The 72,089-nt window shown below is 39.1% G+C and overlaps 1 protein-coding gene across 1 annotated transcript; it reads right to left on the reverse strand.

The window, feature by feature from the left end:
* Window positions 1-1,130: 1,130 nt before the first annotated feature.
* LOC140485716 (heat shock 70 kDa protein 4L-like) lies at window positions 1,131-60,042 on the reverse strand. The gene is made up of 19 exons (XM_072584171.1): window positions 59,790-60,042; window positions 57,100-57,157; window positions 55,412-55,552; window positions 52,456-52,578; window positions 46,196-46,295; window positions 39,032-39,165; window positions 36,340-36,584; window positions 35,714-35,790; window positions 30,486-30,637; window positions 28,624-28,727; window positions 25,745-25,878; window positions 18,247-18,458; window positions 15,161-15,265; window positions 14,942-15,079; window positions 14,031-14,156; window positions 7,311-7,418; window positions 6,177-6,296; window positions 4,678-4,839; window positions 1,131-1,929 (listed from the first exon to the last, which is right to left on the reverse strand). The coding sequence occupies exons 1-19, from the start codon at window positions 59,894-59,896 to the stop codon at window positions 1,729-1,731; spliced, it is 2,547 nt and encodes an 848-aa protein (XP_072440272.1). The 5' UTR covers window positions 59,897-60,042; the 3' UTR covers window positions 1,131-1,728.
* Between the last annotated feature and the right edge of the window lie 12,047 nt (window positions 60,043-72,089).

The raw sequence follows: 72,089 nt of genomic DNA on the forward strand, positions 1-72,089 counted from the left end.
GCTGGACTCTACTATAGGGAAGAAGAGAAAAAGCAGCTAAAATGATAATGAAACTCAAGTCATTTAACTAGATAATTTTGGGTTTGAGCTTATGATTTGATAAAATATACTGATTTAGTTTTTTAAAAAAACTTGCTAAAGGGCATTTTCAACTGCTACGCAATGTATACTGGGATTTGCTTAGCATTGTTGCACTATACACAAAATTCTGGAAAGTAGTGAAAAACTATATCTACAGTTATTGTCTTGAGTGATTACTTGATTACTTGAATGAAATTAAAGGAATGAAATAAGTAATAATACACATTAACCTAACTAGTGAAACCTGCATGAACTCGATGAAACTAAATTCAAGTATCATGCTTTTAAATTTCAAAATAATTGCTTATGAAGTAAATGAGCATTTTAAAAGATATCCCTCGCTGCAGTCTCCCCCGTAGTTTTCTACAGTCCATTTAAAACAAAATTTTTAACTGTCAAAACAACAAGCTGGACTTGTGTGTTGGAATTCAAACTCTTGACGAAAAAGTCAAATGCAATTCTTCTCTAAATGTTCAATACTACAGGCATTTTTCATTTTCATACCTGGTGAACTGAATTATGGCATTAATTTGGAGTGCTGAGTCTTGTTTTGGCCACTGCCAAACTAAGTTAACATTAGTTACACTGCCAGCCACATGCACAGAATGAGCAAAACCAATTAAAACTACCACCACACAGACTGTCCCCTCTTATTCAGGGTGGAAATATTTGAATAGAAATTAAATGCCAGAAGTGCTAAACTATCACAAACTTCACAGCACAACCAGTTTAGCAGAAGTATTGAGATTGATTTCAGGTCATATTAACAGGTTATTAAAATAACACTCCATTATCAAATTCAAAGAGCAATAGAGTGCAACCAATGTCTTGAGCACAAGTAGATTGTGTATTGTCTCTGCAAAGTTAGATATTTTCCACAGCATTATCTGAATGAACAAATTGATCATGGTTTTGAAATGATAAAGGCAACCTGTTTTACAGAATAGACTCTACACTCATCACCATTTAGAGAGTGTTCTTTGTAACCTTCATTAAGGATTTCTGGTGATTTACGTAACAGTATTGTAAAACACACAGGTGACAATGACTCAACTACACACCTTTATTGTAACTCAATATTCGCAGCATTCAGGGATTGAGAGTATAGTTCTTCCAGTAACTCTTCAGAAACTGACTTGCACTAAATATTTTGACTATGTTTCCAGAGGATACTCTGTTGCATATATCACTGCATACTGAATGAGAGATTATTAAAAGAAACGATTCAGGCCATAGACTCAAACACTCCATTGGGGTTTTTGCAATAAAATAGCTGTTCTAACATGACAATTTTATTGGCTGTTATTTTTCATAATGTGCACATGACCTATCACGTGAAGCCAATTCAAAAAATGAATTAGGCATGAAGTGGAATTGCAGAAAGGCCGGTGATTGTTCAAGTGCTTGAAAACTGGGATAGATAAAAACATTTTCAGTAAGATTATATAGATCTGTATCCTAACAGCACAGTTACACAAACCAATTTTGCAGGATTCTTGTTTCCACCATTTTAATACTAATGACGCTGAACTAGGTACATGAGAATATAACTGAATGTGCCATGTAAGCCAGACATACAACAGAAACTGTAGTCTCAGGTAATGGGCACAAAGGACTTTAAATATATAAAAAGTAAAGAGGCTGTATTCAATCCACTTCCATTTCTGTGCCCTGATTTTCTGCTGGCTTTTGCTGTTTGGTGTTGTCACCAGCTGCAGCATTAGATTCAGACTTTGCATCAGTTCCACCTTCCTTATTAAGTGGTCCATTCGCTTTCTCTTTTTCTGGAAGTGGCTCCACTTTGGGTTTTGGTTGGTTAACGATTGGGTCACAAGTTGTCTCCAGTTCCTAGATTAATACATAAATGGTAAGAGTGAAAACATTTTTAAAAACTCCTAATCCAGTACCATAACAATTAGTGTATTTTCACTGCTTACACACAAGGTTACTGTACAAAGTAAAGCTCATATTTAAAGTAATATACTGGTATGGATACAAGATTGGCTGAGAAAACAGCATGCACAAGTCTTTGGCAGCATTTGACAAGTGGGGATCCTGCAAAAGTCTGTGCTGGTTCCTCACCTTTGATTTTAAAACAAAAACAACTACAGAGATTGAAAGTACGATAGCTAAATTTTCAGAAGTAACAAAAGTGGATAGGAACACATGTTAAAATGACAACGATATGGACCACATTAAGTCAGTGGGCAAAAATTTCAGATGGAACATAACGTGGAAAGTTGTTCACTTTAACGGGAAGACAGGAAGACAAAAGACTTGAATGGAGAATTACAAGGTGCAGAGGAATCTAGGTATTCTAATGAGTCTCAAAAGGTGAGTATGTAGGTCCAGCACAATCAGGATGCCAGCCTATATTATTACAGAAATTGAACAAAATACAGAGTATCAGCTGGACCACATTTTGCCGTTACAGATTTGGACTCCTTATTCAAGGAAGGATGCAAATGTATTGAAAGAAAGTAAGGACTGCAGATGCTGGAGATCAGAGCTGAAAAATGTGTTGCTGGAAAAGCATGGCAGGTCAGGCAGCATCCAAGGAGCAGGAGAATCGACGTTTCGGGCATATGCCTGAAACATCGATTCTCCTGCTCCTTGGATGCTACCTGACCTGCTGCGCTTTTCCAGCAACACATTTTTCAGTGCAAATGTATCAGAGGCAATTTACAGGAATTTTACTAGATTAATTCTTGGAAACAGACTGCCGTAGAGGATGAAGAGTGGACAAACAGTTTGTTTCGCTAACGTTCAGATGTACGAGAGGTGATTTGAGTATACAAGATCTTGACAAGGTAGACATGGAAAGAATGTTTCCCACTTATGGGCGAGTCCAGAACTAGGGGACACCTAAAATTAAAAGGTTACCCCTTTCGGGTGGAGATAAGGAGAAATTCTTTGAAGGTTGTACCATTTTCAAATGCAGTCTCAGAAGTTGTGGAAGCAGGGTCACCAAATAGTTTTAAAAGGTGGAAGAAGTTCAGTTATTTTTATACCGGAGATTACAAGTGATAGTAGAAAAATAGAATTCTGAAAACAAACAGATCAGCCATGATTTTATTAAGTGGCTGAGCATGCTTTAATGCTAAACAACCCACATTTGCTCCTAATTTGTAGTTTATATCAATTTTTTTCAGAAAACAAAAAGAACATTGTAAATTCATGATATAAATCAAAATCCTAGAATAATAAAGCACTGGTGATCACTGAACCCACTGTGCATATGCCAGCTCTTTGAATGAACTATACACATCAATCCCACTAATCTGTTTCCACTACCCTGTTTGTTACGATATAGAATGCAGTGTAAGAACACTTGCATCTTGGCTTTTTTTGTCAATTATCTCAAAAGCTGTCGTCATCTAGTTATGGACGTATCTGCACTGTAAACAGTGTCACATCATTTATCAAAATCTTTCATCTTGGATCATTGCATGCGCCAAGATGATCAGTGCACGCTTTTCTACTGTTTCTATAGAAATCAAAGTTCTGCATCCTTGGTCCATTCTAGAAAACCTAGTCTACAGCTTCTCAGAGATCATGAAATGTAATGGCTAGAATTGGGTACAACATTCTATTAGAGGCCAATGTTGCGTTTTACAAAGATTCAGTATTGAAGTATTTGGCAGTTTTACTTTACTTTCCCATTTATAGTCAAGAGTAGTGTATGATTTACCAGCCATCTCAACTTATCCTACTAACTTCAAATGTTTATGCCTGCACACTTCCAGGTCTCTTCATTTTGCATTCTCATTAAAATTGTACTTGAAAATTTGGCTTGCCCTGCCTCTTTTCTCAAAAAGCACTGCTTTAAATTTAGAACTCCCAAAACCTAAAGTCCCAGATAGGTATTAAATATGGAGATCAAATAAACCAGTAAACAAAATGTTAGACTTTCCATACAGATCCTCTTTTGCTTTAAAATTAGCCACCCTCCATTTGAGGATTTTTCAGTTTTGATTGTCGAAGAGTAATTTTGCAAAGGAAAGGAACAATGACGTTCTGATTACTTCCCATTGAAAATATGGATCAAGGTGGTTCACTTACACAAATCAAGAATACGTTTCCCATTCTTTTCCCACTATACTGTTATTTTCCCCAAAAACAGAGTCCATCCCTTTTTATTAGTCTGGCTCTGTCTCTTTCTGAAATTTGTCCCTTTCTTTGCAATATTTGGTGGTCTATTGCCTACAGTTAACATTGTAACAATTTCTCTTTTATTCCAAGTATCTTTCAGCCCTGAAGGACATCATTCCTTTCAGACAGTGACCATTTGTAATTTCTACCATCCCGCTCTTTTTCATTTTCCCATCTTTCTTAAATGCTTTGAACCAGAAATAAATCTCAATTTTTGACTTTTTGAGCTAGTTTTCCACTTATCAGTTCATTATATCAATTAGTATCAGTGGTAAACCAATCTTATTTATTATACTTGAACAAAGTTAGTTCACTTGCTTTGATAAGCACTTAAACTTAGAGACACACCTGATACTATGGAAAATCAAACTTATTTATACTTGGGATCCTGTTTAATTTCTTGACAATTTGCTTCAAGTCAAAAATAGATTTCTTTCAGCTTACCTTCAATTTATTTCTTATCTCAGCTGCTTTCACAATAGGATCCTGGAATGACATCTGTTTGTTTTGTGCAATCATTTTACTATTCATCCAATCCATAGCACTGCTGACATGTTTTTCGACTTTTGTCATCTCTGCAGCATCAATATGCTCATAGTTTTCATCCTAAACAATGTTTTTATGTTCAAAAAGGAAACTGTTTTGAGATGTTGCATTTACAGTCTATTCAAATTACCTGAATTTATTCAGCACACTATTTTTATTTTGATCTATTCTACACTGTTTCAACCAAAACATTAGATGATTCAAATATTAAGCAGAAATCAACTTAATTTCCACTAGAAATTATATACACAACTGCTTGGGAACACTGTAGCAAATTTACTACGTATTATTTGTTTCATATCACAAAAAGTGCTAGTTAAATGATTCCTTTATATTGCTAATATGCAAATATCAGCATCTGCAAACTCTTACCAATATTGCCATGGACAAATGCATTTGGAATAGGTAGAACAAAGACATGGTCAAGTGGTTTCCCTTTATGTTGGTATTCTTGCCACAGATCTGAAAGGTTTTGGCCAGCTCTGTCAGCATTGGTGTAACCTTGTTATTTTTGGCTTGTACACTGAAGTCCTCACCCAGATTGCATTCCATGCCCTTGCTGCTTCTTCCAAATTGAATTTCAAATAAAGGAGTATGGATTCATTAACTGAAGGGTAGTAGGTAGCAAGTATAAAGTTGCCTTGCCCATGTTTAACAAAGATATCATCACATCTGGAGTTGAAGTTGAGGACTCGAGGGCCAGTACTTTGCAACTACATGTCAGTGTCACCATTACTGATGGGTATGTCCTGTCAGTGAGCTACAACAAAACCAGGGATAGTGATGGAGGCCTCAAGGAAATTTGCTTAAAATTTTGTCGGACTGATCACTTATTTTTATAGTTTTGTATAATCAATTGGCTTGCTAGGTCATTTCAGAGGGCACTTAAACAACTTTGAGGGTCTAGAGTTACATATAGGTAAGACTGGGAAGACAACAGATATCATGCCCCAAAAAGTATTCATTAATCATAACGAAGTTTTAAGATTATCTAATAGTTACAAGATTACCATTATTGATATTAGATTCTTAATCCAGATTTATTTACAAAATTTAAATTCTCCAGTTGCCATGGTAGTACCTATTCCCATCTCTGAACCCAGTCTAGGACTGAATTATTGGTCCATACAACTCCAATGCTCCTATGCTTGGTATCACTTTTAGTGGTAGAAAACAGATCCATGCCTGCATTACTAATCTGCTCAAATGGAACAAACATGTTATCCTCTTTAAAAAATACTTTTCCACAGTCATCCAAGGAATTTTGAAGGTCTAAATATTTATGTTTGGAGAGAATTTTGCAAGATGAAAGTGCAATTTTTTAAACAATTAAACAAAAATGCTTATCATAGCATCACATTTATGTCAAAATTATCACTTCGGAAAATATGTCATACCTTATTTTTATATGCTTCTACAGTCTTCATGAAAAGCTGGATCTTTTTACCCAGCTCATCAAATGCTTTTGGTCTCTCCTCTTGCTCCTTGTATCTGTTCTGTACTGGATGACCAAGTTTCTATGGAAAAGTAATCTAGATTTATTCTTTGTGGGCAAATATATTACTCTTCTTCATCCAGCTTCACAGTCTCAGATGTCCGAATAAAGCTAAATTAAATCTCTATCTTCTGACAATAATAGCCTCACCACCCCACTGTACTTAGAAATTGTTTATTTGAAGACTGCCTCTGCCTTGCTACATCCCCTTAGCCACCCCTCAACTCATATCTCTTGCACGGTCTTCAGTATTTTCACTACCACAAATTATACACACTTGTCCCCACGTGTTTTGAACAACCATTTTCTTGTGTGCAGCACTGTATCAAACACCAATGCTAGATAGGTCTGAGTTTGAAACAAGTGAAATCAAACTAAAATGGTTTATTTTAAATAGAATGTTACATTAACACAAGATCTTCAATACAATAACTAGAACTTCACATAAGAAATTTAATCTCTGAAGCAACAGACTATTTTGGATAAAACTTTGGTTTGAAGCTACAAATAATTGAAGAAAATATTGATTTTTAAAAGCAAGTGAGAATTACTGTCATAATGAAAATGGCCAAGGTAACAAATCAAAATTTTTTTGTGACCCAGTTAAAAAACCTTACATTCAAATTGCACCAAGTCTTATATTACACCAATGTGAAGGCTTCCATTCCAATTATTGTGCTGTATATTGGGAGCAGCCACAGGTTTGTTCAGTTTTCAATGTAAGCAATCTGGTGCAGGATACAGGCATTAGAAAAAGCATCCCCCAAATGCTCCCTAGCTGAAAATAGGGTTATCATCGATAAAGTAGGCCACTTCCCTACAGCATCAGTGGTAATTCCTAAGTGTCTAGTAGATACACATGAAAATACTATAGTAATTCTAGTTAGTGTACCCTAGAGTTGGGATATCATAGATGTCGATCTCAGCATAATTACTAATCCACAAAAATCAAGCAAGTTTGTAGCTGTAGTTTATTCAATCAAGAACATTACAAACATAATCAGAAATACTTTCTGTGGAGAGACAGAAGCTGTACCTTTAAGTCATTCAGTTTATCAAGATATATTTGTTTAGGCTGATCCTCTCCATCTTCATACAACCAGTTTTCGGTTTCTTCCAACAACAGAGTGAACTTTTTCTTGTCCTGGAAGACAAAGTTGAGATTAGATTCCCTACAGTATGGAAACAAGCCCTTCGGCCCAACAAGTCCACACCGACCCTCCAAACAGTAACCCACCCAGACCAATTCCCTACCCTATATTTGCCCTGACTCATGCACCTAACACTATGGGCAATTTAGCATGGCCAATTCACCGGACCTGCACGTTTTTGAATTGTGGGAATAGACCAGAGCATCCCTGAGGAAACCACAGACACGGGGAGAATGTGCAAACTCCACTCAGACAGACAGTCGCCTGAGGCGGGAATTGGCCCTGAGGCGGGAATTGGCCCCTGGCGCTGTGAAGCAGCATTGCTCACCACTGAGCCAACATGCCTCCCACAGACATCCACAGATGCATTGATCATCATGATATTTTTCCTCATGTGCATGCTCAGCAAAGGTCTATTCTTGCTCCAACCATGAAATACATTTTATATAGATATTATTTCTAAAATAACAACATGAAATAAAACTATGGACTGATGAGGAAGTGCTTTCTTTAGACAGTTCCTAGCAATGCCATTCCTTGAAATGGATTATTGTAAATTCAACAGCATGTTCAATCTAAACAAAGTTGAAATACACACTACATAATTGCATTCTAATCACCATACTAGTGTGAAATGAACATTCAGATCCAAAGTTCTGGGGTAGAATCCTATATTCATCCCTCCCATCCAGCACAAACAGATGGCCAGGTTATTTATTGTTTCACTGACATTTGTAGAACGTTGCTGTGCACTAACAGTTGACACTGTTTTCTGTAAAAGTACATTGAATTGCCAGGCGGTTATGACGTGGTAGAAAACTGAAGTCCTTCCTTTCATTTGATACATTTTGAGAGAGCATGCGAGAGGGAGTAGGAGGGAGGGGGATAAAACCTGATAGCATGGACATTAAGTAACTTATATATCAAATGTCATCTGCACAACTTCAACTACAATTCGAAATATTAAATGGGATTTTTAATACATTTGCAAGATGAAAGAGAAATGTATTTTTAAAAAGGGAACATACTTCTGCTATTTTTTCATCTTCTCTTATTCCAAACTCTCCACCTGATTCAGTCAGAACAGTATCTGAAAGTTCTATAGTGAATTTTCTTCATTGATCAATTCACCAATTTCAATTTGCATAATATTCTTCATTCGTCATACAGCAGAAACAGACCCTTCAGTCCAACCAATTCATAATCCCAAACTAAACTAGTCCCACCTGCCTGCACCTGGCCCATATCCTTCCAAATATTTCTAATGCATGCACTTATCCAAATATCTTTTGAACACTAATTGTACCCACATCCACTACTTCCTCTGAAGTCCATTCCACATACAAACCATTCAAAAAACAACGAAGTTGCCCTTAATGTATTTTTTAAATCTTTCTCCTCTCACCTTAAAAATATGCCTCCTAATCTCAAAATCCCCAATCCTAGGGAAAGAGAGTCACCAACCTCCCACACTCCAGTGAAAAACATCACAGCCTATCCTTAAAACTTAAACCATCCATTCCCGGTAACATCTTGGCAAGTTTTTCCTGAACCCTCTCAAGCTTAATGATATGCTTTTTATAACAGATTGGTCAGAACCGGATACAGTACTTCAGAAGAGGCCTCACCAACGTCCCAATTCAGAGACTCTGGCCTGAGCAATGAAGTCAGAGTGTCAAATGCCTTCTTAACCACCCTGTTTCCACACGAGACAAACTTCAAGGAACTACACACACAAACCCCTAGGCCTCTATGTTCTACAGCACTACTCAAGGCCCTATTTTTGTTCAAGTCCTGCCCGCGTTCATTTTACCTAAATGCAATACCTCACATTTATCCAAGTTAAACTCCGCCTGCCATTGACCCAACTGATGAAAATCTCTTTATAATCTTAGAAATCCTTCTTCACTGCACTATACCACCAACTTTGATGTCATCTGCAAACCTACTAACCATGTTTTCTGTATTCTTACCTAAATCATTTATATCAATGACAAAAGTGATCCATGTGGAATAACTCTGGTAACAGGCCTCCAGTCCAAAAACAAACGTAGACCACCAATGTCACCTGCCATTAAGCCAATTTTGTATCCATTTGGTAAGCTCACCTTGAATCCCCTGTGATCTAACTTTACTAAAAAGTCTACCATGAGGAACTTTGTCAAACACTTTAACATTGAAGTTAACAACATACCTTGCATGAAATCATGCTGACTATCCCTAAACATTTTTGCCTTTCCAAGTGCATATAAATGCAATCTTTCAGAATCACCAACAACATACCCAGTCAGATTCACATGTGCTTCGCCCCTTATCCCTTCTTTTAAAAAAAAAAGACGTTAGCCACTCTCCAGTCATCTCACACCTCAGCCATTGTTTTGAATGATCAAGATTTCTACAAGGGGCCTCGCAATTTCCTCTCTAGCTTCCCATAATATCATGGAATACACTAGATCGGGACCTGGAGACCTATCCTCCTTTATATTTTTCCTAAGACCTTCAGCACTTGCTCTTTTGTGATTTGAATTGTTTTCAAAATATCAATAGTTATTTCCAAGTTCTCTAGCATCCCATTTTCTCCACAGTAAAAATTGATGGAAAATATTTTATATCACTCCCAGCTCCTGAAATTCAACACAAAGTGTCCAGCTAACAATGGAAATAATGGGAGGGACTAGATTTTCTAATTCCTTGCTGTTTCTTTGTTTGCAAATTGTCCACAATGTTCATGGTGACCACATTTCACAAGTAATCCATCAGTTATGGTATGTGTTGCGACATCTTGAGATGTTTTGTTCTTTAAAAGAACCTAAATCTCTCGTTGCCCTCTGGCACTTATTGTATTAGGAGAATTTCTTCAGATTATCCTTAACCTATCTGCCTATGCTCTCATATCCCTTCTTTGCCTTCTTGATCTCCCTCATCTGCTCAACAGATGCACTTGAACCCAGCTGTCTGTATTTAATATGATTCTTAAACTTGACTCGAGTCTCAATATCTTTATTTATCCATTGTTTCCTAATCTTACCAGCTTTATCTTTCACTCTAACTGGAGCATAATGACTCTACTCTCATTATCACATTTTGAAAGCCTTCCACTTATCAGACTTTGAATTAAAATCGCTGTTTAGATTTTACTCTCTAATAGGGTTGGTGCTATACGTACAAAATCCACATACAGGACTGAAAATAGTGGAGATCACAGCAGGTCAGACAGCGTCCATAGAAAAAAAAGCGAGTGGAGTCTAGATGACTTCATTAGAGCTGGCACAAAGTATGGAGAGGGCTTCATTATACAACAGTTGTGTGTGGAAAGGACAGTCCTACCAGGGAGACATAACAGCAAAAGTAACAAGCAAACCTAAAAGAAGGGGAAGGAATGGGAGCGGCTTCACAATTTGAAGGTCTTGAACTGAGTACAGAAGATTGCAAAGTACCCAATCTGAAGAGATGTTGTTCCTCCAGTTTGCAGCATGCCAAGAACAGAAAAGGAGTGTTGAAATGACCAGTTTTAGAAAGGTCACTGTGGTGTTCAGCACAGTCGGCTGCGGTGAATTAACCCTACTGGTCCCACATGCGGTATCCTTACTGCTTTTTGAGCAGAAGACAGCACACATGTCAGTAGCACGTTGGCTCAGATACAATACTGTTATTAGAGATGCCTAACATTGCAAAGCAATGTAATGTCTTTAACCCCGCTAAGCCTTCTCCCCACAGAAGGAGATGTAGACCCACATGACTGCGTTGCTGTAACTAATGAAATCTGCAGCCCTAGACCAGACTTGCAGGATTCACCACTTCAGAAGACAGATATGGAGTTTTTTGTGGATGGGTCAGCATTCAGGAACAAAGACAGGCCAGAATGGTGTTGGGTATGCTGTAGTTGCTACCCACTAGGTAGTCAAAAGCGGGATCATTCCCTTCTCATTTGTCAGCGCAAGCAGCGGAGTTGATTGCCTTGATTGAAGCATGTGAACTGGCTAAGGGAAGGACAGTGAACAAGGGCAGGGTGCAGCATGAGGGAAGGGCTGTGGTGTGGCTCCAATGGTAAACCTTGTCTTCCGCGATCGTTATTCCCATTCTATGCCAAACTGACACATGGTAAAGACCATGTGTCAAAAGAGGGGATTGTAAGACAGTATTTCAGCACACTGGTACACTAAGGGATTTACTCATTACTCCCAGAAATATTGTGAACGATGTGTTATCTGTGCAACTAATAATTCGGTGAGGGAAATACAGATGAGTCAGGCAGCACACCCCCAACCCCAAAAGACTCTTTGAACATTTACAGATGGATTTTATTGAACTAACACCCAGCAAAGGGAAAAGTCTCCATGTAGGATTACGTAAGCCACGACTCTTGCCCCAACCCCGGCACTGGGCCAATCCACAGATTCCCTGAACTCTCACAGGAAGGGGCCAATTTAGTGCTCGAGATGAAGTGAATATTTACACCGACAGCAGATACACATTCAGGGTTGTACATGATTTTGGAACCCTGTGGAAACACAGGGGCTTCTTGACCTCCACTGGAAGGCCCATCACATACCGTGGCCTGATTTCTGACCTCCTGGAAGCAGTCCTATTGCCTAAATCAATCGCTGTGTGTAAATGTGAAGCCCACACGAAAAATAACAATTCAGTTTCTCAAGGCAATGCAAAGGCGGATGCTGCAGCAAGGACGGCAGCTGCCATGTGACCAGTTTGACATGTATATGACAAAAATTTGTACCCCAACAGGAGTTATAGTCGAAGGCCACGCCGAAGGAGAAGTGAGAGTGGACAGGAGCGGACATTGGGTGGTCTATTCTCTTGGGAGCAGGGACAACAGTGGCAATAAACAAGATTAACAGCCTCGCATATAGTGTATTATTGTTAGCAAATGAGACGGAGGAAGGTCTAGCATTCATTAATGCAGCGTTAACAGCAATAAGGGAAGCAGCGATACAAAATAGACTAGTACTAGACATACTGACAGCTGAAAGAGGGGTTGTCTGCAAAATGTTAGCTACCTCATGCTGTTTTAATATTCCTAATGAGTCCCAGAATATCACTAGTGTAAGAAATCATATGAAGGTGGCAATAAGACTGCTTCCCCTAGCAGATGACTCCTGGTTCCAGTGGCTTATCTCCCTTTGTGCTTTGTATAGGACCCTGCTTGTGTACCTGCCTACGCCACTTGCTTATGAGTGCAGTGGGATACCAAATGGTAAAAACGATCACAAGCCCCACAGCAGGAAGATCCAATTGCACGGATCCCACCAAAACGTAACGTTGAAGTGAGAGAAGTGTGAAAATGGACTATGTACAGGGCACACCAGAGCAAGTGATGATACCACCACAAAGCTGTGTTACAGATAGATGGTGTCATGAGGAAAGGTGTGGTGCTCCCTAAGCAATTTGATGTATAGCTATCTGGCTGTGTACTTTTTTTTGTTTTTGTCATTATTGTCATAAGATGACAAAAAAGGGGGGGGAAATGTAATGGAAAATTAACATTTATTGTGAAATCTATAAAAGCATAGACAGGCAAAGAAGCAAGGAGCTGACTTTGCAAAGAATTGCAGACCTTTGAAAGTGTTGTAGACAGACAAAAAATATAAGCAGATGTACAAGGACAATAAGCTACCATATCAGCTGTCAAGGAATGAGAAAAATAACTCCATATGTGGAAAGGAGCTCAAATGTTCCAAGCTCTTGGCCTTGAGGTGCGATAAGACTAGGCGAGGTTTAGTATAAAGAGAGAGTGTATGCGAAAGTCATTAAGTGCCCCTTACATGCAGCATCTTGCCAATGTATTGGGTCGGCTCTGCAGAGTCCAAAATAAACTTTTTCGTTGCTCTTGCTAGCATTTGAGTCAAGTCGATTTAATTTCCATGACAATGTACTGAAGTGAAGTCTTTTGTTTTGCATTTGTACTATCTACCAGTTCTAGTATTTACAACAGTTTTTCGCACCTCCACGATAAAAACCTCCAGTAGGAAGTGACAAGCCTATTTGGTTACTGCCAGACAAGAACACAGAAGGCCAGTTAAACTATCTTTATGCCAAATGATTTTAACAAGCAAGTAGAAAACTACAGACTACGAAACATCCTCAATTAATAGATCTCAATGCTTTTTGGTTAGGGTGATGAAAGTGTGACTATTCCTGCTTAAATAATATTCACTCATCAATGCTGGAAGTAGAAGCCTGTGTGCCACTGAAGGCAAATTTGATTTGAAGATGCTGCCTCTTCCATCAGGTCAATTATTACTACTGAATGTAAATAAAGATGCTATTACTTATACTTTCAGAAACTGCTTGCAGGAAAGCAATAATGCCTGCAGCACGGAAACAGGAAAGTGTCAGAAAGGAAAAGTTCCAGCTACGTACTTATTCAAAACATTATGCATTTTAATTCTGCTCTGATTTTCGTCACCTTATCACCCAGCTATAAAGCCAAAAAAGGCAAAACACCCCCAGATATCTGCCAATATTCAGAGGTAACCAGAATGCATATTTGACACTATGCTTCAGTTCATATGCCAGACTAAAATAATTCAATGTAAAAGATGATATGAATCAATCGTTTCCACAATTGTTTGGAATAAACTACTTACTGCTTCACTGATGAATTTTTCATAAATTCCATAAAGCTTGTCTCTGACCTCATACACGTATTCTTCAACAGCATTTTTGGCATCATTTCTTTCTTTTTCTAACTTGTCCTGCATAATCATCTTACCCTGTGAAATAAGATAAATTAGGATTTATTCTTTTTATGCAAAACCTGTACCAAAGCAGAAGTTCTGTACAATGTGTGCTTATAAATCTCAAGAAAGTAATTTTAGTGGAAGTTGTGTTTACAAAAAAAAAACTCCAGTAAAATGAAACAAAGGTTAGGCTGGGTTCTCTGCGTTTGCTTGCTTGGGAATAGCTTGCCTGCTTGCCACTTCCACAGGCAAAACTACTTATTGTGAAAGAGACTCACTTCCCTTGCCCATGTCCCACTCCAATCTCAAACTCTCCACCATGCCACCACCTCCACCCAGTACAATGCCCACCTCTACCATCAGCACATGCTTCCTCTCACCTGTAGCAGATCTTCCTGTTTGCACCTTTACCATCCACCACCATACACCCACCCCCTCACCTTTCACTTTAGAGGCTTACTTCTGCCAGTGATGCTGAGCCTAAGAATGAACATGAAACAGTAAGACTTGTGGGAAATACTGAGTGCACATATCTTTTAGAAAAGGAAAGCTGTTACTCTTACCCAGTTTGACTTATGTGACTTAAATCCCATGTTAGCATGACTGACACTTTACCTTCTGAAATGGCTTAACACACCACTACGTTTCATTAAACCTGCAACACTTCAAGATGATCCTCATGCCAGCTTTCAGAGCAATTATAAGATGACCATAACCATATCCAGGTGAAAAACATTGTTATAACTTTACACAGCAGATATTATGCAGAAAGGTTATGCAAGATTCTGGATAATCCATTTATTCAATGTCGTACATACCTCTATTTCAACATAGCTGTTGAGGAGATCCTGACTAAGCTGTTGGGGCAGATCACTTTGGATCAGCAAGTCCACACTCTTCACTTTTATTTTGGGTTTTGTGTTATCATCTTGTTTATTTTCTACAGCTGGATCATTCTGCAGAAAATTAAAGTAGTTATGAAACACAAATTATAGAAACTGGAAAACTTTTTGTGTAATATATATGGTTTTACCAACTTTTTCTTCATTATCAGTGCGTGGTGCCTGACAGGCTTCATTCTGCTCTTCAGGTTGGTCTTTTTGTTGTGAATGCACTTCTTCCTGATCAACTTGCATATAACCCTTAATGTAAAGTACATATCAATTTGCATTAATATTGAAAACAATTGCAAAGTACTGAAAGTACATTGGTAAAAATGCACTCCAAGAAAGTGGCTGACTACTCACTACTGGAAGTGCAAACAATGTAATTTCAATAAAAGAAAGGTGGCAGTATTATAATGCAAAATCGCCTATTAATGCTCAAATATTAACCTGATTTTATTTAAAATAATATAACTCTCAACATAAGGCAAAGAGATAGCCTGTACTATGATTATCTTCGTGTATGCTTAATTTTCAGAAATCTGATTTTCTGATATGCCTTCTTATTCTTTCCAATTGTCAAACTCAGTCAAGATGGCACATATTGCAAAATGATATGATGCCAAAGTATGAAACACTGATGGCTTGTGCTGTTGTGATAATGGCACTACTAATCCTCCTTCCTTTGTTACTCTATTCAATTGTCTATGGTGATGATGGGCCATGAAGATTTATTTTATTAGATCTCAATAGCTCCATACAGGTTGCACAGACTTATATTAATTAGTCCTAACAAATGGGAGGAAGACATGCTTGCATCAGGAGATTGTGTCAGAGTCAAACTGATTTTTCAGCCACACGCTGTGACAGTCTGAGCAGAACCCTGTACAGCTCAAATACCAATTCTTTCAGAACCATCACCAATATAACAAGATGGCTCCCAAGTGCTGCAAAGTTATTCTCTCAATCACAGAATGGTCTTTTCCATTTAAACAGATTACTCTCCAAATGTATAAGTTAGCAGGTTTGAAACCACGATCCAATGAACTCAAAGGAAAAATGTTATCCCTTGCTCCACTGAATCACTGTCATTTTAAGCTTTCCAGTAACAGTTACAAGATCATAGCTAGACATGAATTAGCCCGTCACCTGAATTTGTATTGGTAAAATCACCTTTCACAAACTCATCATATCTGTAACCCAAAGTTGTGATATTTGGGGCAGGCAAACTGTTTACCAGCAGTCCACTGAAGAGGGTGGACCAGTAACAGTGGTGACATTGATGAAGATATGGCAACTGAGACTTTGCACTGCCTGTTCTCCAATTGAAAACAGTCTATTCACAGATGTGCGCTCCCTTGCAAGTGTCCAATCTCATGGTGGATTTGTTCCTGGTTGCCAAGGTTGGAGGGTTTGAGCTATAGGGAGAGGCTGAATAGGCTGGGGCTATTTTACCAGTAACATCACAGCCTGGTGGACAATCTTACAGAAGTTTATAAAATCATGAGGGGCATGGATATGGTGAATAGCCAAGGTCTTTTCTCTCGGGTAAGGCAATCCAAAACTAGAAGGCATAGACTTAAAGATGAGGGGGAAAGATATAAAAGGGACACACTGGGTTACTTTTAAATGCAGGGTGGTGCATATACAGAATGAGCTGCCACAGAAAGTGGTGAAGGTTGGTACAATTACAATATTTAAGGAAGAAGGGATTAAAGAGATATGCACCAAATGCTAGCAAATGGGACTAGATTAATTTAGGATATCTGGTCCATGTGGAGGAGTTGGACTAAGAGTCTGTTTCCGTGTTGTACAATTCTAGGACTTTATGAAACCAGGCTGTCTTATAGGTTAACCTCTACTCTCCTCTTCTGCTCCCACCCCTGAAAAAAAACTTTACAATAAATTATAAATAATGTGTAAAAGTAGAATTTTTAAAAACTAGTTCAGATGACGCTATTGTTTCATTTACAATATGGCACAGAGATCAGTGTCTCAGCTCAGAAGTGGGGGCTATGTCCATTCCTCTAGTCTTTATTGTGTGGAGGGGTTTGAGCACCTCATTTAGCTTCAATGCTTCTGAACTGCAGGAAGAGAGCAGGGGGGTGGGTGGAAGATAAACCCCACAGTCACAATTCAATAATCCATGCTAAAACTGTACATTTATATCAGGAATGACACAGCAAAACAAAATTACATCAACTGCAATACCATCATGGGGAATATTATGCTGACAAGTATTTGGGTAGCAACTGGAAAAATGTTAGACCACCACTTTTGTTTTCCTTTATTTTTCTCATTTTTTGGTTTGGAACCTTGGGCCAAAGTTGTGAATTGAACTTTAAACAGCAACTTTCATTTTAAAAAGAGAACAAACTAATGTTTGCACTTAGGAAGTGGCTTGGAAAGATAACTGCAGTTTAAAATCATTGTTTGAAGAACACTGCAGATGATTCAGCAGTAGGATATGTTATACTCAAGGACTTGGTAGCTGCTTGGATGTTGCACTGGTTAATTAAGGGGAGGCCATGCTGTGAGCCAATTAAACTACTCTGAAAAAGAGAAACCTCAGATTAAACAGACTTTTGATCTTTTGTTTGAACAGAAGGCCATGTGTTCTGAAGGTGCATTGATTTTAGTCTCCCTAGTTTGCTATCCATTTAAAGAATTGTTGAATGTTCTAAGAATTCTAGTTTAAAAAAAATCAATCATCTAGAGTCTGCTGGGAGCTGTTGAGAGTGTGAGAGAGATTTACGATCAAGGACAACTGATTCTAATTAGACATTAATTAGTTTACATTGTTGCTAAGCTTTGCTGTGCTAAAGCTAGATTAATAACAAACTGCTCATTTTTGTTTAAGATACAAACTTGGTGTTCAAGTTCTGTTATTCACAAAGCTTCATCAGGAAAAATTCAGAAATCGAGGGTGTCATAGATATTCCACTTTAATTATGCTGCAACTCCAGTAATAGTGAGGCTTACTTAGTTTGTTATGACACTGGGACAGCAAGCCAATGTAAAGAAACAGACAGACTCAAGACTCAACTACCCATTAATGCAAATCATTTAACATACATAATACTAAAAAAGAAATGATCATTGCTACACTTTTGCTTAAATGGGTTTCTATCAAATGAAATTTCCAGGAACAAAGCACCAAAATGACAGCAACACGTACCCTGGAATTTGAAAGACTACAAGTTTAGGATTTAACATGTTCACTATTTTGTATACTATACCTGATCATCGGTTTTTGCATTTGTTGTGCCACGAGAGGGTTGATCAGTTTCCATCGGAACATCTTCAACCTGACTTCCATCTGGTTTCTGTTTCTCAATCAGTGATGCACTGGAGACGTTGAAAATACCATGTATATTGACTCTAACTTTGACTTTGACTTTCGAATTTTCACCATCACTTTGAGGAATTACATTTTGAATAGTAAACCGACCTGAATCAAAACAAGTGGTAATGTAATTAAGTAAAGAACGGGTTACTTATGGGTTAGTTCATTTTCATTCTAAAGTACATAACCCAGAATTGGCTGAAGATCACAGTATTAATTGACAATTTGGAAAGTCTACAAGTAGATACAGTACAAAAATGGAAAACATTAGTGAGACCAAAAAACCCATTATTTACAATTTAAAAATTTTTGAATGTGCTTTGTTAATTATCTGCCATTGAATATAGAACCTCAATCCTTAAGAGAAGTACAAGTTGTACGTGCAGAAGTGGTTAAACAATACTGAAATCAAGAGAAGGAATGAATCCAGGCTTGTACATGTATATGATATAAACTGTCAGCTGATTGAGACAGTGAGTGCCAAAGCTTTCATATCAGAAAAACTTCAAATTCCATTTTTAGTCTGACTGATTTCAAAGTGGTACTGGAGGTGCAAGTAATTCCAAGGTTAGCCACAGTACCATGCTAAGAAAGAAATACAAAGCTTTTCAAACCTCACCACAACTCCAACTCCTGACGGAAGGGCTTTTCGTAGAGGTCAGTTAAGGATGGGTTTTGATTTGGCTATGATGCTTTTATGCTGGCAGTTTTAGGACAATAGATGGAAAATAGTCATCCTATTGCAGTGCAATAAGCAGAATGCCGTTCACAAACAAACTATTTAATAAAATATTAGGCGTTTGAGGAAATAGCTCAGATTTTGAAAACAATTAACATGAATCTCAAATACTTTCAGTTTGTGCAGCAAAAATATTTTAACGCTACTGGGTGAAAGTACATCTTCATGCAGGAGTTAACGTAAACATACAGCCCATGTAAACACTACAGTAGATTTCAGAAAATACAAAGACTAGAAATCTTAAATGTTTGGAAGAAATCCAATTTCAACTCAACTTTGAAAACAGATGGATTTGTGATACCTCCACTGGCACAGCACTCTAGGCACCTTCTCCTCTAAAAATTCCACCTCTCCTCATCGCAACCTTAAACTTATTACTCCTAGTATTTGATATTGCCACCCTGTGAGAGACTGAGATCACTTTTTCCATGCCTCAATTTAATGTATGTTTATCAAGGTAGTCTCTGACAAACTAGAAAAATCCAAAATTTGTCCAACCTCTCTTTACAGTTGACATACTCCAATCCAAGAAACATCCTAGTAAACTTCTTCCACGCCTTCTCCAAAGCCTCCATATGGTGCAGCAGAGTTATGGAAGATCTTATACAGTTGCAACATGACTTGCCAACAGTGCACCTTCTTTACCACGTTATGTATTTGTGCCATCACTTTCAAGGAGCTATGAACTTGGACCCCAAAAGATCTCTCTGTATGTCAATGCTCTTAAGTGTTCAGCCATTTACTGCATACTATCGACTTGCATTTGGCCTCCCAAAATGCATTATGTCACATGTCCATATTAAATACTATGCCGTTTTCTCCACCCAACATTTTAGCAGATCTATATCCTTTAATATCCTTCCTCACTATCCACAACTCCACCAATTTTCACGTCATCTGCAAACTTACTCACCAGATTACCAACATTTTGAACCAAGTCATTTATATTTTTATTACAAACAAAAGGTCCCAGCACCGACCTTTTGGAACACCATTGGTCACAGACCTCCACAACTACCTCAATCTACGGCCAAGCCAATTTTGTTTCCAACTTGCCGACTCAACATGGATTCCACGCAATTTGGTTTTCTGGACCAGCCTACCACGAGGAACTTTTATCAAATGCTTCCAGAGGTCCACATTGAGATAAGGCAGTTGATGCTGTCAATCAACTTTGTCACTTCCTCAAAAAAAAAATCAAGTGAGACAAGAACTCCTGCATAAAGCCATGTTGACTATCCCTAATAAGTCCATTCTTCTCTAAAAGTAAATGCTGCATCTTCTCCAATAATTTCCCTACTACTGCTGTAAAGTTCACAAGCCTCTACTTTCCTCATTATCCCTGTTGCCCTTCCTAAGGAAAGGAATAATATTGGCTATTGTCCAGTCTTCGAGGGCCCAGCAACCTCCTCCCTTGCCTCTTTCAGGATTCTGGAATAGATCCCACCAGGCTGGGCAACTTTAAAATGTTTTTCAAGTCACTGAACACACCTCCTCCTTCATATCAACATGCCTTACATTAGCAACAAACACTTCTCCAAACTTATCACCTATGTCTTTCACCTTGGTAAAGACTGATGAAAAGTACTCATTAAAAAAGACCTCACCCACTTCCTTTGGCACCATACAAATTTGTCATTGAGTGGACCTCTCTTTTCCCTAGTTACCCCTTGGTCCTATCATACATATAAAAATTTTTTACAAGGTTTGTAGGTCAGGTTGAGGCTTAGGGTGTGGGTTTGCTCACTGAGCTGTAGGTTTGATATCCAGATATTTCATTACTTAGCTAGGTAACATCAGTGGCGACCTCCAAGTGAAGCGAAGCTGTTTTCTCCTGCTTTCTATTTATATCTTTCTCCTGGATGGGGTTCCTGGAGTTTGTGGTGATGTCATTTCCTGTTCATTTTCTTAGGGGTTGATAGATGGTATCTATATATGTGCTTGTTTACGGCATTGTGGTTGGAGTGCCAGGCCTCTAGGAATTCTCTGGCATGTCTTTGCTTAGCCTGTCCCAGGATAGATGTGTTGCCCCAGTCAAAATGGTGTTTTTTTTCATCCGTGTGCGGGGGAGAGAGGGTAGTGTCTTTTTGTGGCTCGCTGGTGTTAGTGTATCCTGGTGGCTAACTTTCTTCCTGTTTGTCCTACGTAGTGTTTGTGGCAGTCCTTGCATGGAATTTTGTAGATGACGTTGGTTTTGTCCAAGTGTTGTACTGGGTCTTTTAAGTTTGTTAGTTTTTGTTTGAGAGTATTGGTGGGTTTGTGTGCTACTAGGATTCAGAGGGGTCTTAGTAGTTTGGCTGTCATTTCTGAAACTTTTGACGTATGGTAAGGTGGTTAGGGTTTCTGGCTGTGTTTGGTCTGCTTGTCGTGGCAGCACACAATCCTAGTAGCACACAAACCGAGCAACACTCAAACAAAAGCTAATAAAAAGGACCCAGTACAACCCATGGACAAAACCAACGTCATCTACAAAATTCCATGCAAGGATTGCCACAAACACTACATAGGACAAACAGGAAGAAAGTTAGCCACCAGGATACACGAACACCAGCTAGCCACAAAAAGACAACCCTCTCTCCCTCCTAGCCCTACACACAGATGAAAAAAACCACCATTTCGACTGGGACAACACATCTATCCTGGGACAGGCTAAGCAAAGACATGCCAGAGAATTCCTAGAGGCCTGGCACTCCAACCACAACGCCATAAACAAACACATAGATCCAGATGCCAGCTATCAATCCTGCAGAAAATGAATAGGAAATGACATCACCACAAACCCCAGGAACCACATCCAGGAGAAAGATATAAATAGAGATCAGGAGACAACAGCTTCGCTCCACTTGGAGGTCGCCACTGATGATGTTACCTAGCCAGGTAATGGAACGTCTGGATATCAAACCTAAGCTCAGCAAGCAAACCTACACAACATATAAAAATGCAGATATGAATGGAGATAATTGAACTAGGTGTAGGTCAACAGGCTATCAATTTGACATACAAATAAGACGACAGCTTTCTTTTGGTGATGTGTCCTCTTGCTCATTATTGTTTTGAGAGAAGTGAATTTGATTGCCTTTCACAGTGAATTTCAAAGTGAATTTTACAGTCATTGGGACCTTATAAAGTGATATAAACAAAAATCTACAGTCACCACCACCCTCCACACCAATATCCTGAGAAAATTACCTGAAAGTTTACGAGGCTTACCAGAATGGTGTGCGAGACAATATACACATCTTCACTGGAAGAAAATTACAGTTAAATAAAGTTTGTTTCATTTGAGAATTATCGAATCGTGCAACCTTTTGAAGGCAAATGAAAGCTTAGAGAAAAGTTGATTAGAAAGACAGATGATAATCCCGATGGACCTGGTAAACCTTTGATAAATAGAACACAAGATGTACAGAAACAATAGGCACGATATGAAAGACAGCTTTTCAATGCTGTCTCTGATTTAGATATGAAAGCAAATATTGCTGAGACTAAAGCTTTAGGGAAAAAATATCACTGATAACCACATCCAGATAGGGAAACATGTAAAGGTGACTTCTGAATGTGAAATCCCAATACAGGATTAAAAGACCGATTAGCTCCATGCAAACGTAAAAATGTGATGCTTGGTGCATGGTAGCTAACTCAGACTGCATGATGAAGCTGTGTTGAAGAACAGGTCCCAGGAATGTGGAGCTACTTGACAAGCTGAATGATAGTAAAAAGGTATTGCAGTCTGAAGGGTAATAATATTTTAGCGATCAAGGACTTGTCAGAGAGAACATCAAAAAACAAGACAATTAAGATGGTAAACAGAGGGAGCAAAATTAAAAGTAAAAATTATTTTGGGTTGGGACAGTTGAAGGGTAAGGAAAAATAATAAGCCACAATATTAGCCTCAAGATGGATGCAGATGATTGGACAGCTGACAAGTGTTAAAGTCCATGAATAACTGGTTGTTTTAATTGGATGAACATGTATTCAACAGCCTAGAAATGAGCAGTCCTGCAAAAGAATGAGTATCCGAATGACATGATTTGCAGGAAGGGAATGCCAATCAACAGCGATCACATCATTTCAGTAGAGTTAACACATTATGAGACCATACGATTGGGGAGGAGTCGGAGTAGGTAATTCAGTCATAGAGCTGTACATAGAGCTTTTGATCCAACTCGTCCATGCCAACCAGATATCTTAAATTAATCTAGGTCCATTTGCCAATATTTGGCCTTTATCCCTTTTAACCATTCTTATTCATATACCTATTCAGATGCCTTTTAATTGTTGCAATTGAACCAGCCTCCACACTTCCTCTGGCAGCTCATGCCATACACACACCACCCTCTGCATGAATAAGTTACTCTTACGTCCTTTTTAAAATCTTTCCCTTCTTACTTTAAAACATTTTCTCTAGATTTGGACTTTCCTGGGAAGAAAAGATCTTGGCTATTCACTCTATCCATGTCCCTCACGTTTTAATAAACTTCGGTAAGGGCAGCCCTCAGCCTTCCAATGCTCCAGGGTAAGAAGCCCCAGCCTACTCCTATAGCTCAAAACCTCCAATCCCAGCAATATCCTTGTAAATCTTTTCTGCATCCTTCCTGACCAATGTCCTATACAACCACAACGTGACTTCCCAACTCATACTCAATGCACTGACCAATAGAGGCAAGCAAACCAAATGTCATCTTCACTACCCTATCTACCTGTGACTCCACCTTCAAGGAAATATGAACCTGCAAGGTCTCTTTATTCGACAACACTCAGAGGACCTTACCATTAAGTGTATAAGTCCTGCCCTGATTTGCCTAACAAAATGCAACACCTCATTTATCTAAATTAAATGCCATTCAATTGCGTTAAATGAGACAGGATTACCCAAGCATAAAGCCATGTTGACTATCCCTAGTCAGTCTTCACCTTTCCAAATACATGCAAAATAGTGTCCCTCAGAACAACTTACCCTGCAGTGACATCAAGCTCACCAGACTATGGTCCCCTGGCTTTCCCTTACCATATCTCAAGTAGCCTAAAGCCCTTCAAATCCAATCTGCCACTCAAATTATGACTGATCTGATCAATCTCACCTGCACTTTACCTACAAACTTTGATTCCCTTAATTAAAATCTGTCCATTTATCTTATCCTTGAACCTGACTTAACACCCCTCTGTGGTAAACAATTCCACAGATCCATCAAAAAAAAATCTTGCGCCTTAAATGGGTGACCCACTACTCAGGAGAGGAGGAGATTCTTCCCCCAACTCCCTACCACTGAACCAGAGGTCAAAATCACATACTTACTTCTGCAAGGCATCACACGTAAAGTCTATGTGATAGTCTTTGAAATTCTGCACACAAGCATTCCAAATTGAGCACACATGTAGTTACTTAGTTATAGAATCAGCAAACACTTCTTCCAATCCTCTGCCACTTCCTAGATGCCTAGTCATATTTCCCCAGACTTGATTTATAATCACTTTACAGAACAAGAAATTTGTGAAGCATGGCATATCTTAGCTAATTTGAAATTGGTTAGCAAGGAGATTTCCTTTCCAAGTGGATGGGGGAGTGGGATTGCACACGGACAGTGAGAAGCTGTAAGAAATGAGACTGTTTGGACCGTATGAGTGGCATGGTGGCTCAGTGGTGAGCACTGCTGCCTCACAGCGCCAGAGACTCTGGTTTGATTCACACTTTGGCGACTGTGTAGAGTTTGCATATTCTCCTTGTGTCTGCGTGCTTTTCCTCCGGGCACTCCAGTTTACTTCCACAATCCAGCAGGTTCAGAGAATTGGCCATGCTAAGTTGCCCATAGTATTAGGTGCATTAGTCAGGGGTGAACATAGGGTAGGGAAGTAAGTCTGGGTGGGTTACTCTTCATAGGGTGGACTTATTGGGCCAAAGTGCCTGTTTCTATACTGTATGAAATCTAATCTTATCTAATCCTTTAATTATAGATTCCAGAATAAGTATGGAAATATTTTATGCATAGCACAGCAGAAAAAAAACTGTTTTCTCTTTTGGGAAATGCATAGATAAGCCTGACATTTCAGAGTCTTCAGCATTAACAGCTAGAAATTTGGCAAGATAGTACCCTGTGTACCCCTTTATCTACGTAGATGCTTAGAAGAGGCCAAGACACAGTCCTCAACATGACAAACCGAAAGGCTGACCTCCAGCCGGAAGTTGATTGGGAGGGAAATGACCATTGACATCTTGGGTATCTATACTATATTCATCAATTAGGAAAGTTAAACCAAAAGACTGACATTGGGTTAGGTACCTGCCCTGCAAGTCAAGTACATTATCAACTCATTATAGCACTGGTTTTCTTCAGAAGGACAACCCAGAGAAGAGTTTCTTAACAATTCAGACAGCATCCTAATGTCAACACTATATTAACAAGCTATTTGACCTCTAGAATCAGTCAACTGTCCCCAACTGTCACAAATTGCATTCTTCTGTCCATTTAGGATATGCATCATAGTTAAACTGTTGTTCATAACAAACATAAATAACTACCTCCACCTTATTTACAAATAGTCAAAAGAGTATCTGCGGAATATCCTGAATTCAGTTTAAAGTGCTTTAAGATTAACAGCATGAACACTTGCTTTAGAAACATTTTCATGGTTAGAGACGAAACAATTGCCTTACCTATTCTGGAATCGGGATATAAAATTTCCCGTGGATTACTGTAATATGCATCCAGGTCAAAAGGCTCTTTTTTGTAGAAAGTAATGACTTTGGAGAATGGTGCTGGATGGTTTTTGCTGAAAACTTCACACTCTCTGTCAAAGAATTCATACATTCAGAAACAATTTATAAAATAACTAAATTTAATGCTCACTAAAACTTTAAGATATTATCTGCTCTCACTGAGTTGTTTAGAAATGTAGCAGCATGTTAATATTTGGTCACATTTCAGAAACTGGAACAAGCAACTTGTAGTGATAACTTTACTGCAACCTTTCCATGACTTTGATATCCTTCCCTTAATGGGTGTCTAGAACTATAAATATTTCATGTGCAGTCTAACAATTCAAAATAATTTCCTTGATTTTGCATTAACATGCTATGTTTAAAACCCAGAATCATTTACCTGGTCTTCATTTTAGATTTAGTACAACTTGCATTATCACTTGATCTTTGTATTTTGGATAGCAATAAAATCAAAAAAGCCTATTATTTAAAGAGTGATTGCAGGCAGTTCTTTTGCAATTATTTCAGACTGATAGCACTGATATTTAATGTTGTAACTCTGGCACTTTTAAAATAAGTGTAAAAGGTATCAGCATTCAAAACTGTCTTATTATGTGCATTAATATTCAGGGAAAACACACAGTGCCACCCCATACCATCCCATAGTCTGTCAAGATGATAATACAGTTTCACCTGATTTTCAAAGTGAGGTCATTGTAAGGTCTTATGCATCAATTGATAGTTCATAGATTTCAAAAAGGAATGCTGCATTTTGCAAATTGGCACCAGATTAGTAACAGTTTTCACTGAATTCAAATCTGATCAGTGAGCACATTTGTATTTTTTGTGGTGTTGCTGGGATCTCCAGTTCACAGGACTTTCTGGTTTGAAGAACTGGGTGATGGCACAGTTCACCACTTGCACACCTACATTCTAGTTTTGTAATATTCAAGAAAATCATACAGGATATACTTCTTTTCATCATACATCTGTAATATATTCTCATGTTTAGTCCTTACATAAAATGGAAACAAAAAACCCCAGAGTGCACAATGGCTCATATCCTAGAACTGGTAAAAGTTGTTTTGCCTATCTACCTGCTTGTATTCAATTTAAATAGCATAGCCACACAGTACAAGACGTCGATACATATTCAGCAGTGTTGCATGGCAACAAAGACAACGGTACTTGCTTGAACGCCAAATATGTTCTATTGGGATTAATTTGAGAACAAATGTGTGCTATGCTATAGGTACATCTAAAGTTCAGAATGCTAAGAGCCCTCACACCCTCTTCAAACAGCTATAGGGCTGCCCTTGTCCTTACCTACCATCCCAACCAGCATCCACATCCAGATCATCAGTTGCCATTCTCAGCACCTCCAGTGAGACAGATATTCCCCTCCTTGCCCACCTTCTGCAGGGAGTGTTCCCCCGGGACACCCTGGTCCACTCTTCCTTCACTCCTAACACTACTCCACAGCATCTCCTGCTGCAATTGCCAATGTTGTAACATGTTCTCAGTATCCATGGGTCCAAACACATCTTCCAGGCAAAGCAGCACTTCAGAATCTAGTCCACTGCATTCATTGCTCACAACATGGTCTCCTCTACACTGGGGAAATGAAGCATGGCCTGGGCAATCTTTTGCCAGAACATCTATGTACTGCCTACAAAAAAAAAATGACCCTGAGCATCCAGTGCAGTGCTCCAGGGAAGCTCAGTTCAAACTGAAAGAACACATTTTCCACTTGGGGACTCAATATAGGAGTTCAAGAATTATAGGAGGTGAACTCCATGTCCTAGCCCCCCACCACACACACACACCAGGCCTCGTTATCACAGTCTGCCATTACACACGATCGCTAGCCACTAAGTCTCCATTAACAGCTATTCACTTACCTAGCCAGATCACTACTGACTCCTTTATCTGTTGAATTGTTCTTCTCTCTCTTTGTGCTCTATTGTTTACTCCTTATCCCCTCTCCTCCATCCTATCTGCTGCATATAAACCAATATTTTTCCAGCTACCATCAGTTCTGATTAAGGGTCACTGGACCCAAAATGCTACCTTTGATTTCTCTTCACAGATGCTGCCAAACCTGCTGAGCTTTTCCAGCAGCTGGTTTCTGATTTACAAAATCCGCAGTTCTTATGGTTTTTACTCAGAATGCCAAGGTTATTCCATGTTAGTTTTGCTTGGTTTGCACTTTGACAGTGCAAAATCAAATTTGTCCATGCAGGCTTGTTATCTGTTTTCTATGTAGTTAAAAGCGCTATAGAATTAGCCATTGGTACTATCACGTGGCACAAAACTATTTTGGATGTCCAGTCTATTTTCTACGGAAACACCAGCAAGAGTTGAAAGTTAACTAGAAACCTAACCAAAAAATACTTTACACTAATATAATCAAGTAGAGGATGTGATGCTGTATGCTAGAGAAATTGGAGATTTTGAAAAGGGATCAGATTTGGGGAAAAAAACCTGAATATTAAAGAACAGCAAACTGTAGTGAATAATAATAGATTGTGGCAATATTTGCAATGCTGTAATATACACATTCAGAACCTAATTAGGTGGTTAGTCAATCATATGTTGTGATTTTTGGCACAATCACAAGATTGTATGCTGTTTAAGTTGAGTGAGATGAAGAGGAGTGGAGATAAACAAGCATCTAAAATTGGGTTTCTCACACTGCAGGGTCCATCAATTCTGATATCACCACTCAACTTAAATAATGCCCTCCACACAAGAAAATGACAGCACTAAGAATTACTACAGGGAACAATGTTAAAATTGTTAAAACACAGGTACTTCATACACGAATGACTTACCCCACACCTTCAGTTGCAGACTTCCATTTTAGAGTGATTGGAAAAGGAACCACATCTGTGATGGAAAACTCACGCACTTTAAATGCCGGTGACAGAATTGCACACTGGGTAAAGGTAGGGTGGAGAAGAAAAATTTACAATATGAAAAGCATATTACATCTTCCGAAGACTAAGTTTGAAAACTCAATTCTCAAATCTTAAAACAAAACATGCAACTTAGAGTCATGTGGTCATTGAGATGTACAGCACAGCAACAGACCTTTCGGTCCAACTCATTCATGCTGACAAGACATCCTACCTGCCAGTACCTGGCCCATATCCGTCCAAATCCATCATATTCAAATACCCATCCAGATGCCTTTTAAATGCTGCAATTGTACTAGTCTCCACCACTTCCTCTGGCAGCTCATTCCATGTATGTACCACCCTCTACATGAAAGAGTTGCCCCTTAGGTCTCATCTTTTTCCCCCTCACCCTAAACCTATGTCCTCTACTTCTGGACTCCCCCCACCCCCCACCCCAGGGAAAAGACTGTCTACTTATCCTACCCATGCCCATAATGATTTTATAAACCTCTATAAAGTCACCCCTCAGCCTCCGACACTCCAGGGAAAACAGACCTAGCCTTTTCAAACTCTCAAATAATCCAAATAATCCAACCCTGGCAACATCCTTGTAAATCTTTTCTTAACCCTTTCAAGTTTCACAACATCTTTCTGATAGGAAGGAGACCAGAATTGCATGCAATATTCCAACAGTGGCCTAATCAATTAATGTCCTGTACAGCTGCAACTCTACCTCCCAACTCCTGTACTCAATACTCTGGCCAATAAAGGAAAGCATACCAAACACCTTCATTATCCTATCTACCTGCGATTCCACTTTCAAGGAGCTATGAACCTGCACTCCAAGGTCTTTGTTCAGCAACACCCTCTAGGACCTTGCCCTAAGTCCTAAGATTTGCTTTCCCAAGATGCAGCAACTCACATTTATCTAAATTAAACTCCATCTGCCACTTCTCAGCCTACTGGCCCATCTGATCAAGATCCTGTTGTAATCGGAGGTAACCTTCTTCGGTTTAACCCTAAGCTTCTGGAAATATTGTAGAAGTAGAAAGCTCTTGGTATACAATTAGAAAAACTACAGGAGGTAATTTGGCAAAATAGCAAGTTGTATATCCATTCCTATGGGGGACATAAATAACCAAATTTGACATCAGACCATTATTGGTCTCTATCCTAGTTCCATAACATCAGACTATACCTTTTCTTGTTATGCAATATCAATTAATTAACACTTAGCAGTTGATTCGGATCCTTTTCTGTATAGGTTATTCAAATATTACTCATTGTAGATTTGAGCTTTTTCGAATGAGAAAAGACTTATTGTAAGCTGGAATGATTACACACATTCATGGTTTGAACTGCACTAAAGCGCTGTTGATAGACACCCCCTTATCAACTTAAAACAGATAGGAACCACATGCATAATTCTCCTGAAGAGGATTTTCAAGCCATGTAAGTGATAAATACCATTTTATCTTGACTGAGTGTTACTCCCAGATTGTAAATGCTTGGTAGCTTAAAGTATTTCCTAACTTTGCTAAACAGGTTAGTTGAAATTTTAATTCAAGTTTATTCCAAAACGTGCACATTTTGGCAAGTCTGTGAATTACTGTTTATATTGTAAAACTTATGCCATTTGTTCCATTGCTAAAACAACATAATTGAAAACAACATGATACAGTAACAATGTAAAGGATTCAGAATAAAAAAAGATGGCTACTGTTTAGAGGCAAAGGGCAAAGGGAAATCGCCTCTCACCAGTTTATACAGGATCAAAATTCTGGCCAAATATTTACCTGCAGTGCACAACCTCGTGCTACAGCTTCATCTGCATTAAGAGTTGTGCTCAAACCTTTGAGAAAAAAATTGGCAATTCTTTCTTTCACTGCTGGAATTCTTGTTGCCCCGCCCAAAATTTCAACAGAGTAGATGTCTTCAACCTGCAATTCTACAATCAGAATTCACTACTTACTAACAAGTTAAGGTTTTGCAATGCATAAATATTGTGCACAACAGGTTAGAATTAAAATATTTATTTTCCATCAGGGTGTGCTGACGTGAAATTACTTACTTTGCAATAAAATTACTTGATTTAAACATGAGCTTGCATTATTCTCATTTCAAAAATCAGACATCTTACATGCACACACAACTGATGTTCAACAGACTAATGAAACAATTAAAAAACTTAAACATAGTAACGTTACAAAATAAAACTAATATGATAGCTCCACATTGATCGGTTTTCAAACTGGAAACAAAAAAGTGGAGAGCTTGAAAATAATATCTTCACAAGTGCAAATTTATTTGTAACAACTTTGGATGGTTTATCCAGGTAAAATACATTAGTACAGTTGGCATTGATAATGTCATTTAATCTTCCAGAAATACAATGCACCAAAAACGATGACCAAAAAATGAATTTACATGGAATGCAATGTGTAAATTTTCTACAGGCTTTGAAAGTACTTATGTATCACCTCCTGTTGCTACCTTCCCCAAATCCCAGCCCAAAATCACATGAAATAAAAGTTTTAATATCCTTCATCTTAAAAGCCAGTAAAATTAAACTCATTTTGGTTTGATCCCATATCTTACTGTATTAGATGATTCCACTAATTTCACTGGCTTGGAGGTGACATTTCAGCAGTCAACTGACAGAGCAACTTCCTACCCCACAAGCAATCAATGAATTTTTCAGCTTCAGCCCTTCATGCTTTGTCTCAATTTGAACCATCATCTCAATTTCTGCATAATAAAGAAGCCTAGGCAAAATTCCAATCCTTCATTAAACCAGGGATACTATATCACAAAGATAGTTATCAGGTTCAAAATCCTCACTGAACTCCTATGATTTCCTTCAGCTATATAGCATTTTTAAACAATGACTAAAATAAGTGCAACTAACTTTGCACTGAGTGACAATTAAAACAATTGTGAAACTCTGAACTACATTAGTTGTATTCCAAAGTGCATCTCTATTGCACAGCTGACACTTCGAAAGGTAGTTCCCCTGGAGAAAATAAATTGAAAATATACAAGCGACTATTTAATCGGTTGAGTACAATGTGAGCTTTAAGCTCACAAATAAGCCTTTCCTCAGTATCACATGCTTTCAGGAAGTCTAGGTCCACATCATAGGCTTTACAGTCCCAAAATATCATTGTTGGCTTATTAAATAACTGTTCTACAAATAGGCCTCAAAATTTATTCTTAGTAGTAGATTTATTATCAACAGAATTGTAGACTAACCATAATTTCTTTTCATCCCTAAAGGCAGTACACTGGCATATTTCCGGACTACAATCATTATATCATAATCTCTTCCCTTTGTACACCTAATGAGTGTATCCTTTTCACTGTGCTTCTTCCTACCAAACCCTAATGTCTCCCTTATTGCCAAAATCACCATATTAACTTTTCACTCTAACTGAAACATTTCCTCTCGTTTTCTGCAGAATTTACTCAAAGAACTTTCCTCGTTGCTTAGAATAAGAGCAGGCTAAATAAAATTGTGAACGTATGAATTGAGGAGTGCGCCATTCAGTCCCCAAGAGTCTGCTCCATAATTTAATATTCAAAGTTTGGGAGAAGATTTGTAGCTCGTGTGCTCGTTGTTGTGGTTCTGTTCACCAAGCTGGGAATTTGTGTTGCAGACGTTTTGTCCCCTGTCTAGGTGACCTCCTCAGTGCTTAGGAGCCTCCTGTAAAGCGCTTCTGATGTTTCCTCCAGCATTTATAGTGGTTTGTCTCTGCCGCTTCTGGTTGTCAGTTCCAGCTGTCCGCTGCGGTGGCCGGTATATTGAGTCCAGGTCAATGTGCTTATTAATTAAATCTGTGGATGAGTGTCATGCCTCTAGGAATTCCCTGGCTGTTCTGTTTGGCTTGTCCTATAATAGTGTTGTCCCAGTTGAATTCATGTTGCTTGTCATCTGCGTGTGTGGCTACTAAGGAAAGCTGGTAGTGTCGTTTTGTGGCTAGTTGGTGCTCATGGATGCGGACCGTTAGCTGTCTTCCGGTTTGTCCTATGTAGTGTTTTGTGCAGTCCTTGCATGGGATTTTGTACACTACATTGGTTCTGCTCATGCTGGGTATTGGGTCCTTTGTCCTGGTGAGATGTTGTCGGAGGGTGGCTGTTGGTTTGTGTGCTGTTATGAGTCTTAGTGGTCGCAGTAGTCTGGCTGTCAGTTCAGAAATGTTTTTGATGATGGTAGTGTGGCTAACCCTTTGGGTTGTGGAATGTCCTCATTCTGTTGTCTTTCCCCTTGGGCATCTGTTGATGAAATTGCGGGGGTATCAGTTTTTGGCAAATACGTTGTATAGATGTTCTTCTTCCTCTTTTTGCAGTTCTGGTGTACTGCTGTGTGTTGTGGCCCTTTTGAACAGTGTCTTGATACAGTTTCTTTTGTGTGTGTTGGGGTGGTTGCTTTCATAGTTTAGGACTTGGTCTGTGTGTGTTGCTTTCCTGTACACTTTTGTGGTGAATTCTCCATTCGGTGTTCTCTGTACCATCACATCTAGGAATGGGAGTTGGTTGTCCTTTTCTTCCTGTCTAGTGAATCAGATTCCTGTGAGTGTGGCGTTGATGATCCGGTGTGTGTTCTCTGTAATCATTAAGTACACAGAAATAAAGGTATCATCTACATATCTGACCCAGAGTTTGGGTTGAATTTGTGGTAAGAATGTTTGTTCTAACCTTTGCATTACCGCTTCTGCTAGGAGTCCAGAGATAGGTGAGCCCATGGGTGTGCCGTTGATATGTTCATACATTTGGTTGTTGAATGTGAAGTGTGTTGTGAGGCACAGGTCCAGTAGTTTGAGTATGCAGTCTTTGTTGATAGGTTCCCGGTCTTGTTGTCTGTTCTATAATCCAGCAGTTTGGCTATTGTTTCTCTGGCGAGGGTTTTGTGGATAGAGGTGAACAGTGTCATTACATCGAATGAGACCAAAGTTACTTCCTTGTCTATGTGTATATTTCTGATGATGTCCAAGAATTCCTGTGTTGAATGTACAGTGTGTTTGGATCCGCTGATCAGGTGTTTCAGTTTCTGTTGTAGTTCTTTATCCAGTTTATGTGGTGGTGTCCCTGGTAGTGATACTATGGGTCTGAGTAGGATGTCTGGTTTGTGCGCTTTAGGTAGCCCATAGAATCATGAGTTCAACTGGGACAACACTACTATTATAGGACAAGCCAAACAGAGAACAGCCAGGGAATTCCTAGAGGCATGGCACTCCTCCACAGATTCAATCAATAAGCACATCGACCTGGATCCAATATACCTGCTACTACAGCGGACAGCTGGAACTGACAACTGGAAGCGGCAGAGACAAGCCACTATAAATGCCGGCGGAAACATCACAGAAGTGCTTCACAGGAGGCTCTCAAGCACTGAGGATGTCACCTAGACAGGGGACGAAACGTATGCAACACAAATTCCCAGCTCGGCAAACAGAACCACAACAATAATTTGATATGTCAAGGCTTGATCTAATTGTAGATCTCTATTTTCTTGTTTACCTTCAATATCATTCAACTCCCTCAGTCAATAATCTAACACGACTCAAGCTCTATGTATGAATTTTTTCATTCTTATAGTCATTCCTTAAAAAGGTTTTCTTTCCACTTTTCTTCTATTTGAAATTAAAAATATTCTAGTTTTATTGCTCTGGTTATTTCCACATTTTAATGAATGTAACTCAGTGTACTAAAGTTAGTTCATGGCCTTTGGCACATCCAAATCCCAGATAGGCTCAACTTATTTGAATTGTCTTTTAAGTATAACTTCTACTGCCTTTATAATGTCACTATCGTTAACACATATCAAGTGAAGACTCAAAACTAGTCTAATTAAAAATATTCTAAAGCTAGCCACAAGCTACACAAACACAAAGTTTTACCCACATGGAAACAGACCCTTCAGTCCAAATCGCCCATGCTAACTAGATATCCTAAATAAATCTAGTCCCATTTGCCAGTACTTGGTCCATATCCCTCTCAACCACTGACTCACATACCCACCCAGATGCCTTTTAAAATGTTGTAATTGTACCAACCTCCACCAATTCCTGTAGTAGTTCATCCCATACACACACACATCACCCTCAGTGTGAAATGGTTGCCAGAGATCCTTTTTACATCTTTCCCCTCTCACCTTAACTCTATAACCTCTAGTTTTGGACTCCCCCCACCCGGAGGAAAAGACTTTGGTTATTCACCATATCCATGCCCCTCAATTTTATAAACTTCTACATGGTCACCCTTCATGCTCCAATGCTCCAGGAAAAATAACCCTTGCCCATTTATCCTCCCCCCATAGTTCAAACCCTCCAACCCTGGTAACATCTTTGTTAACCTTTTCTGCACCCTTGCAAGTTTAACAGCATCTGCCTAACCAATGCATTATGGCCACCCAGAAAGTCAAAAGAAGAATTTCTGGCGAGTATGTAAAGTCAATTTATTACAGGTGAGACACAATGCAAGCGTTCAGTTGTTAGGGCAGGAGGAACGCTATGCTTCAAAAATAAAACACTACGGGAATTAATGAGAAAAGTTCAGCATATGTGCACCATAATGAAACTTAAGTATTTCACCATTCTTCCTGACTGTTTGATACTAGCGTTTAATACAGGAGCCTGAGCTAAGATGCAACTTAAATGTGAACAACAGTAGTCTTGTCAACCAGTGAAATGATTCAAATTGGTTTAGCAATAAAATTTAGAAGTTTAAACAATGCTCCTTCTGAAGTATAAATGAAGTATGACGCAATAGCCAAAACCATTATTCCAAGTTGAATTTCAATGTACCCACCATTTATTATAGCACAAGTCCAATTATGTAGCTTCCATTATAAAAATTGAGAGAATAAAAAATTCTGAAATGAGCACTGAATTACACCTTCAAATTGTTTGAAATATCCCTAATCCACTTTTCTCACTACACTTGAAAATTTACACTTGTTTTGGACTCGTTACATATGGAATTGGAAAATATAGTTAAGATTATAAACATTAAGGAGATCACATACTAGCTTGTTCCATAATGCTTTTTAAAGGGGCTTCCACTCTATTTAAAAATGAGGCACAAAGTTCTTCAAACTGTGCTCTGTAAAGAAAAACAAACTTGTATAACTATATTAGCAAGACAAAAATATTTAATTGACTGACAGATAAGTAATTCCAAGAGATTAGATTTCAGCAAGATTATACATGAAAACGTAGGAAGACACTACTGGAAATTAAACCCAAAACACAACTAGTTAACATTCCAAATAATGCCATCTTTACCTAATTACTTAACATTTACTGGAACTGGTTAACTTGGTAACAATTCGCTTCCATTACACATTCAATATTATTTGGTACATTAAAGAAATCTCAAATCTGCACATATTAGAAACTGGTCAAGACTTCAATCAAGTAAACCACTCCATATATATCTTTCCAGCAGTGACCTTTGCAGAGATATGGTCAGGTGTTAGTTATAAGGATGGCTATGTTCAGACTTGACCTCTGGCAGCAGATTCAATTATTTCCCAAAAAGAGAAATTATGCCACAAAATGCCTTCAAATAGTTTTCTCTTCCTCTCATTCACTTCAAAATACCGCATAGTAAAATTCTTATTTGGAATGAAAAAAAGACAAAGTACATTACCTGTTCATTCTACCAGAAACATCGATATCATTCATAAAACATTCTATATTCATTGGGAGATCTGATGCATTTGCACTCATTAGCTTCTTTAATTTTTCACACTCCTGATACAGACGGAGCAAAGCTCTACCATTCGACTTCACATTTAGTTTATATTTACTCTTGAATTCTTCACAGAAGTATTCTACCAGGGCCTCATCAAAATTCTTTCCACCTAAGTAGGGATCAAATGCAGTTCCCAGAACCTATAATGTGGGTTGTGAGGGAGAAAAGACAGGTGGGGGAAAGAGATATCATTAATGTTCAATCTTCTCCAATAATCAGCTTTAACAATATTCTGAACAAACGTAAATATTAAGTTCACACACTTTGAAATTATAAAAAGGCACAATGTAGGTTCAACTTTTTACAACTGATTTAGAAACAGTATTAGAAAAACTTCAACAAGCACCAGATTCAAATGAACTGAACATACCAGACATAACCAGAGTATGCAACTGGACCAATTAAACTTGCTGAATTATTTAGGTATGTAGCTTCTCAAAGTTTCCATGTTCAGTTAGATATCAACCTACAAAGTAAAATTAGTAATGTTCCCAAAAATCCCTACTCAGTATTACTGAAATAAACTGAAAACCTTTTGGGAGCTTTATTTTACATTTTCAAAACAAACTTTGGACAGACAATTACATTTTTGCACCACCTTGTGTTTTGAGCAGACAATATTGGCTTCATACAGGTTTAGACCAAACTTTAAGTTAATTTAGAGTCAGAGGTTTCTCAAACCTCCAAGAAATTTTCTAACCCGTCTGTTCAGAGATATTGCTACATATCTGTGGGTGGCACAGTGGTTAGCACTGCTGCCTCACAGCACCAGAGATCCAGGTTCAATTCCCACCTCAGGCGACTGACTGTGTGGAGTTTGCACGTTCTCCCTGTGTCTCCGTGGGTTTCCTCCGGGTGCTCCAGTTTCCTCCCACAGACCAAAAATGTGCAGGTTAGGTGAATTGGCTATGCTAAATTGCACATAGTGTTAGGTGAAGGGATAAATGTAGGGGAATGGGTCTGGGTGGGTTGCGCTTTGGTGGGTCGGTGTGGATTTGTTGGGCCGAAGGGCCTGTTTCCACACTAAGTAATCTAATCATATCGCTGGAGCAGGTGGAACTTGAACCCAGCCCTCTTGTCTCAGAGATAGGTACCCCTGTGCCACAAGCACCCCCTCAAAAGGATGTATACAAGAGAGTACCTAAACCATGCTAATCGAGAAAGCCCAAGATTAATTTTCTACCACCAGTCTATAAAATTAGCTAATCTTGCTCAGGTTAATAGGCACCTACCATCAGCTTCAGCATCTTCAAGTAGGGAAAATGCATGTATAAAACATTGTTCCTTCTGATGTTATTCAGTAACCCATTAAAAAAAACTCAGTGTAAACAAGATTGGGCTCAAATGCAACACCATCCTTCACTCCCTTTGAAAAGGCAAATAACATACTAACACAAATATCAGACATGAGGAATGGTCACTTGGACAAAATACTAAATGATAATGTCCATGCAGCTAAATGCCAGCTTGAGGAGAGAAAAGAAAGACAAAAGTGACATTGTTCAAAAGGAGGGAAATGTAATGCTTAGATTTTAAAATAAAAATCAAATTGTAACAAAAAACGTCCAAACATACAACCGCCAAGCTAATTATACTTACAAATCTAGTTTCAGATAATCAAGTCCAAATAAAACTAATTACTGATTAAAAAAAAGAACCACTTCACAGCAGATGGTGGAATTTGAATTCAACATTGAAAAATCCAGAAACAAAAGTCTAATGATAACCAAGTCTAATGATAACATTGTCATAAAAACCCACCTAGTTCACTTCTGTCCTTAATGGAAAGGAACTGGATGCCCTTGCCTACATATGACTCCACGCTCACAACAAAGTGGTGGACTCTTAAATGCCCTCTGAAAGGACCTACCAAGCTGACTGACTGTAGTAAAGGAAAAACAGGAACAAAGTTTCCTGGAAGAATTATATTTGACTCCAAACAGTAACTGTTTCTCTCTCCACAGATACTGCCAGACCAGTTTTTATTTCAGATTTCCATCATCCTGCAGTGTTTTGTTTTTATTACAAGACCCTACCAAACTGCATAGGTTAAAATGAAATACTCCATGGCATTATTTCAAACTAGAGGAGGGAAGTTTCCCGAACATCCTGCTCAGATTTGTGCCCAAATAAATGCCAAACAATAAATTCTGTTCGTCACATTGCTATTTACAAAAGTTTGATGAATTTCCTACATTACTTAAGTGCAAATACTAAAAGGTAAGGTAAGTTTGCTATAGAGGTAGTCCTACTGGACCATAGGGCTGCTTGCTCATTAGAGAGATGACTGAGTTTCATCAGTTGTAAAGTATTTGTAAAGCACAACTGATACAAATTGTGAAAAGCACTAGAGGAACCTCGATTATCCGGCATTCGATTATCAGAATATTGGATCATCCAGCAAGATCACCAGGTCCTGATGCTTGGCTAAATTATATTATCCAGCATTTGATTAACTGAACAAAAATGTTCCCCGCCTGTGTCCTTTGGATAATCCAGGTTCCTCTGTACTCAAGTCTAAACTTTTTTCCAACGTAAGAGGACTTATTCTAATCTGCAACAGAAAGTTTTTTTTATATATACTAACCTTGAGCTTTCCCTTGTTAAATGCACAAACTGAAGTCTGATAGGCTGAATGCCCCATATCAACAAACACCACATTCCTTGGTTTCTCTTCAGGAGTTGGCAAATCTTGTTTGTAAATACCATATGCAAGCGCAACTAGAAAACAGATCATGTGGATAGGTTTGTACAAGATTTGACAATACAATTACTAAACAGTGGCTGAGAAATCACCTGTCATGACTTTGAGCATTTACTCCTCAGTATTGAATACTGATGAGCTAAGTCCCTTACTCATTATGAAATGAATGATGTGGTCAAAGTCTCATGCTCAAAAAGCAAAGAGGAAAGAGGAAAGCAAGAAACATGCAGGTCATCTCAGTTTCTTTCCATCCCACTTTAGCTAACCTCATTGTTTGCTTCATTGGATTTTTTGAGTCCCCCCTTAAAATGTATTTATTTTACTTGCATTAAATAGGGAGTGCCACATTACAGTCACTCTTGAGTAAAGAGTTAGTGAATTTCCTACTGGAATTACAAGCAACACTTTATATTTGTGCTCTCCCCCACAAATATTGAACTCAATCTTGAAGGCCAATAAACTAGCCTCATTTTTCTCTTTTCCAAAAAAAATCCTTAAATCAGTTTGTTGAATGCAATCATGAAGAGCTTACTACTCCAACTTCACTTTACTTCCCTCACTTCAAAATATACTATTTTAAAAGCACACAACTGCCAAAGTCTAATGTAACTGTACAATTTTTATGGTCATAACTGCACAAAAGATCCATATTCAACCCAAACCCATGCCGGCTTTCTGTATAGCAGTCAATTGCATCCCTCCATTCCATTCTACAGCCTTACAAGTTTTCTTAAGTGCTTATCTAATTTATTTTTGGAATCATGGATCATCTTTGCTGCCCTTACCCTTCAAGTCAGTAAGTTGCAGTCAACGGTCGCTTGACGTATAAAGTGTTGTCTCCGTTCTCTACATAATTTCTCCAAAAATCTCAAACCTGTGTCTCCCAGTTTTTAAAAATTAGCTAATGGGAGGTTTTTCCCACTTATCTACAGTGTTCAAACTTGTCACAATCTGGCACATATCTAAAAAATCATCTCAGTCTGCTGTGCTGTAAAAGGGAACCACAGCAGATTTTGCAACCTAACTATAAATGCTTCATCCTTGAAACAATACTTGCCAATCTTCTGTGCAGCCTTTCAAAGACCTTCACATCCTTATAAAGCATGGCAAGAAGAACGGAATACAACTCCAACTGTAGCCTAACCAAAGTTTTACACAGGTTCATAAAATTATTTGGGGACAAAATAAGTTATGAAGTCCAAGATTCCACATGCTTTTCTAACTCTTCCCTCAATATGTCCGGCAAAGTTCACAAGATCGATGCACATGATTCTCCAGAACTTTATAATTAGGTGCAAGTGTTTAAACTGCCCCAGAAACAAACTCTTTCTCCTACCCCATTTGTGAATATGCATTACCTCACACTACAATTAAAATTCTTTTCTCTTTTACCAATGTGGCCAAGTAATCTATCTTCATCAGGTTTAAGATAAAAATGATCTACCAAACCAGTTTTGTCATAAATAATTGGTTTATTATCAGCAAAAAACTTTTTTAAAGACACTAACTGGTTAACATAGGAATATAGATATTATTTACATTAGATTCCCTACAATATGGAAACAGGCCCTTCGGCCCAACAAGTCCACACCGACCTTCCGAAGAGTAATCCCCCCAGACCCATTCCCTTACCTTACATTTATTAATGCACCTAACACTATGGTCAATTTAGCATGGCCAATTCACCTGACCTGCACATCTTTGGGTTGTGGGAGGAAACCCATGCAGTCAGTCACCGGAGACTAGAATCAAACCTGGGCGCCCGGCACTGTGAGGCTTCAGCCTAACCACTGAGCCACCAACTTACATACGCTCATCCCTCTAAAGAGCCTGAAAACACATGTAATTCAGGAAAAAGGAAAAAAAAAAGGTTTTCTGAAAAAAAAAAATTGACTAATGGATTATTATTCTTAAAAGGCAAAAGTTTCTTAGTCTTAAAAATCTTCCTTTTGAGGAAGAGGATTCCAAAGATACTCAGCCCGCTTTGATAAAAATGTTTTCTTCAGCTGTCTCTTAAATAGAAATAGACAGCATAGGTTTAGGGTGAGAGGGGAAAGATATAAAAGGGACCTAAGGGGCAACCTTTTCATGCAGAGGGTGGTACGTGTATGGAATGAACCGCAAGAGGAAGTGGTGAGGCTGGTACCCATTTAAAAAGGCATCTGAATAGGTAGGGTTTGGAGAGATACAGGGTGGGTGCTAGCAGGTGGGACTAGATTGGGTTGGGATATCTGGTTGGCATGGACGAGTTGGACCGAAGGGTCTGTTTCTGTGCTGTACATCTCTATGAAGCATAGGATGCACTCAATGCTGTGTGGTCAAGTCACTTATCACACATTGTCATCTCTGGAGTCTCTACAGACACAGCTAGCTCAGGAGGTACAACAGGGTACTTTCTCCAATCATACTTTCAGCACACAGATTTCACCTTGAACTCAACAAGAGGCTCTCTTTACAGGAATGGGAAAGATTACTTATACAGCTTTACTGTTGATAACAAATGCAGATAAAGCATCTTGTATCTGGTCATTTTTCAAACTGCCCCAGCAAGCATTTATCACTAGTCAAAAAACAAGAACTGTGGACACTGGAAATCAAAGTACAACAAAAATAGAAAATTCTGGAAAAACTCAGGGCTGTCAGCATTTGTGAAGAAAAGTCAGACTTAATGTTTTGAGTCCAGTGACCTCCTTCAGAGAGGGTCTTATTGATTCAAACAAATTACCAGTCATTTGATTTCTAGAAAAAGTAATGTTAGAAGGTAAATCATCCTACGCATTTCCACAACTTTAAAAGAAATCAAATCTTTCGCAATTCTTCTAAAAACACAAGTCCTTCAAGAGATATTAACTATGACACCTACAGAACAATAATCCCAGCACTGATCCTTGTGCACCTTGATAACCATCCACCAGTCCGAAATAAATAATTTACTAAGACTTGCTATTTTCTGTCCCCAAGGTAATACTGACCACCCCATTGCATTGCACTGAGTAACTAACTTTTTTTAAAACCGTAGATACTCAATGTATAGTCGATCACATATATAAGTTGACCACTTATTTTGGGCCAAAAATCTTGTATTTTTCATTTCTTGTGTATAAGCCGACCCTACTATATCGCATTAAATTGCGTTCATTCATTCATACTGATAACTTCATTCATCGTTCTTTGTTTCCAATATCGCACCTCTATTCATTCATAACTTTACTTACTACACTTGGTTCACAACAGCATGTTTTGATTCATTCATTCAGACTGGTACTAAGTCTATTGCTACTTACTACATTGTTCACTATATATCCAAATGTTAAATATCATTAAAATGTTAATCATTTTAATTGTGCTTTTATAATCTGGATAAAAGAGATATTAGCTACATACCGGTATATCTTTAATTCATTGACAAATGTATTAGCATTGCTGAGGTTCAAAACATACAAGAATAAATGGGAGAGAAACGGAAGAATTTGGTGGGATCGTTCAAGATGCTTACATATTCAGAATTTAAGTGTGCCGTTATACCAGGCCATGACGATGTTGAACTGTGAAATTTTGCAGGATTTCAATGAATCTTTGACAGGCTAAATTTTCATACCGGTCTCTTGCTTTTATCTGGTAATTACCTTGATCATAATTCATTGTTTTTCTTCTTTATCCCATATTATGAAGTTGCAGGTGTGTACTGTACCTTTAATAGAGTGAAAGCTGGCACACAGACCCAAGAAGGCACAGTGTGCTGGAAATTTTAAAAATGTAACATTTGGCTGTGAAACAAATAGCTGAGCTGTTGCTATGGTACGTAACAAATTCAAATTTGACCAGTTTAAATTTTGTCCCAAGATACCAAAATCCAATCAAATTTGAATTTTACTGATTTGACGACATCAAACCAATGAGACGATCTGCTGTGTGGGGTATAGAAAACTGGCATTTTGAAGAGTTAGCCACAACAGCAAAGAGCACAAACTAAAACAGACTGCCTGCAGAATCACTGAAAGATACCTGTTCATATGCAATCTGTGCAGTAGAAGACCAAAGAAAAGACCCAGAAAGATCTACAGGAAGATACAGGATAACTGACAGCTGGTTTTGAAATTTGAATTTTCTTTTGTAAAACTGGGGGGAAGGGGGTGTTATCAGATCAGTATATTGTTGTGGAGAGAAGGGTAGATAAATTGATCAAAGGAGGTTTACAGTGTAGATAGTTGTTGTTTAATGTTCTTTTTTCTCTTAAGAACAAATTGTTAATTTTTTCTTTAAATAGTGGGATTTGGTAGATCTTTGTCACTTGTACCTTTACAGATTACGAAGTAAAGTGTCTGGTTTAAATTAGCAGAAGGGTTTACCCTGTGTTGTAACACTGGAATTAGTTGTGCAATCAAACTGACTTTTTGCAAACAGTACGGTATTTTGAACTGCAGCATGAATTTCTGCCCCTCAAAACCTGTAACCCTGTATTAGTCAACCCATTAATTTCAGCTTTAAAGAAAGTCTCCAAAATTCAACCTACACGAGTATATATGGTATTTTGTCAAATACCTTAAACTTCTTCCAATTGCAATTTTTGATTGATCAAGCACCTCCTGTCTTTTACAAACCCAGGCCAACGCTCCACAACTAACTCAAAACTCCAGTGCCCGATAATTCTACTCTCCCAGTTATTGTTTCTAGAACCTTAGCCCTGTTCAATTGACAAGCCTGTACCTATTAGCAATGTCCTTCTACTCTTTGCTGAATATGGTAATAATATTTGTCACCCGCCAATCCAGTATCCAGCCTTCTTTATATCTAGAGACCATCTAAGATAATGATAAATCATTCAGCTACCTCCACTTCCTTTGGCAACCTAGTATGTAAACCATCTGAACCAAATATTCTAAATATGGCAGCTAAACATCATATCTTTCCTATCAATTTTCACCTCATCCATTATCTCTATTTTAATGACAGGTGTATCATCCTTGTAAGTCTTAATATTTTCTCTAGTACTTTATCCTATTCATAGTAAAGAAAGTAGAAGCTCTCAGAGCTCCAAGTTTTGTTGAACCAAAAGTTTTAGTGTTTAACATAGAATTGAAAAGCAAAGTTACCTCTACAGAGATGAACTCTAGCAGCTTGCTTGCTTTGTATTCCAAATGCCCTTAAACATTTTGGCCGATTGTAGATTTGTACCTTGATCACTTTGCTCCGAAACCGCATATATTTGCTTATTTGCCAAGGAAGAAGGACCCTCATGCTACCTACCAAAATGGAACAACTGACACTTCTGTACTGAAGTTAATTTGTCAATTAATTAGTGTTTTGAGATGTTGTATTTTAAGTTGAGTCTACATTAATTGTAGCTTCAAATCTGTTGTACACATTTTGAAATTGCACCTTTTATTCAGTAATATTCTGTCCATCCTCTTTTTGTAAAGAGAGAAAAAAAACTTGGTTCCTGACAATATTTTGTAAAAAGGGTTTTGCCTTTCGCTTTGTTCAAATAAACTCAATTGAAACTGTACACAAGCATGCTTCCACTTATGGACAATATCTTCCCATCTTTAGCCATTCCATTTAGTGATCGATCAGACATGCTCTACACAGATCCACCAGTGAAGGTCTTTTGAAAACCAAAATATATTGGATCTACTGCATTACCCATATATACTCAGTTATTTCTTCAAAGAATAAATTAAGATAGGTCAAACATGATCTTGTTTTGGGGCCATGCAATTATACTTTAAGTACAGAGGAACCTCTATTATCTGAAGGACATGGGTGGGGAATACTTTGTCCAGTTAATCGAATTCTGGATACTCGAATGCCGGATAACATTGTTTAGCCAAACATTGAGATCTTGCTGGATAATCCAATATTTGGATAATCAAATGTCAGTTCCTCTAAATATAGTTTTGGTTTCCTTTCTATTACATCTTCTGTTAAGCAGTCATTTTAAAAATCACCAAATGATAAACATGTTAGTCTATAATTCCTCTGATATGCTTTTTCTTTAAAAATACAGGAATCACATTTTTAAAAGACTTCAGAATTATCCACTACTTAAAAATGCTGCGATCATCTCTTCCCTGGTTTTTATTATTTATCAATGCACTGTAGCTGAATTAGAGTTGCAGATGCTCTAGACAAACCTCTGCATCTGTAGTTACTGCTACACTATTTGGTAAAAGTCTACCTCCTATAAAAGTAGATAAAGCACAGTCTGAGAAAACAGATTACTAAATGTAAAATTCATGGAAAAACCCTGCTATATAGTACTAGCAGAAAAAAGGACAAAAGCTGATAAAACTGAAAACTGCTCTTTGCTAGCATTAAAAATAAAATGATTCTAATTCCCTGAATTCAACTAGGGGGATCAAATATACCAATGCATTATTAGGGGAAAAAAACTGGTGCATGTGTTCTTAATTGCAATCCTAAGGCTTAGATATAAATCACATCTTATACTATCAAAGGTTTGGTCAAAACAATGTCAAGCCTTATGCTTTAAATATGACCTAAGTAAACAGCCCATAGAATTAAGATTCTGTTACAGAAGAAACAACAATTTTCCCTAAAGCTTGACACTTTACACAAGCTTCAGCAGACCACTCCTTGAAGCGATCACAGCGAAATATATTACTGGCTTGGTTGCTATTATATTCTACACTTAAAAACTGCTGTTGATACAAACTTCTTTATAGCCATCCAAAATTTTCAGTATGGCTGCTTGACTAGAATAATTTAAGGTAAGGGGGATCTTCTGGTGTACCTAATTTTTGAAGTTCACATATCGCTTATATCATAACTAAATAATGCTGGCTCAATATTACATTGTTACAAAAAGCTAAAAACAGTTTTTGTCTGGCCTGGTTCTTTATTACATTCATTAGTATTTTTAAGTTAATATTTTGCGCTGACCATACAGTATAATCTGACAAAATGCACCACTTCTATTCAGTGCTGCTTAAACGTTCCTACTACTCGGTCACCTCTAACTTTTCTTCAGCAAATTCACATTTACAATTGTTCAAAGGAATAGTTTTAAGCCCAAAAAAAAATTACCTGCAGTGGTGTCATTCATAAGCCGCAGACAATTAAGTCCTGCAATCTCAGCAGCAGCAATCACAGACCTCCTCTCTGCATCGGTGAAAAAACTAGGGACCTGCCAACAGATTCAGGAAACTTTTAGTTTTTTTAATTATATAATTCAGGGTGCAGTACTGTACGTGCTTCCAACTTGACATGTCATGCTCATCACAAAGATCAACGGATATGTATTACAGGTGAAGTACAATTAAAATCAAAATTGAAATATTTAGCTTTAACAATTCCACAGCATTTTAAAAATGAAAATGGCTTGTACTAATTTCAGGATGTTCTTTAGTTAAACCAGAAGAACCTTCGTCAGATTAGATTGCAAAACAACATTCTTAAAAAGAACCAAAAAAACCCCAAATGTATAGCCCCCAGAATTTACCAAAAACATGCTATTTAGTGCATTAAAATCCAGACAATATGCAATGTTGGATTGCGAATTGCATATCAAAATGGATGAATAATTTACACTATTCTGCTGTTATTCCTTGCTACCCAGTTCCACGAATTTTTGGAAACTGATCATTTAACTCATTGAAGTTGCCATTTCAGTTCAAGTTCCTTGTTAATGAAATAATTTTTAGATGTAATATGCCTTTTGTAGTCTAAGAAGGGGCCATCTAAAACTGCAGTCTTGGAGGTCAAATTATTTTGAAAAAGTCTCCTACCTTTGTTCTCTTTCCTTTTAATGCATCTTTCCTACTTTTTACTTCAACCTCAAGTCACTTTTCTCTCCCCGTAAATCCATTGCTCAGTTCCTAACACTCCCTTTGAACTAGCTAATCAGACACGAATGCCTCACAAGGACCATTAATCACAGTGCAGTGTTATCAAGTTGTACGTACAGCAAGAGCGCCGAGGAAAAGAAAATCTAATCCATAGCATCCACAAGATGCGGCAATCCAGCAAATTCTGGGTTATTGAAGTTTACTGTTTTATGAATATTATGCTCAAATGAAGTGCTTTCAGTATACATGAATGCAAAATATTTCAATTTTGGAACACAACCACCATATCAAGTATACTATTAAACACAAGTTTTCACGCAAAGGACAGAGAAAAAGCAAATCTTTAAATTAAACCACAAGATGACTGATTTGAGAGATTTATTCCCATCTTCTTCACAATTCATTTAACGGCTGGAAGATCAATCTGTACAAAAGTTATAATTGGGTTGAGAGCGTCTGCATTAATTCAACATGACAGTGTAATAGTCAGGGAAGATCTTTTCACACTTTCTTTTGGACCAGTATCCAAAACAGAATGAATAGGCAGTCAGCCACAGAACTACAAAACCTCTTCAGTAAGCAATGAGAACCATGGTTAGAAAAATGAGAAGCGTGGCACAATAGCAATTCACATTACGTTGATTTGATGAGTATGATTTGGGTCGCTCACTTTCACCCCACGATTTGTCATTAGATGTGAGCACTGCTAGCCAAACCAGCACTAATGCCCATCTCCAGTTGCCCTAGTGGTGTTGATCTGCCCTCTTGAACTGCTATAGTCCAATAAAAGTGGATTTGTGAGCTCTTTAGCTACAAAAGATACGATTGCAAAATTGTCCAAAAAATTGATTTCTATTGAACAATAAATAGAGCATTCTGAATTTCAATTTTAAAAATGTGTCTTGGAATGTGGGCAAAGAAGAATTTATTTGCTATTCTCATTTGCCACTTGATAGTAAGCCCTTGAAATGATTTAAACTTAGTGGTTGATGATAACCCTAGATGTTAGAAATTCAAAGACTATGATCAAACAGACAGCGATGTGCAAAGTGTGTAACATGGATAAAAATTGTACACCCATAATGTTATTTGTAGGTAAAGGGTGCAGGACTGGAAGGCTTGGTTACAGCATGTTTGCAGAACAACTGCTGCATAACTGCTTCATAGCAAATACAGTAAGCCAAAGAACAAGCATGGATATTGAACTGAGTGGCAAGATGTCAATCAAGTGATCTGCTTTCTCCTCAATAGCAGCAAAGGTTGATACTAGAAGTGAATATTTAAGCAATCCTGGTTTGAACACTGGAAAAAGCAGCTGTTGGGGGTTTAGACGTGAACAACCCAGCACAAAGTTAGTCTCTACCCTTATTTCGGGACCAGTTGGTTCAGAGTACCTGGTTGACAGTAACTCAAAACCACATGGACACTGTTGAAGGCCAAGAGATGGTGTTAAGTCCACTGTTGGAAATTATTATTTTAGAGCACTGTATTGTGAATGTTACCTGCCTCTTTTCAGCTCAAGTATGGATGCTGGTTGTCCAAATCTTGTTGTAGTCTGCATAGGCCACTTCATTATCAGGAGTCGTGAACAGAGCTGAACACTAGAATTATCAGCTAATTGCTCCACTCCTGACCTTATGGAAGAAAGAACATTGTTGAAGCAGCCAAGGATGTAACTCTAAGGGACTCTAGTAGTGATGCCCTGGAGCTGTGATAACTAAGTTCTGAAGACAAACATACTCTAGTCTATAAGTCAATACCTTAGCCATAGACTTTGGATTTCCATTACTTTTTTTTGGTCAAATGTTTCTCCTGATCTTTGGGGAGCTTCTCAACTCTTGCCTGGCAATCAGCAGCTGCTGCATCCACATCCTGATCAACACTGAATAGATCTGGGACAAATAGGGCTCCAGCAAAACTGAAACCAAGCATCCACTAGGTAATTGATGAGCTGGTCCTGATGACAACACAATTTTCTATCATTTCAGTGGTGATTGGAGGTGGCCATTAGCTCATAGTTGGTGAGATCAGACTTGTACCATCTTTTGATGACAGGACAAACCTAGTCAATTTTCTACCTTATCAGGTAGAGGGGCATAGTGAATACCTTGACTTAGGAATAGGCTATTTTCTCATCATTTTCTGTTTATTATAACCAGATCAAGCACTGTTGGTGAAAGAGAGAAAAAAAAATGGAGATTCAGGACTGGCATCCCATCAGCACTGGCTAGTTCATGTATTCAGTACAACAGCCAAGATGGCAGCAGGATCCATAGCCTTTGTAGTGTCTAGTGTACTTGGTTTCATAATGCCATGCGGAGTGACCCAATGTGGCTGGATATTGGCATCTATAAATGGTTGAAATGTTAGGCGGTGGTAAAGGAGAATTATTCACTTGGCACTGCTGGCTGAAGAGACATGTGAACACTTCAGCCTCATATGACAGTCATGTTTTGGGCTCTGGCAGCAGTTATACAGAAATGTTCATGAAACCATTCCTTCCTTTATTTTCCTGAGCAGGACAATTACCAGAGATGCAATTAGGTGGCAAGACCTATTACATGCAGGTAGCCTCATTTGAGAAGGTCAGTTGCTGACCCTGGCATGTTTCTAGTAAACCAGGGTCAATGCACTGGTATGATAGTAGAGTGCAATATACGTAAACCATAAGGTTAGAAGTCAGGAATAGAGATAACATATTAGAATGGATTGCTCAGTAGTTAGCACTGCTGCCTCACAATGCCAGAGACCTGGGTTCAATTCCTGCCTCAGGCGACTGTGTGTGGAGTTTGCACGTTCTCCCCATGTCTGTGTGGGTTTCTTCCAGGTGCTCCGGTTTCCTCCCACAATCCAAATATGTGCAGGTTAGGTAAGCTGGCCATGCTAAATTGCCCGTAGTGTTAGGTGAAGAGGTAAATGTAGGGGAATATATCTGGGTAGTTTGTGCTTCGGTGTGGACTTGTTGGGCCGAAGGGCCTGTTTCCACACTGTAAGTAATCTAATCTATAGTAGGAATAAATGTGTTATCTTACGATTGTTAGGCTACAAGTAGTAGTATGCTGCATCAAATCGGTGCTTCCACTGAAGCTTTACCATCTATATCAATAACTTAGATGAGGGTTATTTACACAAAGTTAATATACTTAAATTAGGTGGGAAATTAAACTAAACTAGAGGATGATAAAAAGATCATAAAAAATAATTTCACAGTTTGAGCAAGTGAGCAAGATGAAAGATGAATGAGGAAAAATGCTAGTGAGACACTGGGTAAGAAAAAACTCAAGTTGTGGCAAAACAGGGAATGGTACCAGGAGAAATGTGGGTGCCTTCATACAACAATCAGAATATCATCACCAGGTATTACAAGCAATTTGGAAAGCAAATAGGATACACATTTTTACTAGAAGAGATTTGGAGTACAGGAATTTAAACTAAGTTCTTAAAAGGCCTTGATAAGTTAGATGCTGGCAAGATACAGCTTCAGTTGAGTAGAGTATAATGTAGGGTCATAGTCTCAGTAAATGGTTGGCTCTGCAGGCTTAGACAAGGAGAAATTTCTTCAAAGGGAGTGGACATGTGGAATCCTTTACCACAGAGAAATGTGGCTGCTCAGTAAAGTACATTAAAGGTTGATTTTCAAGTATTAAGGGAATCAATGGATTTGGGGAGAAAAAGAGAAGGATACTTGAAATATATTGTCCATAATCATATGGAATTATGAAACAGATGAGAAAGGACCTAGGTCACTTTTAGTCCATTTGCTCTCACAAATTGTGATGGATCACAATTCTGAAGTCACTGACGCTTCAGGCACAAATTTGCAGTTTGAACTGTTAAGAACTGCCTTTTGTTTGTCCTACATGTATGGAGATCACTAAAAGCTGGAATGCAGGTGCAATAATTAGTAAGGATGGAAATAGTAATAGTAACAAGGCTATGTGAATAAAGAAGACCTGCTGCAATTGCTTGGTGACACCCCACCTGGTTAACATACACAATTTTTCCCTCATCTAAGAAAGGGGGGGGGAAAAGAAAGGCACCATGCCACAGATGGAATGCAATGGAGGTTCACCAGACTATATCTTGGAATGGGGAGACAGTCTTAGAAGGAGATTGAGGAAACTAGACCATGTTTTCTAAAGTTTCAAAAATGAGGGATGGAAACTTAATTGTTACACAGTGCACATATGTAGGATTCCTCTGACTGGTGATACTTGAGAATACAGTCCCAGAATAAGGCTATTTGTTCTTTATTCTTGCAAGAGACTTTTTTGGGTGGGGAGAAGGGGGCGTAAGAGGGAAGAAGCATGGGGTGACAAGAGGGGATGAGTGGTGAGAGGTGGTGGTTGTCTTGGGAAAGTGATACAATTACTAATCAAACTAACGTTACATGAGTTTGTCAGATAGCTGCTAGCATCAACCCAATAAAGTTGACTTTATATTTGATTGGATTTGATATTGCTTTGTTTCAATGTCTGAGTCATTGTTTATTGTCGATGCAAATCACGTGCTCTGTACTTAACAGTACAAAAAAAATCAAAAATGCCGGAATCTAAAGCAAAGGGAAAATGCAGGGGGTACTTACTAAGGAAGCATCTGTGGACAGCGAAAGACAGTTAATGTTTCAGGTCAATACACCAGAACCCAAATATTATAGGCTTGAACATGAACTGCTTCCTTCCCTCTCTTGTTGAGATGACAATTCCTAACATTAAAATTTTGCTTATCTGTAGCAGTCACTTTCCAGCTGACTAGCACATTATGCCACATCAGGAGCAGCAAGTTCTTATAACATCTTATGGTCCAGCAGCTATTGGCCTGACCAGTGGGGGTGAACAAGTTGAGCAATTCTAAAAAGAAAGTTTCTGACGCTACTATACAAATTTTCACAACCAGCCATGATAAGATCGAACTCTACTTTGGATTGCTATTTAAATACTATATATACACTGTGCTAATATACTTTTTAAAAAGTAAAATCAATTTTGCACTCAGATTCTTGTATTAGCAAATTTACTAACTGAGCATATAAGTGGCCCATTTACAGAATAATATACAATTTAGGTCTTAACATCTTTGGAATAGCACAATTGATTTGCCCTGTTAACCCATTTTATATTCAATGATTTGGTCTGGGATTGCACTTCAAAACTTTGACAGGAAATACAAAAAGCTTGTTAATCAACATACCTTCAAAAGAATGAAGACAATACTTGAGAGGTACTCAACATTTTTCCTTAACTATGTACAGTGCACAACAGCACAGTACAGAATTTCTTGAATTTCATCTTGGAATAAAGTCAAAATGCTCATCATCGCAAGCAGTTAGATTAAGGCAACAGTTCTTTACAAAAAGTTGTCCCAGAGGAAGCTACTTCTGAAGAATTATTCACTACCATCCAGCGGGCAAATAACTTCCTGGCAGTTGACTGCTGGTACAATCTTTATAAACTAAATCTAGGATAGTTTTGAGATTTTGCTGGCTTCAATCCAACCTACCGAAATTACACAGTCTGTCACTGGTTTCTTCAGTGCATTTTCTGAAGTCTCTTTGAGTTTAGTCAGTAACATCCCTGTAATTTGTTCAATTGCAAAAGTTCGTTCTTCATTCATATAGTGCACCTGTAAGAAAATAAAGTTGCATTACTTAACTTTTCTTTTAAAAACTGCAGAGCAGAAATTTGATGAAAGTACTTTTTCATTACTACACCACTTTAGTTTCAATGGGAAGATATTGTCTATGATATGTTAGGCTGTGGAGATAGCTACAGGATGAATTTATAAACTTTAGCTAAATTGAACATTAAACACAGATTCTGAAGTCACTATCTATGCACATTCTAAATACAATGCTAACATTCACTCTGGATCAGATTAACAAGTGAGTAAATGCCCTTGAACTTGAGAATTTGTTACAATGAGGGAAGAAAGCAATTCCTAAAAACAAATCCTTAGAGTATAAAGGCAGTAGGAGTATGCTTAGAGGGAAATCAGGAGGGTAAAAAGGGGACATGAGATAGCTTTGGCAAACAGTTAAGAAGAATCCAAAGGGTTTTTACAAATACATCAAGGACAAAAGGGTATCTAGGGAACGAATACAGCCCCTCAAAAGATCAGCAAAGCAGCCTTTGTGTGGAGCTGCAGGAGATGGGGTAGATACTAAACCAGTATTTTGCATCAGTGTTTAGTGTAGACAAGGACATGGAAGATATAGAATGTGAGGAAATAGATGCAACATCTTGAAAAATGTCCATATTGCAGGGGAGGAAGTGCCGGATGTCTTGAAATGCATAAATGGTGGATAAATCCCTAGGACCTGATCAAGTGCACCCTCAAATTCTGTGGGAAGCTAAGGAAGTGATTGTTGGGCCTTTTGCTGAGATATTTGTATCATCAATAGTCACAGGTGAGGTGCCAGAAGACTGGAGGTTGGCTAACATGGTATCATTATTAAAGAATGGTGGTAAGGCCAAGCCAGGGAACTATAGATCACTGAGTCTGATGTCGGTGGTGAGCAAGTTATTGGAGGGAATCCTGAGGGATAGGATTTCAATGTATTTGGAAAGGCAAGGACTGATTAAGGATAGTTTTGTGTGGGGGAAACCATGTCTTACAAACTTGAGATTTTTGAAAAAGTAACAAAGAGGATCGAGAAGGGCAGAGTGGTGGACGCGAACTATATGGACTTCAGTAAGGCATTCAACAATGTTCCTCATGTGAATCTGATTTGCAAGGTTAGATCTCAAGGAATATAGGGAGAACCAGCCATTTGGATACAGAACTGGCTTAAAAGGTAGAAGACAGAGGGTAGTGACGGAGAGTTTTTTTCAGACTGGAGGCCTGTGACCAGTGGAGTGCCACAAGGATTGGTGCTGGGTCCACTAATTTTTGTTATTTACATAAATGGTTGAATATGATCATGGTAGGTATAGTTAGTAAGTTTGCAGATGACACCAAAATTGGAGGTTTAGTGGACAGCGAAAAAGGTTACCTCAGATTAAAATGGGATCTTGATCAGATGGGCTAGTGGGCTGAGAAGTGGCAGATGGATTTTAATTTAGATAAATATGAGGTGCTGCATTTTGGGAAAGCAAATCTTAGCAAGGTAAGGTCCTCGGGAGTGTTGCTGAACAGAGAGACCTTGGTGTGCAGGTTCATAGCTCCTTGAAAGAAGAGTCGCAGGTAGATAGGATAGTGAAGGTGGCGTTTGGTATGTTGTCCTTTATTGGTCCAGAGCATTAAAGGAAAGAGTTGGGAGGTCATACATGACGTTGGTTAGGCTACTTTTGGAATACAGAGTGGAATACAGAGGAACCTTGATTATCCAAACGAGATGGGCGGGCACTATTTCGTTCAGATAACTGATTATTCAGTTAATTGATTCAATGCCTCTCTTCTGGGGCTTGGAATTTTCTGAAGTTAATTTTTTCCTCACCCTGCCTGCCTTGCTCAGTCTGTCTTGGTTTGTTTCTGAGCAAACACACTTTTGTGCAACAAGTGACCTACATTGCTGAAGTGCCCCCCGCCCCCACCCTAAATCAGTACAGTGGGATTGACACAGCAAGCACTTGCTAAGCCCACTCCCTGTTCAAAAGACGAGGCAGCAGCACACCATGTGTGAGCCCACCCCCACACTCGCCCCAATCCCATCCGCCATCTGCCCCAGCCACACTGCCCACCCCCACCCCTATAAAAAAGGTTAATAAAGTTATGAGGGGTATGGATAGGGTAAATAGACAAAATCTTTTCCCTGGAATGGGGGGGGGGGTGGGGGGGAGGGGAGAGAAGAGAAGAGAGAAGGGGGAGTCCTAGAAGGCAGAGGTTTAGGTTGAGTGGGGGAAAAAAAAAGGTATAATAGGCACCTAAGGGGCACCTTTTTCACACAGAGGGTGGTGAGTGTATGGAATGAGCTGCTGGAGGAGGCTGGCAGAATTGCAACATTTAAAAGGCATCTGGATGGGTACATGAAGAGGAAGGGTTTAGAGGGATGTGGGCCAAGTGCTGGCAAAATGGGACTAGACTAGATTAGGTTGGGATATCTGGTCAGCATGGATGAGTTGGACTGAAGGGTCTGTTTCCATGCTGTACATCTCCATGACTCTAAATATCTACAACACAAAAGTAACTATTTGCAAAGCCCTTGGGATATTCACAAAATCTCAAAGGCAGGATCACCCTTACACAGGTAGACAGTCAACACAAAATTTTAGACATCAGACATCTAATTATCCTTAACTAACAGCATGACATGTTCAAGCTAACATGTTGTATTTCAAAACACATTACATTTTAATTCAAAATTCTGTCATTCACAAATAACAAGCTGGCAAGGGGTCAGTGCATCATCCCTATCACTGATCAGATTTGATCATCAACACCTGCAACACACTTCAGAAATCTAATTTAAATTTCATGTTTAATCAAATGGTAGATTTCCACTAAAAATAGAGCTTACTTTGATTCCAACGCTATCACCGGGCATCTTCTGAAGCTCATATAGAAGTTTGTTTTTTTCTGCTTGCACAAATGGATCATCAAAAAGTCGCCCATGCATTCGTTTAAAGCCTTGTATGGTATTCTTTGCATTGGTCACAATCTGAGAATAAGAATATTCCAATTACTGTAGTAATTACTACATTAAATATTTCTCTTTACAGGCTTGCAGAAAAGTATTAAAAAGGATAGGGTCACAATATAGGTTAAAGAGATAATCACCAACAGGAAGAGTAGTACATGATCTAGGAGACAGGCGGTTTAGTGGGGGAGCACTTTGAGAGTAGCAATTAAAGTTCAATTAGATTAATTATGGATATGGAAAAGGATGAAAATGGATCAGGAATATAGATTTAAATTTGTATTAAGAGGTGTGATTTATTCAAATTGAGACAGCTACTTGAAGCTAAATCAGCATCTTGGCAGTCAGAACAGGACAAACAACACCGTGCAAGATTGATATTTTCTCAAAGACGAAGGTAGGGTGTCCAAATTTAACCCCAGGATGTCAAGGAATGTAACAGTGCAGAATAAGGCTAAAGATTTGCACTAGATAATGAAAACTTAATATGATCGAACACAAAAGTCAGGTGTGAAATCCAGAAAATAAATGATGAAAAATGATAAGAAACAGCATTGGTAAATAGAGTTAATAATCATGGAAAATAATGTGTTGTAATTACATTGGAGAACAGGAGGATAATAAAAAGGAAGAATATAGCTGAGTAGAGATCAAAGGTACTCCTTTATAGGATGTAGGAGATATGGGATGCAGGATTGGCTCTGGCATGCTTCTCTCCTAAAAAGAGAGAAAGAATGATGCAAACATCGTAAGGAGGACTATGAAATATCCCACTTCTAGGAATGGAGAAATGTAGCTATGTTCAAAGATTGGTAGGTTAGGAGTCAAGTTTATAAGGAGACTGATGTAACATTTGAAATGTATAAAAATATGAGAGGCCTTCATAGAGTGGAAGAGCATAGTTTCCAAAGCAAAAAGGTCAATGACCAGTAGAATATGGATTTAGAATAATTCCAGAGGACTAGAGGGAAGTGGAACAGAAATACTTTCATCCAGAAGGTGATAAGCCTGGAACTTATTGTCCAAGAGGATAGCAGAGACAGGCATATTTCAAAAAATGTATGCATTTCAAGTGATGCAACTCAAGGACTAACCGTAACCCTACTACAAATGCCTCTAAAGCCTCAGAAGGTGTGGAAGCTTGCCAGCATCAAGTCATACTGTTGGACTGATGTTTTATTCGTTTGCAGTGGTGGGTGGAAGAGTTTTGCCAGGTTGTCCTGGATTGGTTTCCAAAACTATTCATTGAGGTTATAAAGCCTACTGGGATTTAATACTTCCAACTACTCAATATTTGTGACTTTTATCTCATAATTCAAGGCAGCAGTCACTCCTTGAAGCTTTCCACTAAGTCACATTTAAGAATAATTAGGTATACACATAAGCAGACCAGAAATTTTCAGAGTTCCAAGACTCAAGTTTATTAACCAACATGCTGCACGATCAGAAGCTTATTAGTTCAATTCTACTGAAAGTAAGGAGAGAAAAAAAAATAATCACTCCATACATTACAACTGAGCTGTATAGATAGCAAATTATCTGCTCTGTAGAACTCAACACGACCATACCTGAGTTTTGGCAGCAGCTCCAATTGCCCGGTTCTTGGGTCCCAGTGAGACACAAGCCCTGGAGAAAAAGCAAAATTCAGCATTCACTAAGCTATTGCATTCAGTTTAACCAAAATAACACAAACCTTCAAATAACCTTCAAATTCTAAAGATGACAACATATGGATGGGAATGCCAATAATATGACTAGCAAAATTGCCTTCTTTGCTGAGGATTCAAATGAAAATGATTTATTTTGCAGTGGAACAGCTTTTGCCCCAGCCTGATATTTTGGAAACCACATAGTCTGCACATCTCTGGGGAAGACCTAACCTACCACCAAACCAACACAACTTTGGGCTGTGGGAGAAAATTGATGCACCCGATGGAAACCCACATAGACACAGGTAGAATATGCAAACTCCACACAGATAGCCGCCAAAGCCTGGAACTGAACAGAGGCCTCTGGTGCTATAAGGCAGCAATGCTACTTATCATGCCATCCCTAAACAGTGTGGAGAGAAACCATAGTTAACATTTTGAGTTCAGAGACCCTTCTTCAGAATTCAAGAAAAAAAAATGCTTTTGATGATAGACCCTAAAATTACACTTTGGTGCAGTATGGAAGCAGTGCTGCATTGTTGTTGATGTCACAGTTTTTTGTAGGTGTTCAGGCAACAGAGGAACTTGAAAGATTTATTAATTAGTACTTCGGGCAGCACAGTGGGCTCAGTGATTAGCACTGTTGCCTCACAGCGCCAGGGACCCAGGTTCAATTCAAACCTCTGGTGACTGAGAAATTTGCACATTCTCCCAGTGTCGACATGGGTTTCTTCCAGGTGCTCCAGCTTCCTCCCACAATCCAAAGATGAGCAGATCAGGTGAATTGGCCATGCCAAGTTGCCCATAGTGTTCAGGGGTGTGTAGGTTAGGTGCATTAGTCAGGGGTAAATATAGGGAAATGGGTCTGGGGGGGTTACTCTTCAGAGGATTGGTATAGACTTGTGTATACTCAAAGCAAGCCTGATCTATTCAATCAATCAACCAGTTTTTGTAATTCAGATCATTTTAGCTCCAGCATTGCTCTTCAAGGTCAACACTCATCTCACAAGATGCAGCAACCAGAAGTGAATGCAATTCTCCAGACTAGGCCTAACCAAAACTTTATATAACTGTAGTATGGTAATATTCCCTGAACAGAAAGAGGATAGATGGCATGACACCGAACTCTGTCCATAACTTTTATACTCACTCACTGGGCTCCATCCTAGCCAGAATCTTTCTATTTCTCCCAAGTTCATTTAACCATTAAAAAAGGTGACAGATTGGCTTCTACAACTTAGGTGATCAAAATAGGGTGTTTAAAATTTTAAAAATGATCGCATGGATAGAGACACTATGCCCTCTGGTGGGGAATCAAGAACAAACAGGCATAAATCTTAGAATGCCATTTAGAACATCAAGGCAAAACGAAAATTAGAAATTTGTGCCCTAGTGGCTAGGACGACCGAAATTAAAACATTTTTCTTCTTTAAGGGGACAGTAAAGATGGCGATATCAAGCAGGCAATTCACAATATAGATCAGACGTTCACTGAATGGCAGAACCAGATTGAGGATGTCAATGGAAATACTCATTCGATCTTCAGGCATAACGTTATCAAGATAAATTAATATACAAATTCAGCACACTTACGAAGGTTAATTCAAATAGAACAATTTTGATATTTGCCAATTATCTTCCTCCAAGGATTTCCCATATTCTTCGTATACTTCGGAGTTCTGATTACGTAGAAATGGTTACGTTCAGGTTCGATCGCGAACGGATCGCTCCAGTATACGTTGAACAGTCAGCAATTAAAAAAAATAACTGCCTTAAAATGGTCAAGGTAACAAGGAAGGAAAGAGAGAGAGAGAGAGAGAGAGAGATAGATCACGGACGCATTGATTTACATTATGGCCCATAACCATAGCAAAAAGGGAACTACGTATCCGGTTAACGGATGGGATAAAAACCTGATTCAAACGGGCCACTTTAAAAATAAAAGAGAAGGCGCTGGCAAAACGATCAGTCTGTAATGAAGGGAGGCGTTGGGACAGCGTGAGAAGGATGTTCCTTGGTACCATTCCGGTATCACCGCAAGGTGGCTGCCTGACTGAATGGGAAAGGTCCCTGGGAGGAGGAGGAAGGAGGGAGGAGGAAGGAGGGGGGTTATAGTCAGGCTCGCAGCCGACCTACCTGCCGTGAAACTCAGCAGCCGGCGAGGCCAAGAATCAAATAGATTAATAAAGCAGGCACTTACCTCCCAGAAAGGGGGGGGGGGGGGAATCAGAGTCAGTCGTTCACCTGGTTGACTGCCTACAGCGAGGTTAGAGCTTCCCCTTCTCTTCCCCACCCCCCCACCTCCCTCTGTAACTGGGGAAACATTCATCTCCCGGACATTAAAAAGGAAAGCCCTACCTCTACCGGCAGGAGCAGTATCCCCGGGTGCGGTTGCCATGTGAGGGCAGACAGGCCTAGTCTCTCCCAGCCGAGGCGGGAGGCGGCGTGCACCTCCCGTGCCCCCGATCAGCAACCGCCGCCCCCCCCTCCACATCCTGGAGGCGAACAGCCCACCGCCCCATCCCCACTGACAGCACACCCCCCTCCCCTCCCCTCCCCTCCCCCGGTCCGGCCCGGTCCGGTCCATCCCCCGGCCCCCCGACACTCACGGTGTACACCTGTCGCTGTACTCATTGGCGATGGTCTCGATGCCGCCGCTCCTCGCCACCGCGATGTAGCAGTTCTGGAAACCCACATCAAAGCCGACCACCGACATGACGGTCACCGACACCGCGCTGCCCTGTAGATTCAAGAGAAGAACACGCGAACGGTGACCTCGCGCCGCCGATTCGATCGCGCCTCAGGCGTCGCAGCAACCGAACCCCCCAACCTCCCTCCTCAGCAACCGGCCGGTAGAAAGCTCCAGAACACCGCAGTCCTGACGCACGGCGTCACACAGATCCCGCCCACCGGCCGCGGTGATTGGTCGAGAGTGGCGTGCGTCGCGTGGGAGGCGGGGCTTATGTAACCTGTCGATCAAATGTGAGGCGTCATAGCCCGATGCGTCACAAAGAGCAGAGAAGGCGCAGGGGCCAATTTATTTAATCATAAGTGACATTAGGCAGCCCTCTCGCTTCCCTGTCAATTAGTCAGCCTCACTGTCCCACCCCAGCCCAAAGTTCTTCTTTCAATTAACTGGAATTATTTGTCCTCTCTGTTTGGAAAGTTAGGAAAGTTCACAATCATGCAAGAAGGTATTACAGAATGAATGGTGCTGCATGAAATACTGTAAAGGCAAGGGTGATGCAGAGTACACTTTTGTAGAAAAAATATGGAGAGCCACTCCTACCCACAAGCATTGCCAATTTTGAGGAAATAAAATGAAAATGGATATTTCTATCGAGGATTGCTGGCAAGACGGAGGCCACAGGGAAGGGGGGAGGTGCGAAGTATGAGGGAACAGTGTGCATATGCACTAGAAGGGTCAAGAAGGCCCAAAAGGATTATTTCGGCACAAACTGCTGCTCTTTGCAACATTCAACATATCAACATATGTATTACTTAGAACCTGCCATTTTTGCCATATAAAGCTTTGTGCATGTTATTCCCTTAAAGCTCTACGCTACTCCCCAGGCAAGCCACACTGCTCTCCAACAAACAAACACACACCTCCACCTAATTCCCAACCACTGACATAATCAGCAACCCCCTTCGCAAAGATTCACTCACTCACTTGCTCAGGAGCCCCTCTTCCTCTCTCCCTTTCCTCATCTTACTCAACTTCTCATCTTCTGAAATCTTACCCTCAATTTAATAAACAGTTCCTCCTCACTCTTCAGGCCTGTCTGACACCTGGGGGACACCTTCCCTCTGGTGGATTCCCACCAGAGACTCCAGCTCCACTGCCCTCACCACTACTCCAATTGAAATTCAATATGAGCAAATGCAAGGTCTTGCACTTTGGAAAAAAAACACAGGCATGGACTATTTCATAAACGGTGAGAAAATTCATAAAGCCAAAGTACAAAGGGATCTGGGAGTGCTAGTCCAGGATTCTTTAAAGTTTGACTTGCAGGTTGAGTCCATGGTTAAAAACGCAAATGTAATGTTGTCATTTATCTCAAGAGGGTTGGAATATAAAAGCAGTGATATGCAACTGAGTCTTTATAAATCTCTGGTTAAGCCCCATTTAGAATACTGTGTCCAGTTTGTGCTCCACATTGTCAGGAAGGACATACTGGCACTGGAGCGTGTCCAGAGGAGATTCACACGGATGATCCCTGGAATGGTAAGCCTAACATAAGCTGAATGGTTGAGGATCCTGGGATTGTATTCATTAGAGTTATAGAGTCATAGAGATGTACAGCATGGAAACAGACCCTTCAGTCCAACCCATCCATGCTGACCAGATATTCCAACCCAATCTAGTCCCACCTGCCAGCATCCAGCCCATATCCTTTCAAACCCTTTCTATTCATATACCCATCCAAATGCCTCTTAAATGTTGCAATTGTACCAGCCTCCACCACGTCCTCTGGCAGCTCATTCCATACACGTACCACCCTCTGTCAAAAGATTGCCCGTAGGTCTCTTTTATATCTTTCCTGTCTCACCCTAAACCTATGCCCTCTAGTTCTGGACTCCCTGACCCCCAGGAAAAGACTTTGCCTATTTACCCTATCCATGCCCCTCATAATTTTGTAAACCTCTATAAGTTCACCTCTCAGCCTCCCACACTCCAGGTAAAACAGCCCCAGCCTGTTCAGCCTCTCCCTATACTCAAATCCTCCAAACCCTGCAACATCCTTGTAAATCTTTTCTGAACCCTTTCAAGTTTCACAATATCTTTCCAATAGGAAGGAGACCGGAATTGCATGCAATATTCCAACAGTGGCCTAACCAATGTCCTGTACAGCTGCAACATGACCTCCCAACTCCTGTACTCAATATTCTGACTGATAAAGGAAAGCATACCAAGCGCCTTCTTTGCTATCCTATCTACCTGCGACTCCACTTTCAAGGAGCTATGAACCTGCACTCCAAGGTCTCTTTGTTCAGCAACACTCCCTAGGACCTTATCATGAATTGTATAAGTCCTGCTAAGATCTGCTTTCCCAAAATGCAGCACCTCGCATTTATCTGAATTAAACTCCATCTGCCACTTCTCAACCCATTGGCCCATCCGGTCAAGATCCAGTTGTAATCTGAGGTAATCTCCTTCACTGTCCACTACACCTCCAATTTTCGTGTCATCTGCAAACTTACTAACTGTACTTCTTACGCTCGCATCCAAATCATTTATGTAAATGACACAAAGTACAGGACCCATCACCGATCCTTGTGGCACTCCATTGGTCACAGCCCTCCAGTCTGAAAAACAACCGTCCACCACCACCCTCTGTCTTCTACTTTTGAGCCAGTTCTGTATCCAAATGGCTAGTTCTCCCTGTATTCTGTGAGATCTAACCTTGCTAATCAGTCTCCCATGGGGAACCTTGTCGAACGCCTTACTGAAATCCATATAAATCACATCTACTGCTCTGCCCTCATCAATCCCCTTTGTTACTTCTTCAAAAAACTCAATCAAGTTTGTGAGACATGATTTCCGAAGCACAAAGCCATGTTAACTATTCCTAATCAGTCCTTGCCTTTCCAAATACATGTACATCCTGTTCCTCAGGATTCCCTCCAAGAACTTGCCCACCACTGACGTCAGGCTCACTGGTCTATAGTTCCCTGGCTTGTCCTTACCGCCCTTCTTAAACAGTGGCACCACGTTAGCCAATCTCCAGTCTTCCAGCACCTCACCTGTGACTATCGATGAGGGGAGATCTAATAGAAACTTACAAAATAATGCATGGCTTAGAAAGGGTGGACACTAGGAAATTGTTTCCGTCAGGTCGGGATACTAGGACTCGTGGACATACCCCTTAGAATTAGAAGTGATCAATTTAGGATGGAAATGAGGAGTCTTTTCTTCAGCCAGAGAGTGGTGGGCCTGTGAAATTCACTGCCACGGAGTGCAGTGGAGGTGGGGATATTGAATGTCTTCAAAGCAGAGATTGATAAATTCTTAATCTCCAAAGGAATTAAAGGATACGGGGAGAGCGCAGGTAAGTGGCATTGAAATGCCCATCAGCCATGATTGAATGGTGGAGTGGACTCAATGGGCTGAATGGCCTTACTTCCACTCCTATTTCTTATGGTCATATGGTCATTCTCCCATTACATTATTTTGAGGTAGAGTGGAGGTATAGTGCAGACCAGCCAATCCTCCTATTTCGGCAGGCCATTGTGCCTGAGTATACTAACCATGCCTGGCAGTGTATAGCTTATGCACTGACACCAAAAATACCCAGGCAGCAGAAAAAGGAGACTCCCAACAGTTGCTGCCCAAAGAATTACATGACAAATGGCATCTTGGGATGCAGTGTGACAATGCTGCTCCTTTAACAAGGTTCATGATGAAGGGCTTAAGCTTGAAACGTCAATTCTGCTGTTGACTGCTGTGCTTTCCCAGCACCACAGTCTTTCACTCTTATCTCCAGAATCTGCAGTCCTCACTTTTTCTATCTTGTCCTTGGTTTTATTTTAGTGCGGTCGTAAAGACACAGGTTCTAGGGTGTCTCGTTTTGATGGGTTTTAGGGCCAATTTGATTGTAGCTAACAGCTACTGCCTCAAGAAAAAGGCTTTCAAATTTTAAAATTGTTCAATGAAAGCGAAGTGGCCAGTTCTCCCAATTCAGCTTTTCTTTGGTTTGGGTTTAGCAGTCTAGCTATTCAGAGCAAGCAGTCAGTCTGTTCTGAGGCTGCTGATCAAAGAAACAGCTCCAATGAAGAAGGTTTCCATGCTGAATCTCTCTGCTATCTCTCTCTCCTGTAAGACCCTGTGTTTGATTTTTCCTTTTTTTGCCAAGGAGTGTTTATGGGGATTGTTGCAGGAATTTGAAACAGCATCATTAAGTTGGGATAGGGTATTGGATTTCAGATAGGTTAAGTTTTCCGTATTCTGTTCTGTTTTGTTTGTGTTTAATTCTGTAATCTTGCAAATATATTATTTTTTGTTTAAAAATAAGAGTTTGGGCCAGCTACATCACTCCTTGAATATCCACATTACACCTACTTAAAACAACGAGCAAATTTAGGGTCCAGGCTACTTTCCTGAAATGTTTTGAAGGGGTCTGGCATGGTCCATAACAGCAGGACAGATTGAAATATTCTGGGATAATCCCATGAACTATATGATAGTTGGTCACCTTGAAATGAGGCAGAGAAACAGAGGGAGTCACAGAACTGTCACATCCTAACTGGAAAGAATGCACCGATAATCATTTTCCACAAGTTATCACACATATATAATGTATAAAATTTCAATGAGACCACCAGAAATGACCAATTTGTCTGACTGACCGCTACTCAGGACATTACATACCTGAGTATATTTTTTCTTCAGTAGAAAATAAGCTATTATAATGTGCATAACTTTAACAAGAGAATAAATAAATAATTTCTAATCTATGCAAGTTAAACTATAACCCTTCAAAACTCTAAAACTCACTATTAAGACAAGTAGTTTAACATATATACTATAGCTTGAAAAAATATATAGAGTAGAAAAAAGCTCGGTAAAATATTTTTCTCACTGTGCTTTTGATTTTTACAGTGATGATATATTGTTCTCTAAAGATTGATAGTGGTTATTTGGTTCAATAGTTGATCCATTGGACTTGATCTTTTCTTCTATAAATTCTTTCTTTTAAGTTTTCCCAGGTTGTCTTTTTCCCCACAGGGTGAGAGAGAATGCTTTCTGCCTGGAGAGGCTGAATGTTTTCCACTCTCTGAGGCTCTTGGCACTTAAAGCTTTTTAACAGCTCAGTCAGAGGGCTGTTGCTTCGGAGAATTTTCTTAACTTGAAAAATTCTCAGTGTCATTCAATCTTAACTCGTCTTTTATTGCTCCCAAAAAGCAACATTGTATTTACAACTCAACGATACGCAACACTTGATTTCCAAGTGGCGAAAAAATTCTTGGTATTCTAGTTATAGCAGTTCAACTTCCATTTCAGTTTACAGTTCTAAAAATGAAAAAAAAACGTGGGCTCTTATAGTACAGAAATCACGAAAGGCACAAAGCAGGTGAACAAGCAAAACAAGAAACCAAGCACTTAGGGAGATTTCTAGAGAGATATAATTGCAAAACAGATATGGTATGTTACACTTGTACAGAACCTTGGTTAGATCACACTTACAACAATGACATCAAGGTCCTGGCCAAGACACAAAAGAAAATCTCAAATAATATCAGAACTGAGAGGTTATACCTAACAGCAAAGTTTGAACACATTCCCTTGAAAAGACAGGATGAAAGGGTGACACATTGAGGTCTTTAAAATTATGGAAGATTTTCGTAGGGTAGACCTAGTGAAAATATTTTCAGTGCAGGTGAGACCAAAACTATTGACAAAAAATAATAGGTTGATATTATAAATCCAAAAAGAAATTCATAAGTGCCACCTTCACCCAGAGAATGGTTAGAAAGTGAAACTTGCTGCCACAAGGAGTGGTTGAAGCAATTGTTACAACACAGCGGTGAAACACTATTAATTAAACCAAACACCCAGAAAAGTTTACCTTGCCTCACAATTAAAATATGAGTGACGGAGAACTCCCAAATTCTACTTTTTAAAGAAAATAGCATCAATTTGTTTTTTAACTTTAAAAGAGTATATTACACAACAACTATTCACAACTCTAAGCCTCCCTTTCTCTTAGCTGCTTATTACCTGCCTCCAACTGTATAACAATATGCAGTTCCAATAAGACACTTATTAAAATTACATCAACTTAGTTTCAAAACCACACAGCCACTGTCGTCTTCTGTGACTCCACTCTTCTAGCTGCTGAATTCCCTATGTCACTTTATTTTACTGCGAGTATGTTTCATATGAAAACATATAAAACCTTTGATATAGAGTTTCTTGGATCTTCTTGCTAGCAGTTGCTCTCTCTCCAATTTTCAAAATATCTGCATTTTTATATCCCCAACATCGGATTGTCTCATTGGTTTGATGTTGGCAAAACAGTAAATTCAAACTCAAATGGATTTTAGTATCCTGGGGTATAATTTAAACTGATTTGGTTAAACTTGAATTGTTGTCAACAACAGTAACCAAAACTCAGGTATCTATTTCATAGCCAAATGCTATATATTTTCAATTTTCCAGTACACTCTGAGACTGCCGTCTAGTCATATGACACAGGTACTTGCAAGCTCTCAGTTCAGAACAGCATTCACTCTCTCTTAAAGGTACAGTACATGCCTTCACCTTCATAGCAATTTTTAGCGGAAACTAGATTGGAGATGGCTTAAGCTCTGGTCACAACAATTGAACTTCCTTGAATATTCAACATAGGATGTAGGAGTTGAAGTAGACCTTTGAACCGGCTCCACCATTCAACAAGATCCTGGGATGACAGAACTGACTTATGAAGAGAGACTGGATCAGTTAGGGCGAAGGAATTTAGAGGAATGAGGGGGTATCTCATAGAAACCTATAACATTCAAACAGGAATAGACTGGGTAAATGTAGGAAGGATGTTCTTGATGACTGGGGAGTCCAGAACCACAAGGCGATGTGGTAGGCCATTTAGGACTGAGATGAGGAGAAATTTCTTCACCCGAAGAGTGCTGAGCTGTGAATTCTCTGCCACAGAAAGCAGTTGAGGCCAAAACATTGAATATTTTCAAAAAGGAGTTATATATAATTCTTAAGGTTTAAGAGATCAAAGGGTTTGGGAAAAATGAGGGAACAGGCTACTGAGTTGGATAATCAGGCATATTAAATGGCAGAGCAAGATTATAGGACTGAATGCTTAAAAATGTGTTGCTGGAAAAGCGCAGCAGGTCAGGCAGCATCAAAGGAACAGGAGAATCGACGTTTCGGGCATAAGCCCCTCTTCAAGAATGGATTTGGGAGAGCATCAAGGTTCTCATATTGGAGCCAACAGCACAAATTTCTAATGTTTGCAGCCCAATAATAAAATAAAATATTCAGCAGTGCCATTCCATATCTTATCTTAGGCCTCTGTAACAAGTGTTTCCATAACCTAGGAGTTTTTTTATTCCAAATAAATTCAATAATGAGACTATCTACTTTACAGAAAAAGAAAAGAGGGAGAAAAATTGGTATGCATTGAAATAAATAAGAAAATCGTGGAAAAATATCCATTTTAATAGAATTAATTCCAGCAGCAACAGACAAATTAAGGAGAGACCATTGTTTGGAGTCTCAATTAATTTGTACGAGTAATGGTTCAAAATTTTTCCTGTACAACTTACCGAGTGTATCTGCCATTACACCAAGATAAACAAAACTAGAGTTGGCAATTTTAGATGGTAAATTATCTAGTGGGTATTCCCTTGCAGGCTTTATACCCAGAGATCTTACTGAAAGATTCTAAAATTAAAAATGTGGTGGGAATGCAGACAGATAAGTTTGAGACAAATAGCAAAAGGTAATTTGCATAGAAAGCAACTTTCAACTCTACACCATTTCTAATAATTCCAGAAAAATTAGGATGAGTCCATAGAGCAACAGACAAAGGTTCAATTACAATGACAAACAGCAGTGGACTCAAAGGACAACCTTGAGAAAGTGAGGACTGCAGATGCTGGAGGTCAGAGCTGAAAAATGTGTTGCTGGAAAAGCGCAGCATCCAAAGAGCAGGAGAATCAATGTTTCAGGCATAAGCCCTTCTTCAGGAATGAGACAACCTTGTCTAGTGGAATGATAAAGGTAGAAATAATCAGAATTCATATTATTGGTCCTAATAGAGGCCTGCAGTGATGCATAGAGTAGTTTGATCCAGGAAATAAATCCTTCCCCAAAGCCAAATTTCTCTGAAGTAAATAAAAAGATAATTCCATTCCACTTTATCAAAGGCTTTTTCAGCATCTAAAGATATCAAAGCCTCAGGGGGTGTGAATGGGGAAGAATTGTAAACAATATTAAATACTTGCCTCAGATTAAACAAAAGAGTGCCTATTGCAAATAAATCCAGTTTGATCCAAGGACATGATAGATGGAAGGATGGTTTCCAAACATTGAGCCAATAACTTCGACAATAATTTAAAATCGACAATTAGCAGACTTATGGGACGATGTGAACCACATAGTAAGAGATCTTTGCCTTTCTTTAAGAGCAAAGAAATTGATGCCTGAGTTAAAGTTTGAGGAAGAGAGCCAGAATTAAATGCTTCAACAAACACATCTACCAAAAGCAGTGCCAACGTTTTCCAAAATGTTTTGCAAAATCTGGCCGGAAAACCATCAGGTCCAGGGCTTTTACCACTTTGTGGTGATCTAGCCGCAGCCTCAAGTTCTATTGCTGTGATTGGTTGTTCCAATTTCGTTGCCACATTTTGATCAATAGTAGGAACATTAATCTTATGGGAAAAAGGGCTCAAATCTGCTGTAGCAGAAGAACATTCAGATGAATAAAGTGAAATGTAAAATTCTTTAAAAGTCTTGTTGACTTCTAATGGGCCTGACGTGACACCTGAATTAGTTTTAGTTTGTTGGGATTAACTGAGATGAGAACATTTGGCGTAGCTGATGTGCCAACAGTTTACAGGTCAATCTCCTTGTTCATAAACTTTAGATTGAGTGAAGTAAACGGTCGGTGGTGTATTGTGACATTATAACATCATACTCGGCCCGTAGGGATATGTGTTCTTTATATATTTCTGAAGATTTAAAGATTGCATAAAGAGAATCTACTTGAGACAGACATTGTGCTAACCCTGCCAATTTCTCTTTCCTAAGTTTATTCTTATGTGCTGCATAAGAAATTATTTCACCTCTGATGAATGCCTGCAGAGTTTCCCACAGCAAGGAAGCTGTAATGTCTAGGGTTTTGTTAAAATTTTTTTAAAGATCTATCCACTGAGAGACAAAATTAACAAAATCTTCCTCTAAGAGTAAGCATGTATTGAGACAACAAGGTGGGCATGTATTAAGAAACTTCTGAAAGGAACATTCATAGAGACACATGCAAGGCCTGATAAAACAATTGAGTCATATTTGCAACCAGAAATGGATGTAAGCAGTCTGTTATCCACCAAGAAAAGATCAATATATATAAGAGTGTGATGAACATATGAAAAAAAAATCCTTTTTAGAGGGATTAAAAAACCACCAAGGATCAACAACATTAAACTCCTCCATAAAAGTCTTAGTTATTTTAGCAGATTTGGACTGGGCGCTCAGAACAGAGGAAGAACGGTCCAAGTGAGGATTCAATCAACATTTAAAAATCTCCTCCCAAATTAACTGGTGTGCAGATAAATCTGGTAACATTGAAAGGAACCATCTGAAAAAAGCCTCATCATCCCAGTTGGGAGCATAAACATTAGCCAAGATTACATCAAAATTAAAAATCTATCCAGTAATAGTAATAAATCTGCCTGTAGAGTCAGAGATAGTTTAAGCATGGACAAAAGAAATAAATTTATGTAAAAGAATAACAACTCCTCTAGATCTGCGAGAAAAGGAGGAAGAATACACTTGTCCAATCCAAACTTGTTTCAACTTAAGGCTGTCTATATTTAAAGTGGGTTTCTTGTAAATAAATTTTATGGGCATTAAGATGGCTTAAATAATGTATAACCTTACTGCATTTAATTGGATTGCTCACACCTTTGCAATTGGCATCAGCAAATATAATGGGTGTCGAAGCATTGATCTGTGTCATAAGTAATAATCACCTGTAAAATCCCAAATGTGCTATAATGTGTTGAAGTGAGGTATGTGCCACCCCCTCATCCCCATCAGAACAAAACAAATTCCACCACCCCCATAGCAATGTTGCTTCACCAACCCTACCCAGCAGAAGCATCCTCTAGATGGGTGCATGTTCTCTTCCCCCATAGCAGAAATAAAACCTGTCCTCCTTTGTAGCTCAAGCAAACTACATGGAGACCTCGGGGAATGAAAAAGTTAACTATGCAACAACTGCGAGGCAGAAATGAGTAAAGGTATAAGAATAATAAAAATATATACTACATATAGTTAAACAATTAACCTCTACATTCTTTTGTGCCAATAATTCAACCTTTCAACAAAATAAAGTCTTGAGTAAGAAAACATGTATGAATAAAGTCAAATATAAGAAAAATATCAAATCCAAATTCGTAAACACAGCATACCATCCATCTTCACCTTCACAATGGGAAATGTAGTCTTTGTCCATGGCAGCATAAAGCTAATCAGCTGAGTTAGGGCCAACCAGCAATCAGGCACTGGAGCCCCTATCATTTTAAGGCTTATTTTCACAAAGTCCATAGCCTGATCCAGGTCATCAAACCAATGAGTTAGGCTGCTCAGCAAGGTAATATGTAGTATCGCTGGATAATGAAGGCCAAAGTTCACATTAGGACATGAATGTAGCCCCTTCTTTACCTTGGCAAAAGCCGCATGCTGCTTAGCTGCAGTCAGGGGGAAATCCGGAAAAATGAATACACTCTTTCCATTATATACAAAGGGAGAAGCATCTCCAATACGGCACAGAACGTGATTTCTCATTTGAAACTGGTTCACCCTTACGACCATCGGGCAAGGTAACTCACCATCTTTCAGTATAGCACACAGCATGTGATGGTCCCCATCCAATGCTGGTTTAGCCTCAAGACTGAGCAGGTCCTATAAAAGTTAGGCCATCAATTCTGTGGGACAAGGACCCTCAATCCTTCGGATAAAGCCACAAGTCGAACATTATTCCACCTGGAACGGGCCTCCAAGTCTTCACATTTCTTAGTCAGAGACTCAACCGTAGCAGATAACACACTAACATTAGCTTGGAGGCTAGCTATCATGCTCGTTAGCCGAATGTTCAGGTCCGAAATATTCCCACTTTGCTAAGAAACCTTTTCTTCCAAGGCTTCAGAGCAGTTGTTATCTCCTTCTTAACTGTCTCTGAAATTATAGATTCAAACGTGGTGATGATTTCGGCCAGCATATCGTCCATCATGTCCTTAATACTATGTAGCATGGCTTCATTAGTATTCAGCTTCTCCAGAGACTCAAGCTCAGGCAAATGGCATGGCCTAACATGGCTGGAATTGACTGACTCAAATTTTGTTCGAGAAGTCGCTTGGTAAAAGTAGGTCGTGTTTTTAAAAAAAAAGCCAAATGGAGAATAGAGGGCGTATAATAACAAAATTTATGAAACCAAAATATATAAATTTACTACATTCCCAAGGAGAGACCCCAAAATACATCCTCCATCATCTGTCCTAACTGTTGTGTGACCATGCCCTTAAATTTCAGCACCCCAAAGCAGATGTTAAGCATGTTTGTTTAAGGAATGGGAGTGATAGAGGGTCCAGGCTAATGGTGAACAGCCTTGACCCCAGGTTCCCGTTTAGCTCTGTCCAGCCTAGACCAGTACTTGGTAGGCTGAAACTTTGGGCTGCTCCAGGCACACTGTAGAGCACCGAGCACAGCCTCTCCTCCAGCTTGTGCTCTACACCGGCCTTTGTCCCCCTGCTCACCCCCCACCCCTACTGCCACGGCGGTGCTCCACTGCCTGCAGCTGCTGAGCCCAAAGCCCAACTGCTGAGTCCAGCCACCGACTCGGCCTACAGCCTACAGCCAGGCCCTCCGCTTCTTGAAGCTTGGACCTTCTTTCAGCTCCTGGCGGTTGTTGAGCTCCTGTGCTCCGGCTGCTGCTGGCACCGCCAGGTCATGTTACTGATTGTTCTGATAGAAGGTAAGGATGTAGAGTTCCCTGGGGGCGGTGTTAGAACTACTACTTGTCTTCTTATACATAAATGACATAGACTTGAGTATAGGAGTCCAATTTTGAAATTGCCCAAACAATACAAAACCTAGCAATGTTGTAACCAATAAACAAGATAGTAGCAGACTTCAGGAGGACATTGACACACTCGTGAAATAACAAAACATGTTA

This window comes from Chiloscyllium punctatum, chromosome 14, assembly GCF_047496795.1.
Source record: "Chiloscyllium punctatum isolate Juve2018m chromosome 14, sChiPun1.3, whole genome shotgun sequence".
In the NCBI taxonomy this organism is placed as follows: domain Eukaryota; kingdom Metazoa; phylum Chordata; class Chondrichthyes; order Orectolobiformes; family Hemiscylliidae; genus Chiloscyllium; species Chiloscyllium punctatum.

Coding starts and splice junctions, on each gene's coding strand:
- LOC140485716 (XM_072584171.1), bottom strand. CDS start 59,896: ATGTCGGTGGTCGGCTTTGATGTGGGTTTCCAGAACTGCTACATCGCG. Junction 52,579..55,411: donor GTGATAGCGTTGGAATCAAA/GTAAGCTCTATT, acceptor ATTTTCTTACAG/GTGCACTATATGAATGAAGA. Junction 7,419..14,030: donor AAAAATTCATCAGTGAAGCA/GTAAGTAGTTTA, acceptor TTTGTCTTCCAG/GACAAGAAAAAGTTCACTCT.